This window comes from Vulpes vulpes, chromosome 8 (assembly GCF_048418805.1).
Source record: "Vulpes vulpes isolate BD-2025 chromosome 8, VulVul3, whole genome shotgun sequence".
Lineage (NCBI taxonomy): Eukaryota > Metazoa > Chordata > Mammalia > Carnivora > Canidae > Vulpes > Vulpes vulpes.
This window is the reverse complement of record NC_132787.1, coordinates 1,812,178-1,883,612: the sequence shown is the minus strand read 5'-3', so window position 1 is coordinate 1,883,612 and position 71,435 is coordinate 1,812,178. Positions and strand designations below refer to the sequence as shown.

Below are 71,435 nucleotides of genomic sequence, written 5' to 3'. Positions count from 1 at the left end.
TGCTGGGAGTCGCGTCCCGGAGACTGGCGGCGCTGACTCTGCCCGCTGCGGCCGCCGCGCCGATTAGAGCCCGAGAGGGAGCGCCAGCCCGGGGGAGGGGGCAGGCGGCGGCGGCGCCCCGTGCGCCCCTGGACGCCCCAGCCCCCCAGCCCGGTGCGCCCCTGGCCCCCCAGCGCCCCCAGCCCGGTGCGCCCCGCCCCCCCGACCCCCACCGCCCCGTGCGCCCCTGGCCACCCCCCCCCGCCCGGTGCGCCCCTGGCCCCCCAGCGCCCCCAGCCCGGTGCGCCCCGCCCCCCCGCCCCCCCCCCGCCCCCCCCCGCCCCGTGCGCCCCTGGCCACCCCCCCCGCCCGGTGCGCCCCTGGCCCCCCAGCCCCCCACCGCCCCGTGCGCCCCTGGCCAACTCCCCCCGCCCGGTGCGCCCCTGGCCCCCCAGCGCCCCCAGCCCGGTGCGTCCCTGGCCCCCCAGCCCCCCCAGCCCGGTGCGCCCGTGCCCCCCCACCCCCCGCCCCGTGCGCCCCTGGCCAGCCCTCCCCGCCCGGTGCGCCCCTGGCCCCCCAGCCCCCCCAGCCCGGTGCGCCCCTGCCCCCCCCACCCCCCGCCCCGTGCGCCCCTGCCCTCCCGACCCCCAGCGCCCCGTGCACACCTGACCACCCCCCCACCCCCCGCCCCGTGCGCCCCTGGCGCCCCTGCCCCCCCCCCGACCCCCCCGCCCCGTGCGCCCCTGGCCCCCACCCCCGGCCCCCGCCCCTGCCCCCTCCCTCCCCGTGCGCCCCTACCACCCCCGCCCCGTTTCGTGCGTCTCTGCTCCCCCGCGCCCCGCGCGCCCCTGGCCCCTGCCCCCGCGCGCCCCGGTCGCCCCCGTTAGGTGCGCCCCTGCCCCGCCCCCCCGCGCCCCACCTTCCTCCGCCGCCCGACCCCAATGGGGGTCCTGCCTCCCTGAGCCGGCTTTGCCGCGGCCCGGACCCCGGGCGTCCCCCACTGCACCCCGAAGGGCCCGCCCGGGGTCGCGACGGCCCCTACGTGCGGTCGGCCCTAGGCGGCCAGCCTCTTCCTCACCCCCACGTCCACGCAGGAGGAGCCGGAATCCCGGGGCCCTCCGTCCCCTTATCCCCCGCTCCCCGTGAGCACTCCAGGCAAAAGGTGCTCCCCTCGAAGAGGGGGTCAGACTCGAGGGGACGGGCATCCAGGGGCCAGAGCACCCCCTGCCGGCTGGCCCGGAGCCCCCGCCCCTCCCCCTCCAGCTGTGACCTCCAGCTGTGGTGGCTGGGAAGAGCTGGCCTCTTTGATCTGGGAGCGTGGCCACCCCCTCCAGGCGCCCCATTAACCTCCATTATCCCAATTAGGCAGCCCTCCCAGTCCTGGATCCAAGCTTCAAAGCCCCCTCACAGGGGAGAAGAGGGGGCTGAGTCCTAGGCCTCCCCTCCCTGCCGCCCCCAGCCACAGCGCTCTCAGACGAGACCCAGGTGTCCTGGTCCCCAGCTTGCTTACATGCTAGCCGGCCAGAAAAGGAACCCAAGGGCCACCCAGATCCCAATCCTTAAACTTCACCAGAAAGAGAACCAGATAGAAAAGGAACCTTCTTTGCAGGCTCCCAATTTTCCCGCATTAAATGATTTAGGTAGCAATATCCAGGTTCCGGCTGACCTGAGCTTCCCATCAGCTTATCCTACTTTATCCTATGGAGAGGGGAGCCAAGAGCCACCCCCCTTAATCCTATCTCGACACTCCCTTCCCCCCCTCCTGGAACAATTTCCGCTGGGGGAGCCGGAGCAGGGCCCGCACAGTGGCCGCTTCCTGGAACATTTTCCTGCATCCGAAACCGCGAGTCTCTCCCCAGGGACCGGCTGATCAAGGCCAGATGGGAGCAGGGATGGGGGAGGAGGAGAGGGAGCCAGGCTCTCACCATCACCCCCTCCCAACCCATGCACACCACAGGGAGCCCCTGCCCTGACACACAAAGGCGCACACCACATGCCACAGTAACACACCCAATGGATATTCATGGCGGCACTTCATGAACCACAGGGGCCGGGTCGTGGAGGGAGACATGCAAAGTCACATAAATACATTCAACAAACACCTAGGTGATCCCTCTCGCTCTACATGGTCCCTTACCCTTGGGCACCGGGTTTTCCCTGCCAGCTAAGGAGACCATAGGGATCCAAGAACATGGGGATAGGACAGCAGGGAGACTTCATTAGCTCCCAGGGTAAGGGGACAGACAGACACAGCTAAGGCTGCCTGTGCCCTGCCGGACAACACTTACCACTCTGCTCCACTTCTGGATGATTCTCAAGCCTGACCTCTTTTTCCTGGAACCTGGGGACCAGGGTAGAGGAAATCTGGGATGCTTCCCTTGGTGCTGACCTCAGGGCATTTTCTAGTTGTTTCCAAATTATTCCTAGAGAAAAAGCATATGGTGTCCAGTGCATTCATTCATGGCAGCCCAAGGACAAAGGGCAAGAATATGCAGCTCCAGGGAGCTCCGGGGACCTGGGGACCTGTGGTCTCGCTGGTGACAGCCCACCATCCACTGCTCCCCCAGACCCCTCCTTAGAAGGGTGGTTGAAAAGAAGAGTGTGGGTATTGTGTCTCCTGGTCAGCCCTGTCTTTGGCCTTATCCTCTTCTGCCCTCTGCCTTTCCAGTACAGGGGCCTAATTCTTTTCTTCTTCTTTTTCTTTTTCTTTTTTCTTTTTTCAGAGATCTATTCTTACATCTGGAATGTTTGTCTTTTGGTGAGAAGGGTGCAGATTTGGGGCATGGATACAATATGGGACAGAGCATTGGAAAAGCTGAAGGTGGAGTAGTCTGCTCTTTTCTGGAACATCTCACTAGTTTAGGAGAAATATTTGGTTATTTTAATTTTATTATTTATTTATGTATATACTTATGTATTTATTTATTTTTAAGTAGGCTCCATATGCAACATGGGGGTCAAATTCATGACCCTGAGATTAAGCGTCTCATACTCTAGTGACTGAGCCAGATGCCCTGAGAAGAAATATTTGAAATTGTAAAGTTCTGGAGAATCTAGGATACAAGGTCACCATAGGGTGATAAGGAAATATGATAATAATCATAAGAAGGACCAAAGCTAATCAGCCTGAGGAAAAGTCACTGTGTTCTTTCCTTGGTCTCGTGGCCTAATCAGAGGCATAGCCTCCTCTTTCTCAAGCTCACCTGGTAAGGGGATGACTCACTTGCTTGATGATTTCCTTCTCTAACTACCTGAAAGTCCTTTATTCAGTGTAACCATCATTTCCCATCTTTCTATTTAGTCTGCGACTTCTTGCTGTAGTTCCAGTAGAAAAACCTGTTTTTTTCTAAGATTTTATTTTATTTTTATTTTTTTAAGATTTTACTTATTAGAGAGAGAGAGCACAAGCAGGGGGAAGGACAGTGAGAGATGGGGAGAGAGAGAGAGAGAGAGAGAGAGAGAGAGAGGCAGACTCCCCGCTGAGCAAGGAGCCCGATGCGGGCCTTGATTCCAGGACCCCCGGATCATGACCTGAGCAGAAGGCAGACGCCCAGCCAACTGAGCCACCCAGGTGCCCCCAAGATTATATTGTATTTTTAAAAAATATTTTGTATTTATTCATTTGAGAGAGAGAGAGCATAAGCAGGGGGGTACAGGCAGAGGGAGAAGGAGAAGCAGGCTCCCTGCTGAGCTGGGAGCCAGCTGTGGGGCTCAATCCCAGGACCCTGGGATCAGACCTGAGCTGAAGGCAGATGCTCAACTGACTGGGTCACCCAGGTGCCCCTAAAGATTTTATTTTTAAGTAATCTTTACTCCCAACGTGGAGTTCGAAGTCATAGCCCCTAAGATCAAGAGTCACCCGCTCCACCTACTGAGCCAGCCAGGTGCCCTGAAAGGCTAAATTTAATAAAATAAAACAGCTCTTGCCCTCAACGAGGAGCTCTTGGGCTTAAGTTAGGAAGATTCTCTCTTCCAAAATAGGGTGCATGGTGCTGCCCAACAGTACCTTAGTGCTTAGTGCAGGGGGCAGCAAAGCAGGGGTGCTAAAACCAACACATTTTGAGACAAATAATTTGTATTTCCTGTTTCAAAAAATACAAGCACTAAAGTAGTCATTGTAAGAGAAATCAGAATTTTGTGGTTCACCTTTGCTTGTAGTTACTTTTAGTATTGCTTCTGTCTTGAAGCCCTTATGGTAGAAGCATCTTAGAGGGTTTTAACTTCATTCAGCTCCGTTCCGTGTGTAGGGACAGCAGGAATGCTGATGTGTGCCGCGATGGGAAGGGTTTCCAGAGAGGCAAAACCCCCGGAGGGAAGGGCAGTGTGCAAAAGCTTCTCAGCTTTCAGGCAAGGCCTTTCTCAGGCTCCTTGGCACCGCCAGGTGGCAGGAGTGAGCTGCTCAGCGGCCCCCTGCCCCTTCCTGGGCGGGTTGGAGGCAGAGGGTGGCACATTGTAGCTGGGGCCAGGGCAGCAAGGGCAGCGCTGGGTGGGGGGGGGGGGGGGGGGGGTGTCAGAGGCTTATGGCACTGAGTCTGCCCCTTCCTGGGTCTTGGCTCAGAGGGGATGAGGTGCTTGGCAAATTGGCAAAGGTCCCCGTTGTCCTGGCTCCTAGGCCAGAGTTGAGCAAGGTCTAGTTCCTGCCCCCCTGCCTGCCCGCCTTCCTTTCACAGATATTTCCTGAAGGCCTGTTGCGCACCAGGTGTGTGCTAGAAGCGTCCCATGCAGCACTGAACAAGTGCGCGATCTTCTGGAAGAGAACCAGGTAAACAGCTCCTGTGACCCTGGGAGGCAGTTTGAGCAGTGCCTTAAGCCCGTTCTCTTGAAAGTCAGAGGGACGAGGGTGTGAAGCCAAGCTCCTCCGTTTGCTAGTTGTGCAAAGCCGGGTGAGCCTCGGTCTCCTTGTCTCTAAAATGGGAGTAAGCGGTCCTCTCGGAAGACCAGCAAGATAGTATATAAAATTCATGCTTAAAAATGTGTTTTTAGGGATCCCTGGGTGGCGCAGTGGTTTAGCGCCTGCCTTCGGCCCAGGGCGCGATCCTGGAGACCCGGGATCGAATCCCACGTCGGGCTCCCAGTGCATGGAGCCTGCTTCTCCCTCTGCCTCTCTCTCTTTCTCTGTGTGACTATCATAAATAAATAAAAATTAAAAAAAAAGATAATCTATTAATAAAACCAACTTTTCTGGGGATCCATGGGTGGCTCAGCAGTTTAGCACCTGCCTTTGGCCCAGGTTGTGATCCTAGAGTCCCGGAGTCAAGTCCCACATTGGTCTCCCTGCAGGGAGCCTGCTTCTCCCTCTGCCTGTGTCTCTGCCTCTCTTTCTCTCTCTCTCTCTGTGTGTGTGACTATCATAAAAAAAAAAAAATGTGTTTTTAGGGGCGCCTGGGTGGCTCAGCTGGTTAAGCGACTGCCTTCTGCTCGGGTCATGATCCCAGGGTCCCGGGATGGAGCCTATTCCACGGGGTGTTTGTTTGTCCCTCTCCCTCTGCCTCTTCCTGCCCTTCCCCTGCTCGTGCTGTCACTTGCGTGTGTGTGCATGCTTTCTCTCAAATAAATATTAAACAAATTTTTTTTAAAGATTTTATTTTTTAATGAGAGACACGGAGATAGAGAGGGGCAAAGACGCAGGCAGAGGGAGAAGCAGGCCCCATGCAGGGAGCCCAAAGTGGGTCTCCAGGATCACGCCCTGAGCTGAAGGCGGGGCTAAACCGCTGAGCCACCCAGGCTACCCCCCAAAAAAATTTTTAAGTAAAATAAATAATATTCATTGCCTGTTGTGTAGGTGGTGTAAATGCCGAATGCTAGGGGAGCAGCACCCAGTTCATAATTGAGGAGACTTCCCAGAGAAAGTGAACCACTGTTGTAGAAATTTGAAGGATGAGTAGAAGGTACTTAGGAGAGAGAGCTGGTGGTGGGGGTGGAGGGAGGTGGACAGGGAAGGTTAGACCTCCAGGGAGCATGGATTCATACCCCCGGTTCAGGAGCAGCAAGGACAAGGACAAGGCTAGCTTCCCACATTTGAATCTAGCATAGTCCAGATTCTCCTCCAATCAACATTCCCTTAGTGAACACCTACTATGAGCCTCTTTCAAAAGTTGTAACGAAAAATTAGAAGCCCGATTTTTGGGACACCTGGCTCAGTTGGTAAAGCATGTGATGTGACTTTTGATCTCAGTGTTGTGAGTTCAAGCCCTACAGTCGGTATAGAGATTACTTAAAAATAAAACCTTTTAAAAAAAAAAAAAAGCCTGATCTTTATTCTCAGATGCCTACAGAAATTGGGGAGAAGAAAGAACAAGGGCCCAAATCTCCTCCTCGAAGCCTTGCTGGCCTGATCCTCTTGCCTCTGTCTTCTCACTATTCCTCTTCCCTCACTGTGCTGACACCAGTCTGGGTGCTGCCAGAAAAGTCCAGTGAGTGGGCTGTGCATTCCCTACCATTCACATTTTTACCACTCAAGAATGGCTAAAATAAACGTGAAGCCTACCTCTGAGGGGAAGAAACATATTAAGAGATAATCTATTGGGATCCCTGGGTGGCGCAGCGGTTTAGCGCCTGCCTTTGGCCCAGGGCACGATCCTGGAGACCCGGGATCGAATCCCAGGTCGGGCTCCCTGCATGGAGCCTGCTTCTCCCTCTGCCTGTGTCTCTGCCTCTCTCTCTTTCTCTGTGTGACTATCATAAATAAATAAAAATTAAAAAAAAGATAATCTATTAATAAAACCAACTTTTCTGGGGATCCATGGGTGGCTCAGCAGTTTAGCACCTGCCTTTGGCCCAGGTTGTGATCCTAGAGTCCCGGAGTTGGTCTCCCTGCAGGGAGCCTGCTTTGCCCTCTGCCTGTGTCTCTGCCTCTCTCTCTCTATGTCTCTCATGAAAAATAAATAAATAAATATTAAAAAAAAAAGAATCATGATTTTCTACTAGTTTGAGGAGTTCACAGGCTGGACTGAGGTCCCCTTGTATGTTCACTCTATCACTGTGCAACTTCTACTTTCAAATGATCTAAACAGTAGCCCCATAGTCAGTGGGATTGAGAGTTTTGTATCTCACTTTTCTGCTTCCAGTCTTTTAGCGGCTCCTCTTACCCCAAAATAAAGTCCAGAGTTGTGTGTGTGTGTGTGTGTGTGTGTGTGTGTGTGTGTGTGTGTGTTTTAAGATTTATTTATTTCTTTGAGAGAGAGACTGGGGAGGAGCAGGGGGAGAGAATCTTCAAGCCGACTCCCTGCCCGGCTCCATCCCACAGCGACCCTGAGATCAGGACCCTGAGATCACCACCTGAGCCGAGCCCAAGTTGAATGCTTAACTGACGACGGGGCCACGCAGTCGCCACGCAGGCGCCCCTGAAGTCCAGAGTCCTTAATGAACCCTACAGTTCCTCCTGGTCCTGGCTAACCTTTAATTCATTCATCTACTCAACCTTTATCAAGTGTCTATCATGAGCCAGGCACGCTGCAGTCGGTGCAAACAGGCAAACAGGGACAGCAGTTTCCCCCCCTGAGGAACTTCCAATCTCTTGGGGAAACAAAAGTTGAAGGAGTAGTTACAGGGTGATACGGGACCTGGGGCTCTTTCAGAAATTGGGAAGGAAGGAGTCTCTGAAGAGATGAGAGCTAAACTGAGTCCAGAAAGATGAGTGGAAGTTAGCTGGGGGTGGAGGGAGACAGGAGGGTCCCAGGCAGGGGGACCCTGGCCTGAGGAAGATAGAGGCCGTTGGAAGAACATGAATAGACAGGGGGGGAGGAGACTGTGGCCAAACTTGAAGAGTAGATGACTCAGAGCCTTGCAGGCCAAGTTAAGGTTGGAGCACTTTATCCCCAGGGTTCTGGAAAGCCTTGGAAAGATTTAAGCAGGGCAGTGTAATACAAACAGGGAAGATTTTTTTTTTTTTTAAGATTTTATTTATTTATTTGACAGAAGGAGAGACCACAAGCGGGGGGAGGAGCAGAGAGAGAGGGAGACTCAGACTCCCTGCTGAGCCGAGGACCCTGGATCATGTCCTGAGCCAAAGCAGACACTTAACCAACTGAGCCACTCAGGTGCCCAGAGATCCAGAGATGAGAGTTTATTTTATTTTATTTATTTTAATTTTTTTTAAATTTATTTATTTATGATAGTTACAGAGAGAGAGAGAGAGAGAGAGAGAGAGGCAGAGACACAGGCAGAGGGAGAAGCAGGCTCCATGCACCGGGAACCCGATGTGGGATTCGATCCTGGGTCTCCAGGATGGTGCCCTGGGCCGAAGGCAGGCGCCAAACCGCTGCGCCACCCAGGGATCCTGAGAGATTTTTTAATACTCTTTTTTTTTTTTAAGTGATCTCTACACCAAAGATGGGGCTCAAACTCATGACCCCAATATCAAGAGTTGCATGCTCTTCCAACTAAGTAAGCCAGGTGCCCCAAACAGATGAGTTTTTTTTTAAACAATTTATTTATTTATTTATTTTTTAAAAGATTATTTATTTATTTATTCATAGAGACACAGAGAGAGAATGAGAGTCAGAGACACAGGCAGAGGTAGAAGCAGGCTCCATGCAGAGAGCCTGACGTGGGACTCGATCCAGGGTCTCCAGGATCATGCCCTGGGCTGCAGGCAGCACTAAACCACTGCACCACCAGGGCTGCCCCACAGATGAGTTTTTAAGAGGGATATACTGTGGAGCATAGATTGGATCTGGGCGTTTTCAAACCTCATCAGCCTCTCGTTTGCAGATAATACTTTGGGGTCTTTTCCTGATGGTACAATTTATCACCTGTGATGTGTTTGTGTTAGTTAAATGGTCTGAATGTGACCTTATTTACAAATTTCTAGGGAAAGCAGAACCCTCACTGGTGTTGGGTCATTCCATAAACACTTATTGGGGGGCTGTTTTGTGCCCAGTACAGGTTCACGTGCTGGGAATATGAAGATAAATCAGACCTAACTCAATGTACAAAAAAGAGAAACAGCTTTGATCCATAAAAAAAGTTTTCTTGCATAGATCAACAACAATAAAGTCAAAAGGCGACTGACAAGGGAGAAAGTATTTCCAATTTTTTTTTAAAGGATGAGTATAGGGACGCCTGGGTGGCTCAGCCGTTGAGCATCTGCCTTGCGCTCAGGGCATGACCCCTGGAGTGTGGGGATCCAGTCCCACATCGGGCTCCCTGCATGCATGGGGCCTGCTTCTCCCTCTGTCTGTGTCTCTGCCAATCTCTCTGTGTCTCTCATGAATAAATAAATAAAACCTTAAAAAAATAAATAATGAATATATTGTATTTATGTATATTTAAAAGTGTAAAATAGTACAGCAGCTGTGGAAAACAGTTTGGCAGTTTCCCATAAAGTTAAACATACATTTACCATGAGACCCAGCCACTCCAATCCTAGGTATTTACCCATGAGAGTTAAAAACATGTCTACAGAGATACATGGGATTCATAGCAGATTTATTTATTCATAAAATCAAAATATTGGAAATATCCCAAACATTCATCAAAAGGTAGACGGATTAGGGGCCTGCCTGGCTCAGGCCCTGGAGCCTATGATTCTTGATGTCCAGGGTTGTAAGTTCAAGCTTTGCATTGGATATAGAGATTATTTTATTTTATTATTATTTTTTAAGATCCCAGGACTCCAGGATCATGCCCTGGGCTGAAGGCAGCGCTAAACCACTGAGCCACCCTGGGCTGCCCAAGAGATTATTTTAAAATAAAATCTTAAAAAAAAAAAAAAAAAAAAAGAGGCCCCTCCTGGGTGGCTCATTCGGTTGAGTGTCCAACTCTTGATTTTGGCTCACAATCTCAGTTCCTGTGACCAAATCAGTAGGGAGAGATGCCTGGGTGGCTCAGGGGTTAAGCATCTGCCTTTGGTTTGGGGCATGGACCCGGGGTCCCAGAATCGAGTTCCACATCGGGCTCCCTGCATGGAGCCTGCTTCTTCCTCTGCCTGTATCTCTGCCTCTATGTGTCTCTCATGAGTAAAACAATAAAATCGTAAAATAAAAAAAAAAAGAAAAAGATTTTATTTATTTGAGAGAAAGAGAGTGCATGCATGCACACAAGCTGGAGGAGGAGTAGAGGGAGAGGGAAAAGCAGACTCCCCACTGAGCAGGGAGCCTGGGATTGAGACATGAGCCAAAGGAAGATGTTTAATAGACTAAGCCACACATGCACCCCTAAATAAAATCTTTAAAAATAATAATAAAAAATTTTTAAAAGGTTAATGGATGACAAACAGTGATATATTCATATAATGCAATACTATGAAGTGATACTGGGGAATAAGCCATTCATATACACAACAGTATGTAAGAATCTCAAAACCATTAGGTTGAGAGAAAGAAGCCAGAGCAAAAAAAAATAAGGTACATATTGTACAATTCTGTTTCCGTGAAACTCTAGAAGAGACAAAAGACAAATCTAATTCTTATTTATTTAAAGATTTTATTTATTTATTCATGAGAGACACAGAGAGAGGCAGAGACACAGGCAGAGGGAGAAGCAGGCTCCATGCCGGGAGCCCGACGTGGGACTCGATCCTGGGACTCCAGAATCACACCCTGGGCTGAAGGAGACGCTAAACCGTTAGGCCACCAGGGCTGCCCCAATCCTTTTTTAGAAACAAACCTAGAATGACATCTAATCAGAAGGCACATTACTGGCTGTGTGTGGATTGAGGTGGGGGAGGGTTAGCAGGGATTGGGACAATGGGGCAGAGGGAACATTTTAGTGCAATGTTCTATATCCTGATTATTGTGATGATTACATGGGTATTATCATTTGTCTAAATTCATCAAAATATACATTTTAAATGGGTGCATTTTATTGTGTAAAAATTATACCTCACTGAGGTTGATTTTTATCTCAAAACCCAAACGGGGCGCCTGGGTGGCTCAGGCAGTTAAGTGTGTGACTTCGGCTCAGGTCATGATCTCAGGGTCCTGGGATGGAGTCCCACATTCAGGCTCCCTGCTCAGTGGGGAGTCTGTTTCTCTCTCTCCCTCTGCCTCCCCCACAATACGCTCTTTCTCTCTCAAATAAATAAATAAAATCTTTAAAAACAAACCAACCAGAACAAAAGACAATTGACAGGGAAAATATATTTGACATATTTTAACAAAGAATATTTTTTGGCTTTTTAAGTTTTAATTCCAGTTAGTTAACACACAGTGTTATATTAGTTTCAGGTGTACAATACAGTGATCCACTGATTCCACACATCACCCGGTGCTCATCACTGGCAAGTGCCCCCCTTCATCCCCAGCCCCTATTTCACCCATCCCCCACCCACCTCCCCTCTGGTAACCAGCAGTGTGTTCTCTATAATTAAGATTCTGTTTCTTGATTTCTCTCTCTCTCTTTTTTTCTCCCTTTTGCTCCTTTGTTTTGCTTCTTAAATTCCACATATGAATGAAATCTTGGCATTTGTCTCTTTCTGACTGACTCATTCCACTTAGCATTATACTCTCTAGCTCCAGTCACGTCCTTGCAAATGGATTTTTTTCTATTTTTGTAAATGGATTTTTTAATGTTTATTTTTATTTGTTAAGATTTTATTTATTTATTTGAGAGGGTGCAGAATGAGAGAGAGAAAGAGAGAGAGAGAGAGACAGACAGCCCGAGCCGAGAGGGGCAAAGGGAGAGGGAGAAGCAGGCTCCCCCCTGAGCAGGAAGCCCAACATGGGGGCTTGATTCTGGGTCCCTGGGATCATGACCTGAGCAGAAGGCAGATGCCTAACCAACTGAGCCACCTAAGCGTCTCGGACTTTATTTTAAAGATTTTATTTTGGGGGGCACCAGTGTGGCTTGGTCAGTTGGGCATCTGCTTTGGCTCGGGTCATGATCCCAAGGTCCTGGGATCCAGCCCCGCATCGGGCTCCCTGCTCAGTGGGGAGTCTGCCTCTCCCTCTCCCTCTGCTGCTCCCCCCCCCCCCCCCCCCGCCTTGTTCTTTCTCTCTCCCTGTCAAATAAGCAAATAAAATTAAAAAAAAAAATTTAGGGCAGCCTGGGTGGCTCAGTGGTTTAGCACTGCCTTCAGCCCAGGGCATGATCGTGGGGTCCTGGGATCGAGTCCCACATCGGGGTCCCTGCAGGGAGCCTGCTTCTCCCTCTGCCTGTGTCTCTGCCTCTCTCATGAATAAATAAATAAAATATTTAGAAAAAAAGAAAAAGTTATATAAAAATAAAAAATGTTTTATTTTTTTCAATAAACTCTACACCCAGTGTGGGACTTGAGCTCACAACCCAAGACCAAGAGTCACATGCTCTATTGATTGAGCCAAACAGTCATCCCTTATTGCAAATGGATTTTAACAAAGAATTAATATCTAATATACATAAACAGCTTCCTAGGGTCAAACATTTCAGTAAGAAAAATAGAGGAAATGAAAGGAGAGAACAAAATACAAATGGACAATAACAGAAAAGACATTTGTCCTTATAAATTTTGGTAAATCAGGGGATCCCTGGGTGGTGCAGCGGTTTAGCGCCTGCCTTTGGCCCAGGGCGCGATCCTGGAGACCCGGGATCGAATCCCACGTCGGGCTCCCGGTGCATGGAGCCTGCTTCTCCCTCTGCCTGTGTCTCTGCCTCTCTCTCTCACTGTGTGCCTATCATAAATAAATAAAAAAAAAAAAATTTTAAAAATAAATTTTGGTAAATCAGGAAAAAATAAATCTTTTTTTTGGAAAAAATAAATCTTAATTATGGAATTATCAGGTTGACAAATTTTTAAATTGGTGAGAATTTGGATAACAATCTTTCACAGAGCCACTATGAGTGTAACTGGGAATATTTTGGTGTATCAAAATTTTCAATTTACTGATAATATGTATCAAGTGCTTATTGTGTGCTGGGATTCTGACTGCACTTCAACTATTCTATGAAGTGAAAACTCTTTTTAAAAAAAGATTTATTTATTTGAGAGAGTAAGAGCACATGCACATGAGCTGGGTAGAGGAAGAGGGAGAGAAGCATACTCCGCACTGAGCATGGAGCCCACCTGGGGCTCTATCTCACAAGATCACAACCTGAGCCCAAATTAAGAGTATGACACCCAACCACCCGAGCCACCCAGAGCACCTGGAGTAAATACTCTTATTTCTGCATTTTATGTATTTATGTATTTATGTATGTATGTATGTATTTATAGATTTTATTTATTTATTCATGAGAGACACAGAGAGAAAGAGAGGCAGAGGGAGAAGCAGGCTCCATGCAGGGAGCCTGAAGTGGGTCGCGATCTGGGTCTCCAGGGTCACGCCCTGGGCAGAAAGCGGCACTAAACCCCTGAGCCACCTGGGCTGCCCTATTTCTGCATTTTATAAATGAAAGTTCAGTGACTTGCCCAAGGGTCATACAGCTAGTAAGTGACAGAGTGAGGATTCACAGGTATGGTCTGTCTCCAGAATCTGTGCTCTTAACCACTGTGCTGTGCATTTCCCCACTCTCTCCTAAATGCTATATGTAGGCACAAATACATACATATGAAGATATTTGCTGTGGGAGAGTTTGAAATATTAAGAAAGAATGAAATAAAGTAACGTGAAAAGATCTTTAACAGATTTTGTTAAGTAAAAAAAAAAGCAAGCTATAGAATAATACTTACACTATATATTTACATAAAAAATACCAACAATGAAGACATAAGTGTGAACATAGCAAGTATGCTCAAAAGAGAGCACAGGACTTTTTCTATTTTGTTCACCGTCATGTCTTCATTGTTATACCATAATGGTGCCAGTACAGAGTAGGCATTGAGTAAATATCTGTTGGATGTATATAAATATGTGTAAATCATAGAATAGAGATTGAAAAGCTACAAACCAAGCTATGACCTGGTGCAAGTGTTTCCCTACTTTGGGAAAAAAGAGAAAGGTGTGTACAGGATGGGTTAGTGAAGAGAGGTGTGCACGTACTCCCCTAAACTTCTGGCTGTTTGAATCCTTTTTTTTTTTTTTAAGATTTATTTATTTATTAAAGACAGAGAGAGAAAAAATAAATAAATAAAGACAGAGAGAGACAGAGAGGCAGAGACAGAAGCAGGCTCCTTACAGGGAGCCCAACGTGGGACTTGATCCCGGACCCTGAGATCATGCCCTGAGCTGAAGGTAGCCGCTTAATCGCTGAGCCACCCAGGTGTCCCTGGCTGCTTGAATCTTATACAAAAAGATGACGTTCATGTGTTACTCAAGTAAAGTAAAAACAAAAACCAAACCGGTTAAGGTGGGTGGATGGATGGATTAAGTAGGTGATGGGGGGGCATGTGGCTGGCTCAGTTGGATGGAGCCTGTGACTCTTGATCTCATGGTCATGAGTTCAAGCCCTACATTGGGCATACAGCCTACTTGTTTTTTTGGGCGGGGGGCATACAGCCTACTTAAAAAAAATTATATAGGTGATGGTGAGTAAGGAATACACTTGTGATGAGCACCAGGTGTTAAATTGCTATCTTGTACAACAGAAGCTAATATTACACTGTATGTTAACTATTTATTTTTATTTTTTTAAGACTTTTTAAGGGGATCCCTGGGTGGCACAGCGGTTTGGCGCCTGCCTTTGGCCCAGGGCAGGATCCTGGAGACCCGGGATCGAATCCCGCATCAGGCTCCCGCTGCATGGAGCCTGTTTCTCCCTCTGCCTGTGTCTCTGCCTCTCTCTCTGTCTCTCTGTGACTATCATAAATAAATAAAAATTTAAAAAAAAAATTAAAAAAAAAAGACTTTGTAAAAAGAGGGTAGCTTGGGTGGCTCAGAGGTTTGGCGCCTGCCTTCAGCCCAGGGCCTGATCCTGGAGACCCAGGATTGAGTCCCACATCAGGCTCCCTGCATGGAGCCTGCTTCTCCCTCTGCCTGTGTCTCTCTGTGTCTCTGTGTCTCTCGTGAATAAATAAATAAAATCTCAGACACAGACAGAATGAATGGATTTGTGCCCCTCCTTCTTAGGAACCTGTGGTGGCACCACCTTCTCTATCTCTTGTTTAGATCATTAATGAGCAAAATATAAATAGTTTTTTTCTCTATTATAATTTGGTTTAAAAAAATAATAATAATTTGGTTTGGGACAGGAAGTCCTGGCGGCAGAAATGAGATAGCAACCTTCAACCCCAGTTTACCAACTACCTATCTTCTTCTTCTTCTACTTATTTAAAACTTTCAAGATGTAATTTCAGGAAAAAGTTTATTCCTCAGCCCAAACTTCTGTTTTCCCTCAACCCTAACCACCCCCAAAAATAAAATTGCGGATGTAAAAAAAAAAAATTATTTATTTATTCACGAGAGACACACAGAGAGGTAGAGACACAGGCAGAGAGAGAAGCAGGCTCCATGCAGGGAGCCCGATGCAGGAGGGACTCCTTCCTAGGATGGGGATCCCACCCTGAGCCAAAGGCAGATGCTCAACTGCTGAGCCACCCAAGCGTCCCATTTAAGACTTTTTTTAAAGTAATCTCTGTACCCAATGTGGTGCTTAAACTTACAACCCCAAGATCAAGAATTACATATTCAAAAAAAAAAAAAAGAGTTACATATTCTACCAACTGAGCCAGCCAAGTGCCCCAACTAAGTGGAATTTAAGTAAAAAAAAAGAAAGAAAAGAAAAAAAAAGATTTTTCTCACACACAAATCCAAACAGATTAAAACAACAATAACAACAACTTACAATGAAAGCAAAAATGACTTGCCACATTTTCATTTCTCTTCCACCCTTCCAGCTAAGTAATAATATCCTCACTTTATAGATGAAGCAGCTAAGACTCAGACAGGTTAAGTAACTTGCCTCATGTTGCACAGCTATTAAGCCTGGATGAGAACTCTGACCTATAGCTCCAGGACCCAGGCTCACTTTACTCCACTATGTTCATAAACGTACAACCATGTAAGCGCAATAAGACGTGGAAGGCTGCCAGGGGGAAGACAGCAGAGGTTGCAATGGGGGCACATTGGAGAAGCATGCCCAATTCTAGGGAGAGAAAGGATATTTCTGGAAAGAGTTCCAGAGATGAAGCTTGAACTCAGACTTGAAAAATGAGGTTTTTTGTTTTTCAAGATTTTATTTATTTATTTGAGAGAATGAGAGCGAAAGTGAGAGCATGTGCGCACATGCAACAGAGCACTGAGGGAAAGGGAGAAGCAGTCTCCCCGCTGAGTAGGGAGGCCACAGTGGGGCTCGATCCCAGGACCCCGAGATCATAACCTGACCCCAAGGCAGATGCTCAGTCAGCTGAGTCACCCAGGTGGCCCGAAAGGTGAGTTCTTGAACTACTATGGGGGAAGGGCACTCTAGGCACATACCTGTGTGTGCATCAGCAGGATGTGACAGGAGAAACCACTTGGCCCATTTTATGAAGGGTAAATAGTTGAGTGTACATGGCTGGAGCTTTACTTACATCTTCAGATGAGAGGTCGGGCCTAGAGGGGCACCTGTGTGGCTCAGTTGGTTAAACGTCTGCCTTTGGCCCGGGTCATGATCCTAAGGTCCCTGGATGGAGCCCTAGAGTCTAGGGCTCTGTGTTCAGCAGGGATTCTGCTTCCCCTTCTATCCCTCCTCCCAGCTCGTTCTCTTTCTCTGTCTCTCAAATGAATTAATAATAATAATAATAATAATAATAATAATAATAATAGAAAGAAAGTTAGGGCCTGGAAAGATTTGATTCCACTTGGACTAGATGATGAGATCTCTCTTGGATAAGACAAGACTCCCTGGGGGCCATGGAGCCTATTTTGAAGAGTAAAGGACCCCATTCTCTATAGTAACCACACCAAGTAGGCAGTGGAGAGGACGCGTAACAAGGCGGTGATAATAAGGCAGTGACTAGGGATGTGGAGAGGGGAGGGGATGAATCTGACAGGCATCTGTGCAATAGGACTGGCGTGGTTGATGGCGGATCACTGCTGTGAGGGGGATGGGCAGGAGTCTGAAGACAGAGGCGTGTTGGGGAGAGAACTGGGCACCCGGCCCCCTAAAAAGGGGCTGGCTTGTGTATGTATCTCCTTCGTTGCACTAACACAGGATATTGTAATTAGCTGTGTATGAGTCAGCCTTCTCTACTAAGCCACAAGTTCCTTGAGGGAGGACCAGGTCTTGTTCCTCTGACTCCCACAGAGTCTAGCCCCATTTCTTGCATGGAGACTGTTCCGATTCTGAATGAAGGAGCACAGGGGAGAGATTGCCTTTAGTCTGGGGTGGGTCGGAGGAGATGGGAATGGTGGGAGATTAAAAAAAAAAAATCACACAGGTTGGGAGGCAGGAAGTTCCCCAGCCTACTGTCTCCCTTCTCAGAAGCCTGTCTCCTTGGTCAGAAGCCTGCCCCAGGGGAGATTGCCCAATTTTCCCCAAGTCCTTTCCTGGCTGGCTGAGAAATGGGTGGCTTCAGTGGTGGGGGAGAGTGTCTCCCCCCCAAGTCGGCTACCACTACCCAGAAACTGATTCTAAAAAGGCAGCATAAAAGAAGCCTCAGACTTCTACTTCTGTCCTCTAAACCACCAAATCTTGAGCTGTGTGGCAAGAGGTGGCATGTCTTTGGCACTGTGCCATCAGCTGATGTGGCAAGGGGAGAAGAGGAGAGAATAGGCGAGACGTGAACTCCAGCAGAAAGAAAAGGAGGCCATGGGCCTGATACTGGGGAGGTAAAAGGAGAAGAACTCAGTGGGTATTTTATTTTATTTTTATCATTTTTTTAAATTTATGATAGTCACAGAGAGAGAGAGAGAGGCAGAGACACAGGCAGAGGGAGAAGCAGGCTTCATGCAGGGAGCCCGATGTGGGACTCGATCCCGGGTCTCCAGGATCGCACCCTGGGCCAAAGGCAGGCGCCAAACCGCTGCGCCACTCAGGGACCCACTAAAATACCCTCAGTGGGTATTTTAACTAGCATGACTATTTAATAAAAAATGTTAACCATTTTTGTAAAAAAAAATGATTTAGGGATGCCTGGGGGGCTCAGCAGTTGAGCATCTGCCTTCAGCTCAGGGCATGACCCCAGGGTCCTGGGATCAAGTCCCACATCGGGCTCCCCGCAGGCAGGGAGCCTGGTTCTCCCTTTGTCTGGGTCTCTGCCTCTCTCTCTGGGTCTCTCGTGAATAAATAAATAAGATCTTAAAAAAAGAAAAAAGTGACTTCAATCAGAATAGAGGAGGAAATGGATCTGAGACAACGATCTTCTGGACTTAACAAGCATCAATATTTGCCATATTTCAGTTATTCCTTTCTTCTTATTATTTGCTTCCCTACCCTGAAGCTGCTTCCTGCCCCTCCCCAACCAGTTATTCCTTTTTAAAAGTATTCTAAAATAATTTATAGACATGAGGGTCATTGAGTTTGAGCCCTACATTAGGAGTAGAGTTTACTTAAACAAAAATAATAATTTACAGACAAGGCATTAAACCCTTAAATATTTCTTTATAATTTTGTTTAAACCCTGTAATGAAATATTAGGCATTGTTACTAAAAATAGGTCCTTATATAATCCCAATACTATTATCATGCCCCGTAAATTAACAATCATTCCTTAATATTGTGTAATACCCAGTCCTTATTCAAATTTCCCCCATGTCCCCAGAGTGTCTTTTACAAGTGATTTGTTCAAAATAGGATCATATTGCATGTGACTGTTTTGCCTCCTACGTCTCTTTTAAGCAAGAAGGGCCCTTCCTCCTCTTTTTCCACGCCATTGACTTGTTGAATAAACAGTCAATTGCCCTGTAGAATGTCCTACATTTGGGATTTTTCTTTTTTGTTTCTTTGTGTTTCTACTTACCTTGTTCCACCAGGCCCCATATTCTCTGAAAACCAGCAATTAGGTCTGAAGACTCCTTTAGATTCAGGCTCAATATTTTTGGGAAGAATACTTGTTGGGTGATGCAGTGTTCTTCCTATGACATTACATCAGGGATGCATAACGCACATGTCTGGTGGTCTGACTCATAGTTTTGAAGCTGGGAGGAGGTTAAGCCTGAGGGGACCTAGGCAGTCAACCCCCTATAGACGCGGAAAATGAGGTCTGGCTGAGCCCCAACTTCCATGGTTGCTGGAGTGCAAGGCAGAGTGGGGTGAGCTCTTGGGGGAGGCACTGAGGGAAGCATAAGCTTGAGGTTGGCAGCGTGGACAGGCTCAGTCCTTGAGCAGGATGGAGCAGAGTTCTGTGACAGGTAAGACACAGGCAGCAGTGTCTCCCTTTAGTCCTGAGTGCACCTTACAGGAGTGGAGAGACTAGCCAGGCAAAATTCCCCAGGATTGGGAGTGGAACCTTTCTAGGGCCTATTCACTCTGTCCTGTAGTAGAAACCTTCCTCTTCAACTCTGGGCCCTTTGGTGGTGGGCCTGGTGAAGCCGCGGCTTAAGAAAGTTCCTGACTCTACTAGCTGTTTTTCTTGTTCTCTGGTTTCCGGTTCCTGCCTTATAATACTCTTTAATTGCTTTTATCTTAAGAAAGATTTTATTTTTTGAGAGAGAATGAGTTGGCAAAGGGGGTAAGCAGATTCCCCACTGAGCAGGGAGCCTGATGTGGGGAGGCTTGATTTAGGGAGTCTTGATTAGGGACTCTTTAGGGTCAGCTAGGGATCATGACCCAAGCTGAAGGCAGATGCTTAACCGACTGAGCCACCCAGGTGCCTCTTTTTAACTTTTAAACTTTGGAATGTGGTGTTGGAAGGAAGCTCCTGTACCACCTAACCTAGCCCCTCACCGAATAATTTCTTCTTCCTCAGGAATAGCTGCATGTTAAAAAACAAAAACAAAACAAAACAAAAAAACAAAAAGAAAAAAAGAAATAACTGCATGTTGTATGGGGAAACCAGGATGTACTGTGTGTATTTCCCCAGCCTTCAATCATTCACACTCCACTTGCATAATTTTTAACATTACCAGGTTCCCCTGGTTCCATAGTATACCATTAATTTTTTTTTAATGTTTTATTTATTCATGAGAGACAGAGAGAGAGAGGCAGAGACACAGGCAGAGGGAGAAGCAGGCTCCATGCAGGGGGCCCGACGTGGGACTCGATCCGGGTCTCCAGGATCAGGCCCTGGGCCTCCCAGGCTGCCCCTATTAAGTTTTTCTTTACCATAACAACACTTCTGAGAACGGTGGGCTTGGTATGCAGTTCAGTTTCTTTCCACAGTTCACCCTCCACCTAGGAAGTGAGTGCATCACACTTGGGGAGATGCGGGGGCAGTGGGACCCCGCTGGGCAACGGCTGACCGGTTTCCCGACCTACAGGAAGGGCCGCGGCTGCCCAGGAGCCAGGCCCAGCCCCGCTGCGCACCCCGGCGGCCAGCTCTTCCCGGGAGCCTCGGCGCCCTGGGCCCCGCACCCGAGCAGGCCCTAGCCTCCAGGAGGGTCCCCGGCCCCGTCCCACGGCCCGTCCCACGGCCCGTCCCACGCCCCGTCTCCACCCCCGGGAACCGGCGCAGGCTCCCGGGAGAAGCGACGAGAAGTCAGGAGCCCCGCCCCATGGGCTTCTCGGGGAGGGAGGGCAGAGCGGGAAGGAGGGGCTGGCGGGGCGGGGCGGGGAGCCCGAGGGCCCGGCCCCCCCGACCCCGGGGGTGGGGAGCCGCGGGCCGGGCCCCAAGGCCGGCCGGCCCCACCCCATTCCTCCGGGCACCTCGTGGCCCGGGCGGGTTTGTTTATGCAGCCGGCTCCCTCCTCCCCCAGCCCGGCCCTGCGCCCGCCCCCGGGGTGGCCCCGGCTCCGTGGGAGGGGGAACCGGGCCGGCCCCCTCCCCCCTTCCTTCCTCCCGCTCCGCGGAGGAGGCCCGGGGAGCCCGGCTGCCCTTTGCAGCCCTGCTGCGTCCGTCTGTCTGTCGGGGCCGTGCCCGTTCGGGGGCCGGGGTCTGGGGGCGGCGTAGGGCTCTCACCCCGGGACTCGGGAGGACTCTTGGGGCTGTTTGTCTGTCCCCGGGGAGGAAACCGTCTCATTTTTGGTTAAAAGAGGAACTTTCCTCTAATTTTTTTTTTCTTTCCTCTTCTTATAATGCTGCACTGCCGGGCAGGACTGCAGTCACCCGTGGGGGCAGACGTCCGGGTGGGGGTGACTGGTGCGGAAGTTGGCATTAAGCATTGGCCTCCCTCTCGCTCTGGTGAACGGAGGCTCCCAGAGGAGTCAGAGGGTTTGGATATTTTGGGAAGGCAAATGTTTTGATTGTTTCAAGACGAGTCTTTGGGGGCAGATTTAAATATTCAGAAAAGCTCTCTGCTTGCTGGGTTTCAGGTCTAGGCTCTCTGAGCCTTCATGGAGCCGGGGCCTGCCTTCTAGCTCTCTAGACTGCCGATGGGTTGCGGAATTTAGTCTCAGACCTTCCTCTTCCCCTTCGACACCAACCCTGCTTTTATTTATTTGCCAAAGTGTCTTGGAGCTCCAGAGACCGTCAGCTGGGTGTAAAGTCAGGCCTGTCATCTTGCAGCCTTCCTCAGAAAAGAGAATACTCGAGAAGTTTGGGCCAGAATTCAGCTCCAACAATAATCAAGTTGTGTGGTTGACCATGCCTCCCAACTCTCCAACAAAGACTCTCATTTTAACCCCCAAGCCCTTCTTCCCCCTCCAGAGCCTTCAAGACCGCCAGAGCCACGGACAGGTTGCCAGACTGAAGAGGCCTTCCTAGAACAAAGTACAGAATAGGCTGGGGTGAACCACAATGCTTCGCAGATAAGGAAATAAAGACGTAGCAAAGGTACAGAATGAATCCTTTTAAATAGTGATAATAGTAGAGAATATCTGTAGTCAGTCCTGGATTTCTCATCAACAGGTTGGGCTTCCCAAAGAAACCAGATTTGTTATAATTCTGTTCTTAGTTTTTTGCCTTTCCAGGGCCCAGAAAAGACTGAGGAATGTGCACGATGATCCATCCAGCTTCTCCAGTCACCATTTCACTTCAGATGACTTTAGATAGCATGATGCGAAAACTCTAGGCTTGTTTTCTTGTTCACAGAGAAGGTTTCTTGCTTAGAAGACTGTTGATACTTTATCATCTTATCAGGGATTCTGTCTGTCTTTTTCTTTCCTGAGCTCCTTTATCCTAGAGTAAGCAGAACAGGTTTAAAAAAAAAAGGGCAGCCCGGGTGGCTCAGTGGTTTAGCGCCTTCAGTCCAGGACGTGATCCTGGGGTCCTGGGATCAAGTCCCACATCGGGCTCCCTGCGCAGAGCCTGCTTCTCCCTCTGCCTGTGTCTCTGCCTCTCTGTGTCTCTCATGAGTAAATAAAATGTTAAAAAAAAAATTAGGAGCACCTGGGTAGCTCAATTGGTTAATCATCCAACTCTTGGTTTTGGCTTAGGTCAGTATCTCAGGATTGTGGGATGGAGAAGCTATGTGGAGCTCTGTGCTGGGTGTGAAGCCTGCTTGAGATCCCCCCCACCACCCCCGCCGCCCTTCATGCATGTATGCACACGCTCTCTCCTCTCAAGAAAAAAAAAAAAGTCTGTTTTGTATTTAACAGCAGTAGTTGAAAGCTAACTGGGAAGGAAACTTACAATGGTGGTCTAAAAGGAAGGTTTTAAAATACCTGCATATTTTATTTTGTAAAATCTTCCCGGTTAAGTGATCAATTTTTTTTCAAGTTTATTTTTTTTTTAATAATTTCTACACCCAACATGGGGCTCAAACTCACTACACCAAGATTAGGAGTCGCATGCCTTTCCAACTGAGCCAGCCAAGTATCACAAGTGGGAAATTGAAAACAAGAATGGCTTCAAAATCAAGAAGAATGATTTAATTTGTAAAAGGCAAACAACTGAAGGCTGAGAATCAATCCTTGGCATTTTATCATCTGGAGACGTATTCAGGATTTTGAGAACTAGGTTTCTTTCACTTCAGTGTTTGTTTACTGGGTGTTGATTATATGCTAGGCCCTGAGGATAAGAAGTGAAACGCTAGCTAGCATCCAGGCCCTCAGAATGCTTTATCTGGTTGGAAGAGATTGGATATTCAGAGATCTCTGATAGAAGTATGTAAAAAGAGTATAGTGGACAGAATATTCAACGTGGGGGATGTAGGAAAGACATCATAGAAGTCATTCCAATCAAAGTCAGGAGGAAGAGTCGGGTAGGCCAGAAGAGGGTAAGCTGAGTAGACTGTGGTTCTGGACTATGGAGCCCCAAGAAAGAATGCTTTGGGGGAAGAGTCCAGCAGAGAACAAAATGAAAGGTAAGATTGCAATGGACAGTTATGGAAGATGAGCCTGAATCAGTGCCGGGTGGACCACTCTGGAATGATACCACTTTGTGCATGGACCATTAGGACTGATTTTGAAGTAAAACATCTTTCAAATGACCCACGTTGCCTTTTAAACACGTCATTAGGAGTTACTTAAATGATTTCATAAATGGTTATATAGACAGACACTGGCATGTGTGGGATTTGAGAAACCCTGAAATAAGTTATTCATTTTTAAAACTTCATTTTAGCTTTGTTTAAAGGAATTTTGTTCAGGTTTTCACAGATGAATTGGACAAGATGGGTCATGCCCGTTTGTTCTGAGTAAATAAGCATATGTTGAGGATATCCCTCACGACCCTGGGGAAGCAACAAGAAAAGGAAGATGGTTCTTGAATTTCAGAGGCTAAATCTAGACCTTTTGGGGCACCTGGGTGGCTCAGTCAGTTAAGCATCTGCCTTCAGCTCAGGTCATGATCCCAGGGTCATGGGATCCAGTCTCACATCCGGCTTCCTGCTCAAGGAGGAGTCTGCTCCTCCCTCCTGCATTGCCCCTCCCTTGGCTTGTGCTGTCACTCACACTCTCAGAAATAAATCTTAAAAAAAAAAAACTAGGCCTTTTTCTCAGTACCTAGGATAAAATCAAACTCTAGTTCTCATTTCACTGATGGACTCGCTTAGAACAATGGGAATAAAACCCAAGCTTTGGAATTAAACAGAACCATCATGAATGATCTAACTTACATATTTGAGCCTCAGTTTTCTCATCTGTAAAAGCGGATGGCAACTTAAATTAATTGAATTAAGTTACACAATATATGTATGTTCAGAGGCTAACTATGTTAGTTCCTCCCCCACCCCCCAGCAAGTTTAGGTGTGGTCTTTTACTGACTAAACAGCTGTTAGAATCTCCAGAGCTTGGTTTACAAAGATGACTAATGCAGTTTCTAACATCCAGGAAGTTTCTTCTCTTCTGGAAGTTTCTTCTCTCCAGTTTCATCCCTTACTGTTTCTTACACTCTTGGTTTAGGGGCTAGTCAACTTGAAAGAACTAGTTAAAAATGCGTATTCTGAAGCCGCACCCCAGAGATCTGATTTACTAGGTTTGAGATGGGAGATTACGAATCTGCTTTTTTAAACGAGCCCCAGAGGATTTGGTTAGAGACTGTCTGACATAGTATTTTGAGAAGCTTTGATCTAGGGAGGGATGCTATTAATTGTAATGTGAAGTTTTACATAAAGGCATACAGACGATGGTGCCTTTTGAACTGTCGTAGAAGTTAGATTTTTTTCCCCCAGTAGCTAGAATACAAAAGCATTAGAGAAAATGTGTATATATACACGTTAAAAAAAAAAAATCAAGCCTATTTTTATAAATGGTTATACCAGGCTTGCTTTATTTGTTGAAAAATATATGGACTTTGAGTGGGCCTGTTCTGGGTTGGAATCTGGCACCACAGCTCACTAGATTCGTGACTTTGGGCCAGTTAGTTCCCGGCCCAAGTTTCTTATAAAATAGGTAACATCCCTGGTAGCAGTATCTTCCTCAGGAGGAGGACACAGGAACGCAGAAGGCTTAACTGACCGAGGCACCTCGCACCCAACAATCCCTTCACCTCCCCTCAGGGCCTACACGAGGCGGCAGAGGCCTGCTTTAGGGGGATCTGGACTTTATTTATATTTTATTTATTTTAAAAAGTATTTTATTTATTTATCCATGAGAGACACGGAGCGAGGCAGAGACCCAGGCAGAGGGAGAAGCGGGCTCCCTGAGGGGAGACCAAGGCGGGGACTCGACCCCGGGACCTCGGGGTCACGCCCTGAGCGGAAGGCGGACGCCAAACCGCTGAGCCCCCCGGGGATCCCCGGGATCCGGACTTTAAAGCGTGACCCCATGTCACCAAGTGCCGCCCTGTAAATAATTTAGCGACAACACGAAGACACCGGGAGGGGCCGCAGGGAATGACCTCCGTGTCATTGACGACTCACCCAGGCCGCCTCCACCAACACCGGGGGAGGGGGGGGAAGCGAGGTAGAACGGGAGGTGCCAGAAACGCAGGTGTCTGAGGGGAAAGTGTCCTGTGACTTTGGTTACAAAGGCCCGCGCTCTCCTCCTGCCGTCCTGCTTCACGCCGGACGGGGCGTGTGGGGAAGGAGAGGCAGGAAGTGGCTGACAGGACGCGGACTCTGGGAGGTCCTCCAGGCCCAGCTCTCGAGAAAGTCAGCGCCGCCGGCCCCCGTCTGCGGGACGAGTCGGGAAGATGGCGTCCGCCGGAGTCGCACAAAAGCCCGTGCGAACGGCCGGCGCGGGGTTGGCCGGGCGCGCGCGCACCCACACGGCCGACACCCACACTCGGAGGCGCCCGCCCGCCCGTCCGCCCACCGCGGGGAGGGGGACCCTGGGGGGGCCCCCGAGAGAGCGGCCGCGGGAGGCAGAGCCGCGCTCCGCCCGTCTCGACCCTGACACTTGTTGCGCAGCACGGCCCCACCGCAGCGCGCCACCTAACCACTGCAAAGACGTCCCCTGAGGAGGGCCAAGATGGCGGCGGCCTCCTCTTGGCACAGCCCTGCTCCCTCCCCCGCGACGGGCGGCTCTGGCGGCGCCCATTGGCCCCCCTGGGGGCGGGGCCTGGCCCCCTTCGCCGCCTCATTGGGCGGACCGACTGAGGGAGACGCCGCTTCTCCTCGGCCCACCCCAAAGTCCCGCCCCCGGAGTGCATTCGGCGTTCAATTGGCTTCTCGTTCACGTCAATTTGCGTCCCAGCTTGTCTTGTCTCAGCGTTGGCCCAATCCTGACTTTCCTGGCTGCCCGCCTGATTTCTGATTGGCTTTGATCGGCTTCATCCTATCCCATTTCGGCCTGCTTCTTACCCCCTCCCACCGGGGACTGTGCCCAGGCATGTCCGGGCTTCTGGTTGGCCGATGTTCTGTCATTCCAACCTAAGCTCTCCCTATCCCCACCGTTCAGGGAGCCCGCCTGGCGGTTGACTGGCTCCCTCCCAAGCCTGTCATCACTAGCTCCCGCCCACCCCCACTTCCTGCGCCTTTCATTGGGCCTTAAAACTGAGAGGGCGGCCTCCTTGGGCGGACACCAGGCACGCAACTTTGTCCTACACGCCTTAGAGAGCCAGTGAGCCCTGCCATTGGATAACCCACGCGTCTTTCTTCCGCAAGTCCCTCCTTTCTCCCTCCCTCATTGGGCGGGGCAGCAGCGAAGGGGCGGGGCCTAGGCCGGGCTTGTGGCGCGCTGCTCCCTCCTCCTTACCCCCCCCCTCCCTGTCCGGTCCGGGTTCGCTTGCCTCGTCAGCGTCCGCGTTTTTCCCGGCCCCCCCCAACCCCCCCGGACAGGACCCCCTTGAGCTCGTCCCTCAGCTGCCACCATGAGCGGTAAGGATGAGTCCACTCCACGCTTAGGGGTGGGAGGGGAATGAGGGGGCGCGCGCGAGGGCCGACCGGGCGGTCCCCGCCGTGAGGGGGGGCGGGCGGGAGGCGGCGGCGGCGGCCTTGGTCCCGCCCGGGGCGGAGGGAAGGGAGGGAGAAGGGGCAGTGGCGGGGCCTGCGAGAAAGCGGGGGATGGGCCGCCCGCCCCGGGGGAGGGGGCAGCGTGGCCTCGCCCGCCCCCTGCCCGCCCCGGCCACGGGGGACGGGCCTTACCCCCCACTATTCGGCCGCCCGCCTGAGGCTCCTCCCGCCGGGGGCTGGAGCCGCGGGGGCGGCCCGAGCAGTGCAGGCCCCGCCCGGGCCAACCGCCTCCCCGGTCCGCCCTCTGGTCGCCGCCTGCCCCAAGGCCCTCCCCTCCCCCCGTAGGTTTCCCCTCCCCCCCACCGTCCCGCCCTTTCCACGCCCCTCACCCCGAAACCGCCCTTTCCTTCCAGGGCCCGCCCTCTGTCCGCCCCGAAACCTCCAGATTCGTAACCCCTGGACCCCGTAGCCCCTTAGCCGTGCTCACAAATGTTTCCCCACTCACACTTTTTTGTTTTTTCTTTCCCCTTTGCCCCTCTTCTCCTCTTGCTGCTTTTTACCCTTGGATTTTTCTCTTTCTCTATATTTTTTGCCCCTAATTTTAGCAAGCTTTCCATCCACCCACATGTTGTTCTTTGCCTTACCTATTCCTCTCCTTTTTATCCCCAGGATACTTTTTTTTATTTTGAAACTCTTTGAACATGTCCATCGCCCCTCACATTTCCTATACGAAAAGTACATTTTTAATGTTTCCTGGGTGTAGTTTTGTGCCAGGGAAGAATTGAGGCCCAGTTTCAGCACTGCTAAGCCAAGTCTGTGTTCTATGTGTCCTACAATTGCCCTTTCCTCAATCCACTTTTTTTTTTTTTTTTTACGCTGGTGCCTTTCACCTTACTGTTAATTATTTGTTTCATCATAGCGTCCTTTATCCCTCCTAACCTTACCCTTTTCCTTCCTGCAACTCTAAGTTGTTTATCTTTTAATTCTTTTTAGACCAAGATCACTCCATGGATGAAATGACAGCCGTGGTGAAGATTGAAAAAGGAGTTGGTGGCAATAATGGGGGCAACGGTAATGGTGGTGGTGCCTTTTCTCAGGCTCGAAGCAGCAGCACAGGCAGTAGCAGCAGTGGAGGAGGAGGAGGGCAGGTAAGTGATAACCAGGGCAGAGTAGGGGAGATGTCTAGAGAATGTAAATATTCTTAGATTATTGCCTTTTCACAGAAACGTTTTTAGGAAGGCGCTAAACCATTTTGTATCTAGGGAAGTTAGCACAGAGAGACAAATGATTGGGAGATCTCCAGAGATGAGGATTTCAGCAGTATAGATAGGTCAGCTTTTTGTTTCAGGTTTTTTTTTTTTTTTTTTTCCTCACTTTGGCTGCAGTTTTGCTGTTTATTTGTTTTAAAACTGCCCCCAGGGCTGGCAGCTGGGTGTCTCTGACTCCTATCCTCTCCCTTATTTTCCGGCCAGGAATCCCAGCCATCCCCTCTGGCTCTGCTGGCAGCAACTTGCAGCAGAATTGAGTCACCCAATGAAAACAGCAACAACTCCCAAGGCCCAAGCCAGTCAGGGGGTACAGGTGAGCTTGACCTCACAGCCACACAGCTCTCACAGGGTGCCAATGGCTGGCAGATCATCTCTTCCTCCTCTGGGGCTACCCCTACCTCAAAGGAACAGAGTGGCAGCAGTACCAATGGCAGCAATGGCAGTGAGTCTTCCAAGAATCGTGCGGTCTCTGGTGGGCAGTATGTTGTGGCCGCCACCTCCAATTTACAGAACCAGCAAGTCCTGACAGGATTACCTGGAGTGATGCCTAATATTCAGTATCAAGTAATCCCACAGTTCCAGACCGTTGATGGGCAACAGCTGCAGTTCGCTGCCACTGGGGCCCAAGTGCAGCAGGATGGTTCTGGTCAAATACAGATCATACCAGGTGCAAACCAACAAATCATCACAAATCGAGGAAGTGGAGGCAACATCATTGCTGCTATGCCAAACCTACTCCAGCAGGCTGTCCCCCTCCAAGGCCTGACTAATAACGTACTCTCAGGACAGACTCAGTATGTGACCAATGTACCAGTGGCCCTGAACGGGAATATCACCTTGCTACCTGTCAACAGCGTTTCTGCAGCTACCTTGACTCCTAGCTCTCAGGCAGTCACTATCAGCAGCTCTGGGTCCCAGGAGAGTGGCTCACAGCCCTCCACCTCAGGGACTGCCATCAGTTCTGCCAGTTTGGTATCATCACAAGCCAGTTCCAGCTCCTTTTTCACCAATGCCAATAGCTACTCAACAACTACTACCACCAGCAACATGGGAATTATGAACTTCACCACCAGCGGATCAGCAGGGACCAACTCTCAAGGGCAGACACCCCAGAGGGTCAGTGGGCTACAGGGGTCTGATGCTCTAAACATTCAGCAGAACCAGACATCTGGAGGCTCTCTGCAAGCAAGTCAGCAAAAAGAGGGAGAGCAAAACCAGCAGACACAGCAACAGCAACAAATTCTTATCCAGCCTCAGCTAGTTCAAGGGGGACAGGCTCTCCAGGCCCTCCAAGCAGCACCATTGTCAGGGCAGACCTTTACAACCCAAGCTATCTCCCAGGAAACCCTCCAGAATCTCCAGCTTCAGGCTGTTCCAAACTCCGGCCCCATCATCATCCGGACACCAACAGTGGGGCCCAATGGACAGGTCAGTTGGCAGACTCTTCAGCTGCAGAATCTCCAAGTTCAGAACCCGCAGGCCCAGACAATCACCTTGGCCCCAATGCAGGGTGTCTCCTTGGGGCAGACCAGCAGCAGCAATACCACCCTTACACCCATTGCCTCAGCTGCCTCCATCCCTACCGGCACAGTCACTGTGAATGCTGCTCAGCTCTCCTCCATGCCTGGCCTCCAGACCATTAACCTCAGTGCATTGGGTGCTTCAGGAATCCAGGTGCACCAGCTTCCAAGCCTGCCACTGGCTATAGCAAATGCCCCAGGTAAGGCTTCTAATCTTTTACACTAATTTCCAGAGTTAACTAGTGTCTTAGTTGAGACTGTTGAGTCTGAGGAAGGAAATAGAGATTTTTGTGGGTAACAGTTTCTAGAGGGCCGGTCGATTAGAGAAATAGCAATGATTCTATTTAAGTCATTTGGAACTCACTTAACGGAAACTTTTTTCAGTTACTCTTATGAGAAAGGGGCACTTCTGGGCAATGTCTCTGGGGTCATTGTACTTCAGTGCTTTTGGTGTTACAGAACAAGGGTCACCAAACTTTTTCTGTGAAGGGCCAGATGGGAGATATTATGGGCTAGTGGGCTAGTATCACATAATCTTCTTTGTTTTTATGCAACCCTTTAAAAATGTAAAACCATTCTTACCTCAAGGGCTTTATTTTTATTTGGCCTGTGGGCCCACTTCTTTGGTAGGATGAGGATTGATTATAAACTTGACCTGTTTGTGGGAAAGTTATTAAATAATCAGGTAATTTTTACAAACTGTAATTCTTAAGTGAGGGAAAAGTGATATAGTGGGTTCCAGAAGTATTTAAAAAAAAAATCCATAATCTTTAGTTAACTAGAATATCTTATTCTCTGAACAAGCTTGTTAATTAAGGGTTTAATTTTTTTAAACTTCTAGTTGCTTTAAAAGCATCTTTCTGGTCTCACCTTACATTTTCAAAGAGCTTCCTAGGTAATTCTGGTACTTCCTAGCTAGGAGAGCCACTTCATAGATGCTTTGAAAGTAGCTTATGGTTGAGTAGGGGGGTGGGGAGAGAATGGGAGTAAAGCCTGAAATGGAGTGGGGAGGTGTGAGAGGAGTTAGGAATAAGGAGAGCATTGAAGGGAGAGAGTCCTCAGGGAAGAGGTATGTATTGGAATGTATGTTGAATCATTTGACCACAATATTCAATTGTTAATTTTAAACAGTGTTTCACTGTTGGTTAATTTGAAATTGGAAATATGTCCACTTAAAAAATTGAAAATCTATTTAGAATTTATTTTAAATTCTGTGGTGATGGAGCTAATCTTTAATAAAGCACAAGCAGAGGAAGGATACTATTTTTTTTTTTTTTTAAGATTTATTTCTTTTGAGGGGGGAGGAGCAGAGGGAGATGGGAAAGAGAGACCCAAGCAGACTCCTCGCTGAGCGTGGACTCGGACACTGGGTCAGTCTCATGACCCTGAGATCAGACCTGAGCCGAAATCAAGAATCGGATGCTTTAACCGACCACCACCCAGTGGGATACTATAGATTTTTATATTCTGACATGATACATAAAAATTATGATGGGAAATGGTTTAATATCACTGAGCTTAGCTTTATCGAAATATATGAGGGTTTATTAATTGTATACTTTCATTGTAGAGTTCTCATTTCACTTAAACTGGTTGTTCTATAAAAGAGGTTAACAAATAGCCGTATTTCCTGCCGCCTGCAGTTTTGGAAAATGGTGGGGGGAGGTCGGCTGAAGTTCCCTAATTTTCTTACGTACTTGGAGGTGTGTTTAAAATGACTACATTTTGTGCCTTAACAATTTTCTTAATGAATCAGATCTTGGAATAAAAGTCAGAGCTGAAAGGGACCCAAGAAGTCATGTAGTACAGCTGCCTTCTTCTCTAAGGGCACGGAGTTACAGAGAAACAGTTAAGTGGTGAGATGACATATAGCTAGAGCTAGGGCTTGTGGTTAACTCTAGTGTAGGGCATTTCTTATTAGTTTTAATTTAGGATATAAGAAATCCTTTAGATTGTTAATGTTTTAGAAAAGATATCTTTGCTTATTTGATAATTAATGCTCTAGAGCCGGCAAGTGTTTCACAGGCTAAAAATTATGGCAATAGAAGTGGGAAAAGTTAATGAAAGCAACAGCCTGGAAAATTAGACACTTGCTACACTAGTATGTTTTCTCTTTGCTCTTGGGTTGTTGTATCCAGCAGTTTTGCTCTTCCTCAAAGGAAAGCAAAGCTGTGGGATTGTTCCTTGGTAATAATTTGGATCCTTGCAGTTTCTAAAAAGGTTTAGAACTTAGGCTCTAGAGAACAGTTATGAGGCACTCTCATTGCTAAATCATGCTCTGGGGAAGTCTGCCATTTAATATGTCATAGGATAGGGCTACCTAGCTATTATTGATGGTCTCAGAGCTTAAGAAAATGCATGCCTTTTTGTGAAGTAGCAGCAGCTTGACATTCACTAATGAGAGAATGAGTCTCTGAAAGGCCATTTTGTGAGAGTTAAGATTGGTTGCCTCATTACTAGTGGTTTCTGAAGATAAAAAGTTTCCTCCTTTCTGATTAGTTGTGCTTGTGCAACATTTTTTTCTTCTTCAATTGGTCAGTCGACTTTGTCCTTAATGAAAGATAATAAAATCATTTCCTAGAAGTTTTAGTGCTGTTCAGCTGTTGCCTGGCTGCTAAAAAATATCTCCTTTTACCCCCTTTTCTGGTATATAGTAATTTTACTGGAAAAACTCAATCTCTTGGCAGTATAACGTAATAGAAAGAGTCTTGGATATGAAGTCATCTATAGATAAGTGGATAGATACGTAGCACTCTACGAAGTGAGACATTATTATGTGGCTGTGGAAGACTGCAACTTCCAGAGCATTCACTTAGGCTGTTTAGATTTATTGTTTTAAAAAATCATGTTTTAGAAATTGTTTAAGCTTTTCTGTTGACTTTCAGTGTTTATTTGTTTGCTGAATACACAGGCAAAGGAGCAGACTTAGAACCAAAGTAAGCCAGGCATCTCAGTATCCTGTGTTTTTTATGGCTCAGCCCCTGGTGGGTGGTAGTGAGGAGGGGACCACCCAGTAAATGGAGTATAGTTTCCAGACAGTGAAATGATCTATGGGCTCTGAGGTTGCTTTTATTTATTTATTTTTTAAGTTAGCAGCTTTTTTTGTTTTTAAATCAACACTCTTTCCCAGTTATCAGCACCCTTTCCTCTCATTTTGTAGTTACACTCTCACAGATCTTGTTTTTTTCCAGTTTAAAACTTCAGGTTTTTTCTCAGACACTGTTATGTCCTGAAAACTCTTCCACCAGGTTGAGGGGGGGCCAGCTTTGAAAGACAGTTTGTATGACTTCGTGGGAGTTCTGCCTAATAAAGAGTTCAGGGCTAGTCTTTGGCAGGAGAATAGAACATATTTCCTTGATGGCTATAATTCACTCAAGAAACAAATTTCAGGCACTAAAAATAAAAATTTCACATCTGCTTGGTTTTATCGGGGTCAGGAAAATGTCTTCTCTTAGAAGTTAAGTTGAACGTGATACCAGAGTTACTTTGCCAACGGTGTCGCTAAACTTGGGGTCAGATTGCTGAGACCTAATTTATTAAAAAGTTGTATTTTAGACTAGTGTATATGAACATTAGTGACTAGTAGGTTTAGTTGGTTTAAATGTGTTTAGAGTTACTCTTTTGCAAAACATCATACCAGATAATTTATTAAAATAATATACTTTATCAAATACAATGTCAAATGTTTCTGCATCATTTGCCTTTTTAATCTAATATTATATTTGTTTCTGAAGATAACGTTAGTGCTTTTAACTGATTTCAATTTAAAAGGTCCCCTTTAAAACCAAAGTGCCTTCATTGAGAAGACAGTCCTCAGACCTTTTCAGTTGCTCCTATTTATTCATTCCAGTGGCTTTCTGTAAATGACGTCATTGTTAAATCACGTCTCATTGTGTAATGTGGCCATTTTAGTTCTGAATTAAATAACAAGAGCACAAGGGTACCTAGTGTTTCAGGAAAGTTTAGTATCTGTTTTATTCTTATATCTTCCTTTTAACTGTTCTACTTTGTAAAGTAGCATATAAATGTTACCACTAATAACCTAGTTCTGCTCATTTCCTTCTAATTGTTTTGTTTTCCCTCCTTGAACATGTTTTGAGATGTAAGATGAACATCTGTAGAAAAGCTTTATTACATAAAGCTTTGTAAGTTACTTACTTGATGTCTGTAAATGTTAATAGATAGTATTAATTGAAATTTTCTACTTTGCTATGTATTTTTCATATTTCTTACAGGTGTGTCAACAATAGAGCTCTCCCTTTCTTTGCATTATTATTCAGGCTCTGGAGTGCTGAAGTGTTATTTTAAATGTAAATGCCCAGATTGTGACTATATTGTTAATACTATGCTAAATTTTAAGAATTGTTTCTCTTAGAAAATCCTGAAAAAGTTTCTTTAGAAAGATTTTTTTTCAGAGTTGGTTGCAAATCTGGGCTATAATTTGAATTTGCACTTTTGCTCCAACATTTTTTAAACTTTGAATGGCTTATGGAAACTGGGCAGTATTACTTGTTTGACAAGTTTGGATGTGCCTATCTAATTTACTATGACTCTTTCTAACTCTGTATCTGAGTACAAAATAAATAATAATTTTGAAGGAGTTAAAATATATTTGCATCAAGACAAAGACTTTACTGTTAAGAGATGAGAAAACTAAGTTTAAAAAAATCTATACATCTCTGGAAACTTGTAAAATATTATTTTTATTTATTTTTATTTTTAATTTTTTAATTTTTTTAAATTTTTATTTATTTATGATAGTCACAGAGAGAGAGAGAGAGGCAGAGACACAGGCAGAGGGAGAAGCAGGCTCCATGCACCGGGAGCCCAACGTGGGATTTGATCCCGGGTCTCCAGGATCGCGCCCTGGGCCAAAGGCAGGCGCTAAACCGCTGTGCCACCCAGGGTTCCCTATTTATTTATTTTTAAAAGAGTTTATGTATTTATTCCTGAGAGACACAGAGAGAGGCAGAGACACAGGAAGAGGGAGAAGCAGGCTCCATGCAAGGAGCCTGATGCGGGACTCGATCCCGGGATTCCAGGATCATGACCTGAGCCAAGGGCAGCGCTCAACTGCTGAGCCACCCAGGTGTCCCTTAAAAAATTATTTTTCTAGGAAGGGAAATATTTGCTGCAAATAATCTAAAAAAGGTTAAATGCTATCGAGATGGATCTTTTCAAATTATTCAATATGTTCTTCATTGAATTGACCCTTTTTGATGACTTTTTTTTTTTTTTAAGATTTTATTTATTTATGAGAGACACAGAGAGAGAGAAGCAGAGACACAGGCAGAGAGAGAAGCAGGCTCCATGCACGGAGCCTGATGTGGGACTCTGATCCCGGGACTCCAGGATCACGCCCTGAGCTGAAGGCAGAGGCTCAACCATTGAGCCACCCAGGTGTCCCACTTTTTTTTTTTTTTTTTTTCTTTTACAGGACTTCTCTCAAATAGAAAAATGGATTTGTTTTTCTGAAGTGTTACTAACATTGGTAGTCTAAGATAACAGGAAAAAAATAGCATGGTTAATGAACAACTTCTTTGTAAACTTTTTATGAATCATAATTCGTTGTGATCAGATTAATTTGAATTTATTTAATCTGTAATTTAATGAAATATAATTAGTGATGTGATCAAAACATTAAGAAGAGAGGAACAAGATGGCAAAAGAGAAATCAAAGACCTATAGTCAGTTTGAAAACCTGAAGGTCAGCTGTGTCATTGAGGTGTGTGTGTAGAAGAATTTTTACAATTAAGATGTGATGTGTTTTCCCTTACTGTACCTTTCTTATTTTTTTCCTGATATGCTTGAGACATTTTCATAGCAAACTTTTATTCTTCCTCATCTGTTGTTTTCCGTGTTACCAGGAAATTCCCTTTCAGTGCCTGCCTTCTCTACCCACCACATTTCTGATTTGAAAAAAATATATTATCCTGACATACTTGTGGGGCATACAGTTTGAGAGACTATATAGGGTCCAATTTTGTCCAGGCCGACATAGACAATGTATAATATTTTTCTCTCTTTTTTTTTTTTGAGTTTTAAGAATTTTTTTTTTTTTTTAACATACTATTAGTTACGGTCACTGGTGGTATGTGAAAATACTAAGCATAGAATTCTTTGGCAGTTTTTTGCACTTGTGAAAAACTATATTTTAATTTTATACAGGCTATTTGTCTTAAGGTAAAAAGCTTTTAATTCTGAAAACTGCATTTGGAAATTTTCCATATTATCAAGAACTTCTTTGTTTGGTTTGGTGTTCTCTTAACAGAATATCTTGTTGGCATTATCATGTTTTGAATAGCCTCCTTGTTTAGCCTTAATGCTATTAAGAAATTCAATAATATTCATGGTTCAGTTAACTTACCAAGGCATTTACTGAACACCAGTATACTTAGTAATCTAATTGCTCCCAGCAGGCTTCAGAGTTAGAGACAAAAGTGTAATGGGGGAAAAGTGTGATAGTGAAAATGGATACCATTTTTTGATGCTTTAGCAAAATTTATTGAGCATTTATTATGTGTCAAATGTGCTAGGCTCTCAGAATTCACTGAAACGGATAATGGTTCTTGCCTTCGTGGAGCTCCAGTTGCTGTTGTGCTGTAGCTATTTACACTTAGGGCACTTCAGAGGGGACAAATTTTCACATGGCTAATATTGAGAGTTGCAGAAAATATAAGGAATAAAAGGGCCACACTATTTTGGATTTTAGTTTTCTCTATGTTATATATTATCAGCACTGAGCCACCCAGATGCCCCTAAGTCTTAAAAATTTTATTTCAATAACTGAAGTGGCAGTATTACAAAATACTATTATATTATCTAGATGTGCCTTATAAAAATTTAAGAAAGAAGCATTTCATTTTAAATAGATACATGTTATGGGGCTTGCATGAAATAGGCATCTTCATTTCCTACACTTCTTTCTTGGTATTGAATACTCCATGGACTATTTGATTTTTAATCATCGCTTTGCTTGCAGAGGAATTTGATGCTGTTTAAAAGTGGTACCAGCCTGGAGTGTCTGGATGGCTCAGCCAAATGGTGCATTCGGGTCAGGTCGTGGTCCTGGAATCGACCCCACATTAGGCTCCCTGCTCAGCGGGGAATCTGCTTCTTCTCCCTCTGATCTTCCCCGCTGCTTGTGCGCGGGTGCTTGCTCTCTCTCTCTCTCTCTCTCAAATGAATAAATAAAAAATGTTAAAAAAAAAAAAAAAGTAGTACCAACCAAGAAATTTGTTCCATTCCAAAAAGCTGAGCATCAGACTTAACAGTGAAGTTTTCATTTAGCTGCCTTAAAGCCTCACTGCCATATGTTACATTGTTCAGAGTGATTCTCTTAGTGAGAATGTTTCTAAAGGACTAGTGTTGCATCTTCTGAAGACCCCTGATAAAAGTAAGATACCCAGGGACGCCTGTGTGCCTCAGTAATTGAGCGTCTGCCTTCTGCTCAGGGGGTGATCCCGGAGTTCAGGGATCAGGTCCCACATTGGGCTCCCCGTGGGGAGCCTGCTTCTCCCTCTGCCTGTGTCTCTGCCTCTCTGTGTGTCTCTCATGAATGAATAAATAAAATATTTAAAAAAAAAATTCAGATCCCCAGCGGAGACTTGTTTGGAGATGCCACAGGCTGGCATTATGCTCAACATGCCCTACAAGATTGTATCTAGAGGAAACAAAAACATAAAGATTATGTGGGAAAATATAAGCTTTCTGTTTGGTTAGGAAGTTGGGTTTAGAAACTTTTCTAGGGATCCCTGGGTGGCTCAGTGGTTTAGCACCTGCCTTCTGCCTGGGACGTGATCCTGGAGGCCCCGGGATTGAGTCCCACAAGGGGCCCCTGCATGGAGCCTGCTTCTCCCTCTGCCTGTGTCTCTGCGCCTCTCTCTCTCTCTCTCTGTGTGTGTTTCTCATGAATAAATAAATAAAATCTTTAAAAAATAAAAATTAAATAAAAAACAATAGAAGCTTTTCTAGTTCTGGTTCAAAACTGCCATCAGGTCCATGCAGCTGCCTTCTGAAAGCTGAAATGGAAGTTGATAATGAATTGTATACTGCCCAGGAATGATTGTATTTATAAATGAATTATATCGTGTTATGTCTTCTGTTTTCCTGTACTCCCTCTACCCTACCCTTTTTTTCTATCCCCAGCCTCCCATGAGACATTGGTACTATGAACAAATTCAGGAGCTTAATAAAGAGAACTGTCCCCCCTGCACCCCCATTTGTTATACGCTGTTATAAAGGAGAATGAAATGGCTCTTTGGGAAGTGTAATATAAAAATCTACAAAATTGTTGGGAAATAATTTAGGATGAGTTTTCCCACTTAATACTTTTTTGGATGGGAAGTGATATGGATGACTGACTGTAAATGGGATCTTAAACTTAGCATACTGCCCTTTTGTTTTATGTCCCTTTTTTTTTTTTGACAAATGAACCTCTCACATCCTGTGTAACATAGGTTGAATGGTTTAGCTATGGATATAATCTTTAATCTGATGTATGAAATAACTCCAGCTTTAAAACTAGCAGTAATTGATTGAATATCCTTTGTGAAAGAGAAAGAAAGCTTGTTCTGAGGTGAGATATTTAGCATGGACAAGAAAGTGACATATGGTATTTGTAGGCAGACCCGACCCACAAGGGTCCAAGTCATAACTTTGCTTCTTACTGGCTTTGTGACTCAGGGGAAGTTCTTCATCTTCTCTGAGCTGAGGTTTCTTTATTTGTAAAAGAGGGTTAAGAGATTATTAGGATTAAATGAGTTAGATAACCTGTAGGAGCACATAATGGGTACTTAACACATTAGTGCCCATATCTCAGTAAAAGTTCCATTCTATGTAGTCCTCCCATTCAATTAAAAGTAGGGTATTAATCACTTAATTCAGGGCTGTTCTTCCAGGTTGTTGAAGTGTCCAGGTCTTTAAGTTTTTTTCTTTATTTTCTTCATTGGTGCAGTCATTAAACTATCACAACTACCAAAGGAAGTAAATTCCAGTTAGTATGCTTCGTTCTGTCATAAACCATTCTAGTAAAAAAGATAGTTGACAGTAGAGAAAGTTTCTAGAATTATCCATGGATTTTCTTTTTCTTTATTTCTCATTGGCCTGGCTATGAACTTGTGCAGTGTATGTTTTCTCTACAGACTGCTGCTAGATTGACATTCTTGATGAACACTTTGCTAACACCCCATCTAATGATGATAATTGGGTTTTTTATTTCAGTGAATTATTTTTCTGTCCTCATTTCTTTTAAAGAGTTGTTTGATTCTCTGTAAATTAACAGAACTTCATTTATTTCTTTTACCTTTCTGGAATTCATTGTTACTAAAGCATTATTTTACTTCATTTTCCACTCTCAGCTGATTCCTGTCTCACCTGTTACATTCTTCCCATTCCCAAGTAACCCCCAACACATCAGAAGTGATGTGAAGGGGCAGCCCAGGTGGCTTAGCGGTTTAGCGCTGCCTTCAGCCCAGGACGTGATCCTGGAGACCCCGGATTGAGTCCCATGTTCGGGCTCCCTGCATGGAGCCTGCTTCTCCCTCTGCCTGTGTCTCTGCCTCTCTCTCTCTCTCTCTCTCTCTCATGAATAAACAAATATTCTTTTAAAAAAAAGTGATGTGAAGTGATTTAAGACTTCTAGGCAGATAGAAAGAATAATACAATGGATATTTTTTTACCTATATCCCAGTTCATAAAACAGTAGATTATAAATATTACTAAGGCTCATAAAATAGGGCAGCCCCAGTGGCGCAGCGGTTTAGCGCTGCCTGCAGCCCAGGGCGTGATTCTGGATACCCTGGATCGAGTCCCACGTCAGGCTCTCTGTATGATGCCTGCTTCTCCCTCTGCCTGTGTCTCTGCCTCTCTCTCTCTGTGTATATATATATACATATATATACATATATACATATATATATGAATAAATAAATAAAATCTTTAAGAAAAAAATAAAGCTCATAAAATAAATCTGCCTTAACAGTTTTTAACATTGCTACTGAACTATATGATTTTATTAAGTAATGGTTGTTTTAATTGTGCTTATGTACACACTTTTTTCTATTGTACGATGAAAGAAACTGGTTAAGTCTGAACTATTAATTTGTGGTTTTGGAATTTCTTGACTTCCATTCATCTATGGAACAAGAATGATTATGCTTGCTTAGTTCTTTGTGGTGATGTAGATTCATAGATGTACAAACACATAAAAACAAGTATCTAAGACTGATTATTCTTTGTACAAGTTTAGGTATCTCTGTTTTAGTTCTTAAATGTCTGTAGGGAAGGGACTATCTCTATTTCCTTTTGTTTTTTTTAGATTGAGAGTGTGAACATGTACAAGTGGGGGGAGGGGCAGACTCCCAGCTGAGCAGGGAGCCAGATACAGCTGAGTCCAGGGCCCCAGGATCATGACCTAAGCTGAAGGCAGAGGCTTAACCCACTGAGCCACCCAGGAGCCTCTCTTTTCTTTATACAGGGTAGATTTGATACCATAAACATATGGGTGCAGAATAAATGATCTGAAGAGAGAGCACTGGTTGCCCACAAAGGACTGCTGATGTTAATTACAGTTTCCTTGTGGGAAATGGCAAAATTCAAAGGATTCGCTTTATAAAGATCTATAGAGCTGGGCCACTTAGGTGACTCCGGTCAGGTGTCTGCCTGTGGCTCAGATCATGATTCCAGGATCCTGGAATCAAGCCTCATATGAGGCTTCCTGCTCAGCAGGGAGCCTGCTTCTTCCTCTGCCCCCTACTTGTGCTTGCTCTCTCTAGTGCTCTCTCAAATAAATGAGTAAATCTTTAAAAAATCTCTAGAGCTGAAATTAGAAACCTTTGAGGATAGGAAAAAAAAAAAAACTTTTGTTTAAATGATACTGGTAAAAACATTAAACAACACAAATGTAGAAAAAAAGTAAAAATTAATTGAAGTTTAGCTATCCGAAGATATCCACTGTTGAAATTCTGATGAACATCCAGCCAGCTTTTTGTACCTTTGTGTACAATTTACAAAGAAGTCTATATACAATCTTAATTAATATTTTAAAGAATTATACTATCAGTATTTATTTTTACCAAACAATACAGTATGAACATTTTTCCTATAAATAATAATAAATGTACCTTTGCATCATTTTAAATGATCATAAGGTAATTTCATAGTATGTACTAGGATTTACTTAACCCTGTTGTTTCCACAGTTTCACTGTTATAAGCAGTGCTGTGGTGAACATTTAAGTTCACACTTTTTATTTTTTAACTTTTAAAATAATTTTATTGTTTTTGAAGATTTTATTTATTCATGAGAAAGAGAGAGGCAGAGACATAGGCAGAGAGAGAAGCAGGCTCCCCTCAAGAAGCCCTATGTGGCACTCGATCCCAGGACCCCTGGATCATGCCCCAAGCCAAAGGCAGATGCTCAACCACTGAGCCACCCAGGCGTCCCAAGTTCATATTTTTTAGATTAATATTCTATAAGTGAGCAATTCTAGTATGTTTCTTTCTTTCTTTCTTTCTTTAAATTTGTTTGAGAGAGGGAGAGCATGCATAAGCAGGGCAAGGGGCAGAAGGAGAGAATCTCAAGCAGACCCACTGAGTACTGCCGAGGCATGCCCATACACTGAGGTATATTTCTAAGAGAAAAGGGAACTTAGGTCCACATGGAATCTTGCACAAAAATGTTTATAGCAGCATTATTCATAACTGCCAAAAGATAGATACAACCTAAATATTCACTGACTAAACAAAGTATGTATTCATATGAGGGAGTATTATTCAGCCATAAAAAGAAACGAAGTATTGATACATGCTACAATGTGGGTGAGCAAGGAAAACATTATGTTAAGTGAAAGAAATAAGCTGGAGAAAAAAAGGTCATATATTTTATGGTTTTATTTATATGACTTATCTAGATCAGGAAAATCCATAGAGAGAGTGTTTGCCAGGGTATGGGGTGAAGAAAAAATGGGGAATGATTGGATATGGGTGTTTTTCTGAGGTGATGAAAGTTTTGAAAGTAGAGAGGTGGTGGTTGACAAAGCATGGTGAGTACACTGAATGCCACTGAATTGTACACTTTAAAATAGTTAATTGAATGTTATGTGAATTTCATGTTAATTTTTTTAAAAACTCCACAAGAGGCTCCTGGCTGGCTCAGTTGGTGGAGCATATGACTCTTGATCTCAGTGTTGTGAGTGCAAGCCTCATGTTGGCCATAGAACATACTTTTAAAAATTCTGTGGGTGCCTGGGGTGGCTCAGTCCTCTAAGCATCTGACTCTTGATTTCTGCTCAGGTCATGATCTCAGGGTTGTGGGATTGAGCCCCAAGTCAGGCAGGCTCTGTGCTCAGCTGAGAGTTAGCTTGAGATTCTCTCCCTCTCCCTTCTTTCCCACATGTACTTTCTCTGTCTCTTGGTCTCTGTCTCTCTAAAATAAATCTTTGAAAAAAAAAATCTAAGTGTTGGTAGGTCAAAGGTTTTATACATTTAAAGTTTTGATATTGGGCAGCCCTGGTGGCTCAGAGGTTTAGCGCCACCTTTACCCCAGGGTGTGATCCTGGAGTCCCGGGATCAAGTCCCGCATCGGGCTCCCTGCATGGGGCCTGCTTCTCTCTCTGCCTGTGTCTCTGCCTCTCTCTCTCTGTGTCTCTCATGAATAAATAAATAAAATTTTTTTTAAAAAAATAAAGTTTCGATATTTAAAGTGAATTTCAGAAAGCTAGCAGTTTATAGCTAGCATTAGTATTAATCTTTGCAAAAAAAATATATTAATCTTTGCCAGGGACGCCTGGGTGGCTCAGTTGGTTAAGTGTCTGCCTTTGGCTCAGGTCGTTATCCTGGAGCGCTGGGATGGAGCCCCTCATAGGGCTCTCTGCTCAGTAGAATCTGCTTCTCCCTCTCTCTCTGCCCCTCCCCCTACACCTTCTCTCTCTCTCTCTTTTCTCACTCATTCTTTCAAATAAATAATATAGTTAAAAATATACTAGCCTTTAACTATATTATAGCCTTCCCCCCCCCAATATGAGGGGGGAAAGATTCTTGCTTTATTTTATTTTAATTTTTATTTTTTTAAAGGTTTTATTTATTTATTCATGAGAGAGAGAGAGGCAGAGACACAGGCAGAAGGAAAAGCAGGCTCCCTCTGGGGAGCCTGATGTGGGACTCGATCCCGGGACCCTGGGGTCATGCCTTGAGCCCAAGACAAATGCTCAACCACTGAGCTACCCAGGTGCCCCTCATTATTTTCTTATTGGTCTTACACATTTCTTGCTGCTTTAAGCTTAGTATTTTGGGTTTTGTTGCCATCGTGGATAGGACCTTTTCTTCCATTTTATTTATTATTATTTTCAGATGTTACTTTTTTCTTTTTTTATTTTAGAGAAAGTGTATGCTCGTGGGCAGGGGTTGGAGGGAGGTGAGGGGCAGGAGGAGAGGGAGAGAAAGAATCGCAAGCAGGCTCCATGCCCATTGTGGAGCCAGATGTACAGCTCCAGCTCAGGACCCAGAGATCATGACCTGAGCCAAAATCAGGAGTCGGATGCTCAACCAGCTGTGCCATCCCCGCCACCCCCATTTTATTTTTAACTGATTCTTTTGTGTATATGTGAAAGCTGTTGACTTACGGACATTGATTTTATAATGGCTATCTTACTGTAATCTTATTGTTTTCAATATTTTTAGTGATTTTCTTTAGGTTTCCAGGTATACAGTCTTATCTGCAAATAATTTTACCTACTACTTTCTAATGTTTATACCTCATTTCATTCTTGTCTTGCTAATAAGATTACCACTATTACTGTCCCAAGAACAGAGAACTTAAAATACAAAATATATTAGGTAAAATATGTCTGAATTATCCATTGCCATATTAAGCAGTAGTGAAGGAAACCAGTATAAGAAAAAGGGTACACAGGGGCATTCAAATCTAAGTTTGTAAAAAAAAAAAAAACATCTAAGTTTGTTCAACTGTACCATTATAGTGCATTAAGTGTATTTAATGGTCCTTATTAATTTTAATCATCAGAAGCTTCTAGTAATTTAAAAACATCTGTTAATGGATACAAACAGTCAAAAAAATCTGTCAAAGGACCTGATTTAAAAACCAACAAGATAAAAAAAAAAAAAGAAAGAAAAAAGAAAAAGAAAACCAACAAGATAGGGGGCGCCTGCGTGGCTCAGTTAAGTGTCTGACTCTTGATCTTAGCTCAGGTCTTGACCTCTTGTTGGGCTCCATGCTGGGTGTGGAGTCTACTCAAAAAAAAAAAACAAAAAACAAAAAAGAGGGACGCCTGTGTGGCTCAGTGGTTAAGTGCCTGCCTTGGGCTCAGGGCCTGATACTAGGGTCTCTGGATCAAGTCCCACATCGGGCTCCTTGTGTGGAGCCTGTTTCTCTCTCTCTCTCTCTCTCTCTCTCTCTCCTGAATAAATAAATAAAATCTTAAAAAAAAAAATCAGGAAAATGGTGGAGGCATGAATTAAGTACAAAATTAATTTTAATTTCATCATTTCCTACTTATTTTATCACTGTCTTGCTCTTAACCAAATGACTATATTCACTTAATCTTTTTATACCTCTCCCACAGCTTTCCTTTGGAATGTATATATTTAAGTAAATGAATTTTAAATCATTCCAGTCTGAATAATAAGTAATTATAGCTAGTTTGGGAGGAATATTAAAGTGAGAGCCTTCCCCTAGAAAATTATCACTGTAGTGAGAGTTGGGGGAAAAAGATAATTCTAATTCATTTCTTGGTCTTAAAAAACAGTTTTCACTATGGAATGATGTTGACAGAGGTGGGAAGTAGGTGAAAGCCTTGGAATTTAGAAGAATTTTAGTATGCTAATAATGATTAATTTTTGAGATCTTAGTGTTTTTGGACATGATAAATAGGGATATCTATATGTTTGGATTCAACGATACATAATATAAGAGTGTTTAGTAAAGAAACATTACCAAAGCTGAAAAAAAATTGGTTTTAATACACATCCAAATTAAACTTCCTCAAATGTTCCCATTTTAAATTTGTGGATTGCCTTTTCCTTTTTTTCTTCTAAACTCCTTTGCTGGGACGGTGGACTTTAAAAACTCCTATCTATCACTTAGTTACAGTGACCCCTACTGGTAAGAATCTTTGACATCATTGTGCAAATTGTCCCATATTTGAAAACTACCCATTTACTGAGGTATGAAACATCAGTTGTTAAATCTATAAAATATTGTTAATAATAAAAGGGTGAGATGCACAGGCTGATTTTTTTTTCTGTATGTGGGTTTTTTTTTTTTTTTAAGATTTTATTTATTCATGATAGAAAGAGAGGGGGTGGTGCAGAAGCAGAGGGAGAAGCAGGTTCCTGATGCTGGACTCATTCCTGGGACCTTGGGATCATGACCTGAGCCAAAGGCAGAGGCTTCCCTGACTAAGCAACTCAGGTGCCCAGTGTATATGTTTTTAATGATACAAGTTAAGTAATCATATTACAGAAAATAATGAGAAACAGAAAGGAGAAAAGCAAAACTAATAACTACTTCCCCATCACAATTCACCAAATTCGGTGTGTTTTCTTCTACTTTATTTAAATTTTAATGTTATTTTTAAACATAACTTTATTCTTGGCATGCATGTAATTGTTCCTTGGTTCACTAATATGGTATAAGCATTTTTTCCAAGTTATTATGCTTCAGTTAATCATAATTTTTACTGACGGCTTGGTATTCCATCAGATTACTTAGCAGTTTTCTCATTGTTCACATTTTAATCCATTTCTTATATTGCTTTTGTAAGTAATTTGTTGGATATCTGTTCAAATGACTTTTTACATATTTGGATAAACTTTTATCTGCCTAGAATTATTTTTGAACAGTCAGGGCAGAGGTATCTATCTTTTTTTTAAGGTTTTATTTATTTGTTCATGAGAGACACAGAGGGGCAGAGACACAGGCAGAGGGAGAAGCAGGCTCCATGCAGGGAGCCTGATGTGGGACTTGATCCTGGGACCCTGGGGTCATGCCCTGAGCCGAAGGCAGAGGCTCAACTGCTGAGCCACTCAGATGTCCCAGGGCAGAGGTATCTAAAGTTATTTTGAACATAAGAGCTATCTCTGAGTCTCCTGACATGTAGAGCAGGAAAGGCAACTTGAGATACTACTTGCTATCTTGTGTGATCTCACTAGAGTATGGCTCAATACATTTTAGCATATAACATTAATATGTGGAACATAGCCTATGTGCAATAAAGATTTATTGAATTAAAATTAATAAAATAAATATTTTTCTTCTCCCTCCTGTGGTGCCCCCCCATCCCTTGTGGAGTATAGGTGTTTTTTTCTTTTTTTTCAATTTTCCCCTCTGAACATTTTTTCTTCTTTTTTTCCTTCTTCCTTTATTTTTTAATTTTTTTCTTCTCTTCCTTTTTTTTTTTTTTTTAATTTATTTATTCATGAGACAGAGAGAGAGAGAGAGAATGAGGCAGAGACACAAGCAGACTCCACGCAGGGAGCCTGACGTGGGACTCGATTCTGGGTCTCCACAATCAGGCCCTGGGCTAAAGGCGGCACTAAACCGCTGAGCCACCAGGGCTGCCCTCTTCTCTTCCTTTTTAAAAAAGGAATGTTTTGAACTATAGTTTGCTTTTTAAAACATCCTAATTGAAGGCAGCTGCCGCCTTCAGCCCAGAGCCTGATCCTGGAGACCCGGGATCTAGTCCCACATCGGGCTCCCCGCATGGAGCCTGCTTCTCCCTCTGCCTGTGTGTGTCTCTGCCTTTCTCTCTCTCTCTCTCTCTCTCTCTCTCTTTCATATGAATAAATGAATAAAATCTTTAAGGAAAAAAAAACATCCTAATTGAGGTGTAACTCATATACCATACAATTCACCCATTTAAAATATACAGTTTTGTAGATTTTAGTATATTTATACTATTGTGCAACTACCACCACAATCTAAGTTGAGAACATTTTCATTACCCTCAAAAGAAACACTGTGTGGCCCAATAGCTGTCCTTCCCTATCCTCACTTCTCATTCCCAGCCCTAGACAATCACTACATGCAGTCTCTATAGATTTGCCACTTCTGGACATTTCATATAAATGGAATCATACAGTATGTGGTCTTTTGTGACTGGCTTCTGTTAGTATAATGTTTGCCAGGTTCACGTATGTTGTAGCATGTATCAGTACTTCATTCCTTTTTGTTGCCAAATAGTACTTCATTATGGGGATATACCACATTTTGTTTATCCATTCATCAAACTGACACTCACTTGGCTTGTTTTACTTTTTTTGCATTATGAATAATGCTGTTATGAACATTTGAGTATAAGTTCTTATATGGACATAAGTTTTTATTTCTTTTTGTTATATACCAGGGAGTGGAACTACTGGGTTAGATTCAATTTTAATGAATTCCTTTGTATCTTTGAAATCTTAAAAATACAGTAGTCTGACCTTATCTGTTGAGGGTACGTTCAGCCTCTAATGGATGTCTGAACCTGAGGATAGTACTGAACCTTATATATACTGTTGTTTTTTTTTCTGTACATATAATTCTGTGATAAAGTTTATTTTATAAATTAGGCACTATAAGAGCTTAGCAACAATAATAAAACAGCGGTTATAATAAAATATAAAGTTATGTGAATGGGGGGCTCTGTCACAGTATCTTATTGTAAATTTTTTTTTTTAAGATTTTATTTATTTATGAGAGAGAGAGAGAGAGAGAGAGAGAGAGGTAGAGACACAGGCAGAGAGAGAAGCAGGCTCCATGCAGGGAGCCTGATGTGGGACTTGATCCCGGAACTCCAGGATCCCACCCTGGGCTGAAGGCAGACGCTCAACCGCTAAGCCACCCAAGCATCCCTCAATATCTTATTGTAAAAAATATATATCTTATTGTACTGTACTCACCCTTTCTGTGATGATACAAGATGACAAAATGTCTATATGATAAGATGAAGTAAAGTGAATGATGTAGGCATTGTGACATAGTGTTAGGCTATAGTTGACCTTCTCACGATAATGTCAAAAAGAGGATTATCTGCCTCCGACTGTGATTGACCATCGGTAACTGAAACCACAGAAAGAGAATCTGCAGATAAGGAGAGATGACTGTTTTTATTTATTGCCTCTCTTTTGTTCATATTTCTGGCCGTCTTGCTGTTTCAGTTATGTCCCAGAAACTTTGAAGTTCCCTTATTCAGCCATTAAATTCTGACTGTTTGGGGCCCCTGGGTGGCTCAGTGGTTGAACATCTGCCTTTGGCTCAGGTCGCAATCCAGGACCCTGGGATTGAGTTGTGCTTTGGAGTTCCCAGAGGGAGCCTGCTTCTCCCTCTGCCTCTCTCATGAATAAATAAATAAAAATCTTAAAAAAAGAAAAGAAATTCTGATTTTACTCCCTAAATATTTCTTTTTTTTTTTTTTTTTAAGATTTTATTTATTTATTAGAGAGAGAGCAAGAAAGAGCATCAGCAGGGAGGAGATGGAGAAGCAGGCTCCCCACTGAGCCGGGAACCCAATGCAGGTCTCCATCCCGGGACCCCGGGATCATGACTGGAGTCGTAGGCAGTCGCTTAATAGAGCCACCCAGGTGTCCCTACTCCTAAATATTTCTTATTCATGCATTGCTCTTCGTTAGAGCCATAGCCCTACTTAATTTTATTTTATTTTATTTTATTTTATTTTGTTTTGTTTTTTGTTAAGTAGGCTCCACACCCACTGTGGGGCTTGACCTCGTGACCCCGCGATCAAGAGTCACATGCTCTACTAACCGAGCCAGCCAGGCATCTCTCATAACCCTGTTTTAGGCCTTCATTATCTTTCACCATTATTGAGTGGAGTAGCTAGCCCAGAATATTCTACTTTTTTCTAATACTTCTGCTTCCAACTCTTATACTCCTTTTTAAAATTTTTAATTTAATTTATTTTTTAAAAGATTTTATTTATTTATTCATGAAAGAGGCAGAGACATAGGCAGAGGGAGAAGCAGACTCCATGCAGGGAGCCAGATGTGGGATTCGATCCTGGAACTCCGGGATCACACCCTGGCCTGAAGGCAGGTGCTCAACTGCTGAGCCACCCAGGCATCCCTCTTATACTCCTTTTATCAGAGCATGTTATTAATACTTTATTTTGTAAATTGTAGGGCAGTTATTATAGTTTCATTTTATAACTTCCCAGTAAGATAGAGCCTTTGTAATAGCCAGGATTCTAACTATCACCGCAGCTTAATACCGTATCTGGCACTTGTCCTTATTCCTGGACGTTTACTTACTGGGTTAAAAGAGTAGTCACTTTTTTTTTTTTAAAGATTTCTTTATTTGGGCAGCCCTGGTGGCCTAGTGGTTTAGCACTGCCTTCAGCCTAGGGCATGATCCTGGAGACCCAGGATTGAGTCCCATATCAGGCTCTCTGCATGGAGCCTGCTTCTCCCTCTGCCTGTGTCTCTGCCTCTGTGTGTGTGTGTGTCTGTCATGAATAAATAAATAAAATCTTAAAAAAAAAAATTTCTTTATTTTAGGAGAGAGCACGGATGGGAGGGGCAGGGGGAGAGGGAGAGAGATTCTTAAGCTGACTCCGGGCTGAGCATGGAGCCCGATCTCACAACCCTGATATCACAACCTAGGCTGAAACCCAGAGTCATATGCTTAACCAACTGTGCCACCCAGGTCCCCATCTTTGTTTTGTTTTGTTTTAAGTAGGCTCCACACCCATTGTGGGGCTTGAACTCATGACCCTGAAATCAAGAGTTGGATGCTTTACTGACTGAGCCAGCCAGGCGCCCCAAGATTAGTCACATTTTAAAGATTTGATCTGCATTGTGCCACCATTTGCTATATATATACAAACAATGCTGATTCCCTGCCCTACACTTTTGTGCACTTATGCTACTGGGAGTTGTATGAAAGTGCCTATCTCAGGGCACTTGAGTGCCTCAGTTGGTTAAGTGTCTGACTTTGGTCAAGCTCCCTGCTCAGTGGGGAGTCTGCTTTTTCCTCTCCATCTGTGCTTGCTCACTCTCCTTCTCTCTAATAAAATATATTTTTTTAATAAAATATTTTTTAAAGTGTTTATTTCTTCATGCTCTCTGCCATTTACTTCAGAAAATCAGTCTCATTTGAATATCTGTTTTGGATCTGATGATAACATGTTTTGAAGTTCATCTCTCCACGTCCATCTTCTCCCTTTACTCCACAGTCATGCTACACACCATGTTCTACTCCTTTACATTCCTTCACTTTGTTCCTAGTGTTCCCTCTCCTTGGTTCTCTTGCTAATGTTTTTCGCCTCGCTAATTCCTACTCATTCTTTAAAGTTTGGTCAAAATGTCAGAGAAAGTAAATGTCTCTAGAAAGTAAACCTCTGAAATTCCAGGCTGGGGAATTTACCTTTTTCAATACCAGAACATCATTGGAATTTTTTTTAAATTTTATTTTATTTATTTATTCATGAGAGACAGAGAGAGAGAGAGAGAGAGGCAGAGGGAGAAGCAGGCTCCATACGGGGAGCCTGATGTGGGACTCGATCCTGGGACTCCAGGTTTTTCTTTTTTCTAGTGAACTACAAGCTCTTCAAGAGCAGGAACTATTTCTTTGACTCCTCAGAGCTTAGTATAGTACCTGGAACAACAGAAAGTAAATAATTGATAAACATTTCTACAGCCTACTTTTAGGGAGTCCACATAGTATGGGACACTATAGGGATAAGCCTAAAGGAAGTTTATTTATAGTAAAGCCTGTAAATTGTGTGCATATGTGTATAATATGCTATAATAATTCTATAATCAGGAAAGATTTAATGTGGAAAAAGTAGGTTTAGAACAAAGTTATTTATTTTTAAAGATTTTATTTATTCATGAGAAACACAGAGAGACAGAGAGGTAGAGACACAGGTGGAGGGAGAAGCAGGCTCCACTCAGGGAGCCTGACGTGGGACTCGATCCTGTGACTACAGGATGACGCCCTGGGCCGAAGGCCGACTCTCAACCGCTGAGCCACCCAGGGATCCCTAGAACAAAGTTATATGGATTTGTGTCAAGCACAAATTACTAATGAATTAGCAAAGACTTATGTTCTGGAGCAGGAAGAAATAAGTTTCTGGTATCTGTTCTCTATTCTTATGTCATCTAATTTAATATAAAAGTATCAGAATTCTTTGTTAGATGCTTACCCACTTAGAGTTCTGGGAGCTGGACAGAAAAAATTAAAGGCTCTTACCAATTTGACACACAAAAAATAGTGACACAAAATACTTGTAGGATATACTGAGGTATAGACTACATAGTTAAGAAAAACTGAGGGCCCAGCATAATCATGATTTACTTAAAAAATATTTTGGGGTGCCTGGGTGCCTTAGTTGTTTGAGCATCCAACTCTTGATTTCAGCTCCGGTCATGATTTCAAGGTCACGTCAGGCTTTGCTCTGGGTGTAGAGCCTGCCTAAAATCCCCCCTAACCCCCCTCCCCCCATACATGTGCTCTTTTTCTCAAATAAATAAAAAAATAATTTATTTTTTTTATAGTTAGGGGATGCATATTACACTGTATATACCAAAAAACCTATTACAGTAACTTAACCAGGTGTGTGGGCACTTACTGTTTTTATGTAGCATGAAGTCTGAAGGTAGTGAGTCCAAAGTTCATGTGGCAGCTCAAGGTAACAGTAGAAACCCTGGCCATGTTTACTTTTGCCTTAGTGTGGGACAGCTGCCATGCTTGCAAGGCAGGTGCACCACCTTTGGGCATTGTGACTTCTTTCCAGACAGGATAAAGGAAGGAAAGGTGAAGCTTGATAAAGGAGGCAGCAAGCTTTTAATTGTTCTCATTTACTTATTTATTGAAGATTTTATTTATTTATTAGTGAGAGACAGAGAGAGAAGGGCAGAGACACAGGCAGAGGGAGAAGCAGGCTCCATGCAGGGAGCCCAACATGGGACTCGATCCTGGGTCTCCAGGATCATGCCCTGGGCTGAAGGCAGCGCTAAACCGCTGAGCCACCCAGGCTGCCCTAATTGTTCCCATTTAAAGAGCTTTCCTGAAAGTCTTACCCAGCAATTTTTACAGCTGATTGGCTAATACCTTGTCACTTGGCTACTTCTTACCTGCAAGGGTACTTGGGAAGGGGAATATTTGTAACCTGACACTATGTTAACCTGAGAAAAAACAGGTGGTTTTTAGGCAGAAAGAGGAAGAGAATGAAAACTAGGAACAAATAATAGTATCTACTATTGAGCACCATAGCCTAATGCATGCACATGCATACATATACCACAGAAACAACCACAAATAGAGAATGAAGACTCCACCTAAATAATTATTTATTTAATTTTTAATTAAATATTTAATTATGCCCATTGTGGGGCTTAAACTCACTCATGACCCTGAAATCAAGAGTTGCATGGTCTTGGAACACCTGGGTGGGTCAGCAGTTGAGTATCTGCCTTTGGCCCACGGCATGATCCTGGTGTTCTGAAATTGAGTCCCACATTGGGCTCCCTGTATGGAGCCTGCTTCTCCCTCTGCCTGTGTCTCTGCCTCTCTCTGTGTCTCTGATGAATGAATGAATAAAATCTTAAAAAAAAAAAAAAAGTTGCATGGTCTTCCAACTGAGCCAGCTAGGTGTTCCAAAATAAAACACTTTAAATTCAAATTAGATTATCGTCTGGGTGGCTCAGTTGGTTGGGCATCTGATTCTTGAATTGGGTTCCAGTCATGATCTCAGGTTTGTGGGATTGAGCCCTGTATAGGGCTCCTTGCTGCTTAGGGTGTCTGTTGGAGATATTTTCTTTCCCTCATCCCCCCCTTACCACATACTTGCTCTCTTTTTCTCTCTCGAATAAATATTTAAAAAATTAAATTCAAATTAGAAGATCAGGGCACCTGGCTGGCTCGGTTGGTAGGGCATATGACCTTTGCTCTTGGGGTCATGATTTCAAACATTGGGCTTGGAGCTTATTTACTTAATTATTTAATTAATTAATTCAAATTAGAAGAATCTCAGAAATGAGGTGATTGCAGAAAAGGAGAATTTGAAGAGAGAAGTGACAGACCTCAGGAAAAAATTAGAATTAAGGGAAAAAATCATTTCAGAAATAAAGGTGAAACTAAAAGGAACACATAAGTGAAGAAGCCTAACAGGTAATAACTCAGTAAAATAGAAAGTAAAACAATTTTTTAAATGAGGTAGAGTAGCTTTTAAAAATCAAAAGAAGAGGTAAAAGGGATTGAGAAAAAAATACTATAATAGAAGGCAAAGAGGGGCACCTGGGTGGCTCAGCCAGTTAAGGATCTGCCTTTGGCTCGGGTCATGATCCCAGGGTTCTGGGATGGAGCCCCTCAACTTGTGCTATCGCTCTCAAATACATAAATAAGATCTTAAAAATAATAATAGTAGGCAAAGAAAAACTGACATTCATATGAACAAAGTCTCCAAGGAAGAAAACAATCAAAGCCATGGGACAGAAAGAAAACTTTGTGAAAATGTGTCTGGGGAAATTGACCCAGAATGGCCAACAGGGAGACATAGTTTAGTAAAACTGATAGACTTTTAAGGGCAAAACAAACCATTTGTGTATCCTAGTTTAAAAAAAAAAAAAGGGATCCCTGGGTGGCGCAGCGGTTTGGCGCCTGCCTTTGGCCCAGGGCGCGATCCTGGAGACCCGGGATCAAATCCCACCTGGGGCTCCCGGTGCATGGAGCCTGCTTCTCCCTCTGCCTGTGTCTCTGCCTCTCTCTCTCTCTCTCTCTGTGACTATCATAAATACATTAAAAAATAATAATAATAATAAAAAATAATAAAAAAATCTAATCACTTAAAAAAGAAAGAAAATGGATTGCCACTAGACCTTTTTTTTTTTTTTTTTTAAGATTTATTTTATTAGGGATCCCTGGGTGGCTCAGCAGTTTAGCGCCTGCCTTCGACCCAGGATGTGATCCTGGAGACCTGGGATCGAGTCCCATGTCAGGCTCCCTGCATGGAGCCTGCTTCTCCCTCTGCCTGTGTCTCTGCCTCTCTCTCTCTCTCTCTCTCTCTCTCTCTGTCTCTCATGAATAAATAAATAAAATCTTTTAAAAAAAGATTTATTTTATTAGGGAGTAGGGGGAGAGGGGCATAGGCAGAGAGAGAAGCAAGCAGACTCCCTGCTGAGCATGGAGCCCGAGGATGAGGGAGAATGTGGGGCTTGATCCCAGGACCCTGAGATCATGACCTGAACTGAAATCAAAAATGAGCTGCTTAACTGACTAAGCCACTCAGGTGCCCCCTGTCAGGTGCCCCCTGTCATTTTTTGACAGCATGTGTAGTGTCAGAATGCAATTGATGAACATTTAGGAAAATCAAGGAAATAAAACGTGAACCAAGAATTTTATATCCAGACAAGTAGACCCCTAAGTATAAGAACCACAGACCGTTTATTAAAGACTTATTTATTTGTGGGAGAGACAGCACACAAAAGTAGGAGGAAGGACAGAGGGAGAGAGAAAATATTGAGCAGTCTTACAACCCCAAGATCATGACCTGAGCTGAAACTAAGAGTTGACACTTAAGCGACTGGGCCACTCAGGCGCCCTATATCAGTAAACATGTAAGAATTCAAGAAGTAGTGTTCATATGATCTCTTTTGTATGGAATCTACTAGAGCTTCAAATAACCAAAATAACTAGAGAACCAGACTATGGTTTCTAAATACTAATTTCTGTTAAAAGAAACTAGGGCTATTAGGAATACTTGAAGAAATAGCTGATTTTAGATCTAGAATAGGAAATTAATATTAAATGTGGGATATTTTGTCAAAGGACACAGGAGACAACTTGATAAATTTCTTTTTTTTTTTTTCTTTTTTTCTTCCCTATCCCCCCACCCACCCCCAACTTGATAAATTTCTGTGACCAAGTGTAGGATAGTTTAAACATCAGAAGAACAATAATTACAATGGATTGAAATATCAAATAAGTTTAAATCCTGAGATCATATTGATACAAAAAGGAATGACTGCAGGACACCTGGGTGGCTCAGGGGTTGAGCATTTGCCTTGGGCTCAGGGTGTGATCCTGGAGTCCCAGGATTGAGTCCCACATCGGGCTCCCTGCATGGAGCCTGCTTCTCTCTCTGCTTGTGTCTCTGCCTCTCTCTCTCTCTCTCTCTCTCTGTCTGTCTGTCTCTAATGAATAAATAAAATCTTAAAATAAAATAAAGAACGAACATGGTGTTCTCAAAATCATTCCAGAGACCAGATGAATAGAGGAGTGTATGAGAACTACCCTTTTGAAAATTCTTGAAGAAAAAAAAAAAAAGAAAATTCTTGAAGAGTTTTTCATTTCGTCTTATTTTAGTATTGCCCACGTTTTTTCTCAGAGAATAGTATATTTGATTTATCATGGTGGTCTTAAAAGTTCATGACTTCAGCACACGTCTTCCCTTTGAAGAAACTGAAAAAGTGTGTTAACTACCATAGCTATTTCTATAACTGATGGCTAGAGGCAACCACTGGGCTGGGTGAGACTGTCATTAAAGTGTGCCTTTGGTTTACTTGTTATTTTCATCATGGAAAGGAAAATCTTTAATTTATTTCATTGCTTAACCAATGCCACATTTTAAGATAAAACTGTTCTTTTTCTAAAACTGTTATTAAAAGAGGCTGGAAACAGATTCTGGTCTGATGTTGATGCTTTGTTGGCAATTCATCCCTCATTTTATTAAATGAAACTCCTTTTATTTAATTAACCCCATTTCCAGTTTTCGTATTTAAAAAAAATCCTTTGAAAGCATATTAGGGGTTGAGGAAGATACTAGTTTTAACTGTCCATTTTGTAAGAATTTGAAAGAGGCTTAGAGATAAGGTTTTACAGTGTCCTAATATCTAAGTATTTCTTTGTTTCACTTTTTACTGACTCATGCCATATCCTGAATATTACACTTAGGTTTCTCTTCCTTTTTTTAAGATTTTATTTATTAAAAAAAAAAGATTTTATGTATTCATTCATGAGAGACAGAGAGAGAGGCAGAGACACCGGCAGAGGGAGAAGCAGGCTCCCTGTGGGGAGCCCAATGCAGGACTTGGTCCCAGAACTCTGGGATCAGCCCTGAGCCAAAGGCAGACACTCAACCCCGCTGAGCCACCCAGGTGTCCCTACACTTATGTTTCAATAAAATGGAGAAAAATTTGCTTCTTTCCAATTGATTGGGACGGGGGAACTTTGGGGTTCAATAAATTGCTTCTTTGATTTTAATGGAGCAAGGGTAGTTTGTAAAGTACATCAAAGATAATTTGATTGTATGGACCATGTTTTTACTTTGTTTCTGAAACCTATTGTAGATAGCTGGATCTACAGTTTCATAAATTTCCCTTCTGAAGTTAATTTTTGATAGGTAACCACTGGTGATATTAATAGCATTCTGCTTACCTGTTGAGCTTTTTTGGGCTTATTTCAATTTCAAGAGGAGAAATTATCCATCCCCATTATGGGGAGCTTCCACTCAGTTTCACATATGGTTTTTAAGGCATTGATTAAAATAGCAGTGTATATCTTATTCCATGATTTCTCATTATGGTTTGCCCACAAGATAATTTCCTAATAATATTGGCTGTAGTGTGTTAAATGTTATGACAGATACTATGCTAAGCACCTTATGTATTACTTCATTTGTTTTTCACAGTAATTTTATGAGATGAGTAAAATTTCATCCTGGTTTTTACTAAGGGAGAAACTGATAACTAGAGAAGTTTCAACTGGCTCCCTGTCAGAAAGCTAATCAAATGACTGTTGCAGGGACTCCTATCTACATCTGTCCTACTCCAAAACCTGTTCTTAACCCTGTACTCCCATCCTTCTAGTTTAGCTCTGCCAATATCATGAAAATCTTGAAACATTCCTATTTATTTATTTATTTATTTATTTATTTATTTATTTATTTATTTATTTATTTTCCAATATATTTTAATGCCATTGGCTGGTGCTTGGAAGTGGTAGAGTGAGGGGCACCTGGGTGGTGCAGTTGATTAAGCATTGGAATCTTGGTTTCCACTTGGGTCATGATCTCAGGGTCCTGAGATTGAGCCCCATGTAGGGCTCCACACTCAGCAGGGAGTCTGCTTAAGACTCTCCCTCTGGGGCACCAGGGTGGCTTAATCTGTTAAATGCCTGCCTTCGGCTCAGGTCATGATCCTAGGGTCCTGGGATTCAGCTTCACAGTGTCTGGCTCCTTGCTCAGCTGGGATTCTGCTGCTTTCTCTCCCTGTGCTTCTCCTCCAGCTTGTGCGTGCGCTCTCTCTCTCTCTCTCTCTCTCTCTCTCTCTCTGTGTCAAACAAATAAAAAAACAAAAAGCTTTTAAAAAACAAAAAGCTGTCCCTCTGCCCCTCTGCCCCTCTGCCCCTCCCACTCTCTTTCCTTCTCTCAAGTAAATCTTTTTTAAAAGTGGCAGAGTGAGGGCAGCCCTGGTGGCCCAGCAGTTTAGTGCCGCCTGCAGGCCGGGGTGTGATCCTGGAGACCTGGGATGAGTCCCACATCGGGCTCCCTGCATGGGACCTGCTTCTCCCTCTGCCTGTGTCTCTGCCTCTCTCTCTCTCTCTCTCTCTCTCTCTCTCTCTCTCTCTCTCTGTGTCTCTCATGAATAAATAAAAAATCTTAAAAAAAAGTGGTAGAATGAGAAGGAAATCATGAAGAGAGCTTATTATTAGGTATAGTAACTCAGAATTATGTTGATGCACTGAGTAGAGTGGAGATTAGGTACAGAATTAAAACCAAGAGCTGAGATTTGTAGATACTGTTTGTTCCTTTATACAACAGATAAAAACAAAGCAGACCAATTTAGGATCTCCACTTACAGAAATCTTAAGTATGGATAGAGTCATTGACTTTTTTACAAGATACTTTCATAGGTGAATACTTATTGTTTAGTAGATGCTTTGAAAACTTGAGGATATGTTATCTATTCCTTTAAAACATTACTTCTGGGGCACTTGAGTGGCTCAGCAGTTGAGCGTCTGCCTTCGGCTCAGGTCGTGATCCCAGGCTCCCAGGATCGAGTCCTGCATCAGGCTACCTGCATGGAGCCTGCTTCTCCCTTTGCCTGTGTCTCTGCCTCTCTCTTTGTGTCTCATGATAAATCTTAATAAATAAAATCTTTAAAAAGTCTGTTCACCGACCTAGAGAAGTGTTTGAAAATGTTAAGTGTGACCTATTAGTACTTCATAAGATCAGTATACTGGGTCATGACCAGATTTAAGGAAAAAAAATTAAATAGAGCCCAGCAAATTTCAGAATACCCTTATTTATAAAGGGTAAGCATTCTTTGTGAAACTTTTGTTTCAATTATGTATCCATGTACTAGGTCACAGGTCAAATATATATTTTACTGAGTGTTACAAGTTTAGAAAGTTTGAAGAACACTGACCTAGAGCTTTGTAGCATTTATCTATTTTAACAAGAACAGAAATTATAGTGATTTTTTTTAAAGGTTTTATTTATTTATTCATGAGAGACACAGAGAGAGAGCACAAGGCAGAGATATAGGCAGAGGAAGAAGCAGGCTCCATGCAGGGAGCCCGATGTGGGACTCGATCCCAGGACACCAGGATCACACCCTGAGCCAAAGGCAGATGCTCAACCGCTGAGCCACCCAGGCGTCCCAATTATAGTGATTTTATACAGATTTTATCTTTAAAAGTAAATGATATCAAGTGACAGAATGTATGCTTGATATTTTCTTTGTTTTTCTAGCATTGTGAAAATCATCTAGTCTGAAATCAAAACCTCCCTGGGATATATAGCTGGCTGTACGGAATTAACTTTGACCTCAGTTCCTTCCTCTGTTCATTGTGTCAAAATTGATAATATAAATGTACTATCCTCTGCTGAATGTTTGGTACAATTTTTTGCTCATTTCTGGAAGTTTTACCTCTGAAGTTTCAATTGTTTCTAGTTTGGAATTAGTGTTATTTTTAGTCCTTTCTATTTGGTTGGCTCTATAGTATTTTGGCACTGGGAGTAAAGAATAGATTTGTTGGCCACTCCGTAACAGTATGTAACTTTATCTCATTCTTTTTTTGTGGGTGTATAGTATTCTGTTGCATAAGTTCATCATAATTTACTTAACTACTCTGATGTGTACCATTTGTTGCTAGTTTTTTGTTATAAAGCAATAGAAAATATTATTGTCACTTAATTTTGTATATTCATGAGTATATCCATAGGATATTGTTGATTCACAGTGGAATTACTTTGAAGATATATGTTTAAATTTTAATGTAATTTTATTTTTTTAAGTAAGCTCTGTGCCCAGCATGGGGCTTGAGATCACGACCTTGAGATCAAGAGTCATGTGCTCCACCAACTGAGCTGGCTGCCCCTAAATTGCCATGGGCAGCCTGGGTGGCTCAACAGTTTAGCGCCACCTTCAGCCCGGAGCCTGATCCTGGAGACCCAGGATCGAGTCCCACGTCAGGTTCCCTGCATGGAGCTTGCTTCTCCTTCTGCCTGTGTCTCTGCCTCTCTCTCTCTCTCTGTGTCTCTCATGAATAATTGGATGAAATCTTTGAAAAAAATAAAATACTGCCAAATTGGACTTCAAAATGTTGTGCTGATTTATCACCACCTATATATAAAAATGCCTATTTCTCCATGCCCTTGCTAATGCTATGTACTATTAGAGTTTTGGCTTTTCTTTTCCTTTTTTTTTAAATTTTTTTTTTGTTTTGACTTTTCGTGGGGTTTTTTATTTAACTTTTTGTGATCTGATAGGTGAAAAATTACAAAAGTTCCCTATAAAGAGTTGCATTTTAAAAATTAAATGAGGGATCCCTGGGTGGCTCAGCGGTTTGGCGCCTGTCTTTGGCCCAGGGCACGATCCAGGAGTTCCAGGATCGAGTCCCACGTCGGGCTCCCGGCATGGAGCCTGCTTCTCCCTCCTCCTGTGTCTCTGCACCTCTCTGTCTCTCTCTATGTCAATCATAAATAAATAAGTAAATCTTTTAAAAAAATAAAAATTAAATGAGAATGGGGTACCTGGCTGGCTCAATTGGAAGAGCATATGACTCTTGATCTCAGGGTTATAAGTTTGAGGCCCACGCTGGGTATAGAGATTACTTAAAGAGAAAATCTTTAAAAAAAAAAAAAAAGAAAAAAATTAGAGGCGCCCGGGTTGCTTAGTTGGTTAAGTGTTTGACTCTTGATTTTAGCTCAGGTCATGATCCCAGGGGTGTGAGATTGAGCATAGCATTGGGCTCTGTGCTGGGCTTGGAGCCTGCTTAAGAGTTTCTCTCTCACTCTGCCCCCCTTCAAAAAAATAAAATTTATTTTTTTAAAATAAAATTTAAATGAGATTGACCATATTTTTACATATTTATTAACTCTTTGTATTTTCAGTGATGGTTCCTGAGATTTTTAAGAATGGATAGCAGTATCAGTAAATATGGCTTCAAAGCTATGAAGAAATGGTGCTGTAAATGTAAAGTATCACTGAAGTGACCACAACTTGATGACCTCCTCTACTTCCCACCTTGACTCTTTCTTTTACTCTCTTAATTTAAGGTGATCATGGAGCTCAGCTTGGCCTTCATGGAGCTGGTGGTGATGGAATACATGATGACACAGCAGGTGGAGAAGAAGGGGAAAACAGCCCAGATCCCCAGCCCCAAGCTGGTCGGAGGACCAGGCGGGAAGCATGCACCTGCCCCTACTGTAAAGACAGTGAAGGAAGGTAAGTTGTTTCTTACCAAGCCAGTTTTAAGAGTACAAAGGAGAAAAATTAATGGATTTGGAGGTAAGCAGAAGAGGGTTGATTTTTTTTTTTTTTTTTAAACATTTAAGACTTGGCAGTGTTGCAAAGGGACCAGAGATAGTACAGTACACTTGATTGGGTTATATTAGGATTTTGTTTCCAGCTCTGATCCTTTCATCTACTCTAAATCCTTGGGCCTTAATAGGTGCCTGCCTTCTCCAGAGATAAGGTAATCAGATGGAGCCAGTGGTCAAATGATTATTACCATATGTCTGTTTTGAGATGGTTTTAACAACATTGCTTGTAAAATAGTCTTGCAAAGAAAAAGAAACATACCTACTGTAATTTTTTTTTTTTTACAGTGGCTGTTTGAGAATTATAAGGGTTTTCAGAGTTTATGTTCCCTCAAAATAGACATGCTTACTCCAGATAGAAAATTCTTCCATCATGGAATCTAATGTGTCATGTAGAACAAAGTTCTGACAAATATTTCTCATTAGTAGAATATTTGGTTTTATTTAGTATTATCTCTGAAGAGTTCCAAGTTTGTTTTTCTTCAACTCACTGCTTTTGAAAGAGAATATAGAAAGTCATACAGATTTTTTAATGCCTTTGGAAAAAAATCTAAGTTTTGTCTCAACAGAAATAAGTACAAAAAGAAAAGCACCAAAACCAAATATAATTTAAGTTCCTTATAGGTTAACCCTACATTACAGAAAAAAATCTGAATCAGAAACACTGAGGGGTACCTGACTCAGTGGAGCATGTGACTCCCAATCTTGGGGTTGTAAGTTTAAGCCCCATGTTGGGTGTAGAGATTACTTAAAAATAATAAAATCTTTAAAAAAAAAAAATTTAAAGTGGATTTAAATTTTCAAAGGAAACTTTGATTTCCCCCTAAATGTGATTTCATTTCCGTTATGGTTTTTTTTCTCTGCTGTTAAAACTCAAGAAAAGTCCCTCTTGGAAATCTCCCCAATACCCACTAATGGATCACACATGGAACAAATTGGTTTGGCAAAAACATTTCAGAACTGATTTCTGAGAGGAGCTTAGGGATTTCTTTATATAGGGGGGAACTATATATATTGTTTTATATATATATATATATATATTTTTTTTTTTTTTTTCTCCCCTACCTTAAATTAGTTAGGGTTTTTATTCTCCTCTTTTAACTTTTATCTAGCCCATCTTTCTCTTCCACTGAAGTCCCTGATAGTGCTCTGGCTTTTCAGCTTTTAATATTTACCATTTGGCTCTTGACCTTTATTTTAGAAAATAAGTTCATAGTTGTAAACCATTATATTTTCTTTAAAGTTCTCCATGAGGTGTTCAGGTGGCAAGATCTTTTGTTCCTTAAATAAGCTCTCAGCCAAAAATAGCACCATATTCACAGTTCTCATAGAAAATGCTTGTTTTGGGGCACCTGGGTGGGTCACTGGTTGAAGCATCCGCCTTTGGCTCAGGTCATGATCCTGGGGTCTTGGGATCGAGTCCCAAATCATCAGGCTCCCTGCAGGGAGTCTGCTTCTCCCTTTGCCTGTGTCTCTGACTCACTCTCTGTGTCTCTCATGAATAGATAAATAAAATCTTGAAGAAAAAAAAGAAAAAGAACATGCTTGGGGGCACCTGGGTGGCTCATTAGTTGAGCGTCTGCCTTTGGCTCAGGTCATGATCCTAGGGTCCTGGGATCAAGTCCTACATCTGGCTCCCTGCTTTTCCCTCTGCCTGAGTCTCTGCCCCTCTTTGTGTCTCTCATGAATGAATAAATAAAATCTTAAGAGAAAAAAGAAAGGAAGAAAGAAGAAAAGGAAAAGAAGGGAGGGAGGGAGGAAGGAAATGCTTGTATTAAGACAAACTTTGTGAAAAATACAAGAAGCCTCACAGACTTCACAAGTCATCGGAGAGCAATTATCTCTTCACACATCAAACATCAGAATTGATTAAGGAATAGAAAAACAGGAAATAGTAAATATCCAGTAGAGAACAAATTTAAAACTTGAATTTGGGGTATTAAGAATCAGAATCAACTAAAGATTTATCTGTTTTATTTATTTATTTAGAGGGTACGAGCAGGGGTAGGGGAAAGGTTGAGGGAGAGAGAGAATTTCAAGCATATTCCATGCTGAGCGCAGAGCCCAGCATGGGACTCAGTCACATGACCCGAAGATCATGACCTGAGCCTAAATCAAGAATCAGATGCTTAACTGACTGAGCCACCCAGGCACCCCTAAAGATTGATATTTTGGTACTAAAGAGAAGCCTGCCCTCCCTCCTTCCCTCTGTCCCTCCACCCCCAACATGGGGCTTGAACTCATGACAACAAGATTAAGAATTGCATGCTCTATTGACTGAGCCCACCAGGTGCCCCAAGAGAAGTGTTTGTTTTTAAATAGAAATTTGGGTTGGTTTTGAGTGGGTCAGGAAATAAATGTTAACACTTTGGGGTTCTTTAATTCTTGTCTCTAGAATGCATTATGAATAGTTGTGCTCTTATTTTCAGAGGCTCTGGGGATCCCGGCAAAAAGAAACAGCACATTTGCCACATCCAAGGGTGTGGCAAAGTGTATGGCAAGACCTCACACCTACGGGCACACTTGCGTTGGCATACAGGCGAGAGGCCATTCATGTGTACCTGGTCATACTGTGGGAAACGCTTTACACGTTCGGATGAACTACAAAGACACAAACGCACACATACAGGTGAGAAGGAGCCCTGGGAGGAAAGAAATAGCATAAAAAGACACAAAATATATCTATGAAATAATTAAATTTCTGAGCAAATTAAGTTTGAAAGTGAATATATGGAACATAAATGATTCGAATTGGAGTTTATCTGGAAAACCTTTCAGAAGGAAGGAGCTAGGTGTTCAGTGGGATTTTAAAGGAGGACCATGGCCCCATTATTCTTCTCGGTCCTACCTTACTTTTCTACTGTAGTCCTTCCTTTCTGGTACTCTTTGACCTTTACCTATTTTTCTGCCCCCACTCTCTCAAAAAGAAAAAGATACCAGATTTTTCTTGTTTTTAATACCTTCTAAGACTAATATTCTGTCCCATATAGTTTGAAAGCAGTAAATTGGACAAGGTAACCCTACTTCCTAAGATGTTCATTTCTTGTCTTCTTTCTCTTCTTTTACCAAGGTGAGAAGAAATTTGCCTGCCCTGAGTGTCCCAAGCGCTTCATGAGGAGTGACCACCTGTCAAAGCATATCAAGACCCACCAGAATAAGAAGGGAGGCCCAGGTGTATCCCTGAGTGTGGGCACTTTGCCCCTGGACAGTGGGGCAGGTTCAGAAGGCAGCGGCACTGCTACCCCTTCAGCCCTTATTACCACCAATATGGTAGCCATGGAGGCCATCTGTCCAGAGGGTATTGCCCGTCTTGCCAACAGTGGCATCAACGTCATGCAGGTGGCAGATCTGCAGTCCATTAATATCAGTGGCAATGGCTTCTGAGATCAGGCACCCGGGGCCAGAGACATATGGGCCATACCCATCAACCCTGGGATACAAGGTAGCATGGGTCCAAGAGACATGTGGGAGAGAGAGCCATGAGGCATTAAAATGCATGGTGGTGGGAAGAATTGGGGGAGGGATACAAGAGATGGGGTCCTGGCACCCATCTATTATCATCAGTACCTCCTGAAGTGAGAAACGTTATTGAAAATTCTGTTGGTGCCACCCTTTATGAGCATTTATTTGACCCCACACAGTTTCTTACACTTCTTTCCCCAGCCTTCCCTTCTTGCATTTCCCTTCTCAGCTCCCCCATGATGGATCCCCCCCTTTCCTAAAGCCATCATGCCTTGATAAATATATATGATCATTGAAATACTTTTTAACAAAAAAAAAAACAGATTCTATATTATATATATATATATATATATATATAAAAGATATATAGAGATGCATTTGCAGGGGTTGGCTGGGAGGAGGAAGGAGACCATTCTGTGACCAAAAATACCTTGGTCATTTTTTTATATTGCCTTATTTCCCTATGGCTGAGCCTTGTTGTGACACATCAAGCTTTTCTATAGATGTTGTCTTGGCTTCCCACCAGATTAAGCGTTCATATGCTCTGCTTTTAGTTTATATATACATACATAATGTTTTTTCTTAATTTTGTCTTTTTATTTGGGATCAGCTTCTTGTACTCTTTTCTTGACTCAACCTTTCTGTCTCCCTTTCTCTCACCTGATCACTTCATGTTTTGGTTTTGATAATGATCCCTGGATGAGGCACTTCTGTCAATCTTTTAAGGTCCTTGGTCCTAGCAGCAGAGTGGAGAGAGCCTTGAAGCCCAGGCTGATGCTTGAGTTAGCTGTGGAGAGAGTGTTCAAAATACTACTGACGCAGGCACCCTCTTGGCGCTGGAGAGTCCAAGGCACCTCTCCTCATTAGCTGCTCTAAGCATCAAGAGTCAGAAGTCTTTCTATGGAATTGTACAAAAGACCCTTTAAAGGTTATATAATCTGGGATCAGTTTGTATAAATTGTCAAAAATGGTCAAGTAAAAGCTAGGGGCTTTCAATAGGAAAATGATGTGCTCAGAAGTGGAAGTGACTCAGAGTAGTCCAGTTCAGGAGTTAGTAGAGTATTTGGACATTTGTACAGCTGTCTTCCAAAGTAGTTCTGAGCTTTGGTGTATGGGTTTCTGAGGTCACATTCTGAAAGGAAATGCACTTCCTCTTTTGAACATCCCCAGTAGTTTCTTTCTCATGTTATTAAGGAGCATCAGCCAACGAATCTGTTCGGGTTTCCATTCCGCAGAACTCCAGAGCATGTACTAGTGGCAAGGCAGAGGTTCTTTGATCTTTTCCCTTAACTCTTCCTTGGGTGGTTCCTGAGGGAAAAGGAAGCACACGATCATGGGAGTGATAGCCCAGAACAAAAAGAAATCTTGTCTTACCACTGTGGTTTATAGGAGAGATCGGGAGACACCATCCTGCTTTCTCCATGGCCTGATTCCTGAAGAGACTGATCCAAAAATTATAGCGGCAGGGAACTCTTAGTGCATTTGGCACTGAGATTTAAATGCAACCAGAGTTGTCCTCAAGGCCCAGCCATTAAAACGTTGTCTCTCTTGACCTTCTGGTATCTTGTCAGAGAGCTTTTCACTGTGAGGAAGTGTGGAAATGGCTGTGTGTATGTGTGTAACCTGTTAGGTTGGGGATAGGTTTTCTGTTAGCCTATACTAAAAAGAGACCTGCAATAAAAAATTGCCCTGATCTGATAGAAAATGAAGTGTTTGTGTATGACTGTGTGTGAGTGTGTGTTTGTGCCTGTATATATCTACACACAGATGAGAAATTATATTTGAAATTGTTGGAAAATAAATCAAATTCAGCTCAAAATGCCTTTCAGGCCCATTACCTAGAAATCTGTCTTTAAACCTGGGTATGTTCCTGAGGTCATTTCTTTGCTTATGCTAAATTAGTTACAGTTAATGATGGGGGATATTCTACTGCACTTTTGAAGAAGAAACTATTTTTGTTTGAAAGTGAAACCAACATCCAGAACTATACCAGAGTCCTAGTTTCTTTCATAAGTCTTTTTACCTTGACTACAAATAGATGATACTATAATTCTACTATATATTTTATATCAAATCTATCCAAATTAGGGTCTGGGTAAGTTTGTGTTGTTGTTTATCCTGAAATACAATAACTTAATATTCTAAACAGTAGTTCGCTCCATTTGGTCCTTTCTCTGCAGACTTTAACACGCTCAGGAACTATTTTGAGGAACTTTCCCCAGATCAAATTAATATTGAAGTAAAAATCATCCATGCCCAGCCACTTATCACACACCCTTTATTCCCACTGAAAGGCAGAACTCAGAACCTGTTATTTTATGTCTGTAATCATGTACATGTAGGCATCTTTTGGAAGAAAGGGGCAGGATAACTCACCATAGTGTGTAGTATTTTGCTAGAGAATTTCAAGGAATGGAATCTTCCCCAGTATGAAATTATTTGATATAAACCAGCTTAATGATGCTGAGGACTACAGGTGTTTAGAAGGTTATCTCATGATGATTTTGTCTAGGTTGGAATGCTGGTTTACCCTCGACCCTTCATTAACATTGCTATAAGTGAATTCATAATCCGTTCTTTCCACTTACCCTCTTTCCTTATCACCAAGGAAGCTCCAGATCCAGTATCTTGTTTGGCCCCCAAACTGAAGCAGCTTCTGCTCTTGTCTCCCAGCAGCAGTGAGCCACTCAGTCTTTTCCACAGGGAGTTAGGAGCCTACATTCCCTGAGTCATGAGCTTATTGCTGAAAATCCCTTTCCCTGAACATTTTGGCCAGCAGAAATTAATGTAACTGACAGGCATATTGATTCTAACATTTTTTTCATGAGTTGCTTTTTTATTTAAATTTTTTAAATGACCAAACCTGTGGGGCAGGGGATGCCCAGAGGAGTGGTAATATTAAAGCTCTCATTCCCTTGCCCTTTCAGGTTGCCTATTCACATTCATCTGCGTGCCATTTGACTGTCTCACTTTTAACCCAGAGCAGTAACAACCCACACCATCTTCCTTCAGGGACCTCCCAGCTGGCACCCTGTTTGTGGGTGCTATGCAGAATGCAATTTAATGGATATTTCTCAGCCTGATTCAGAATAAATAGAACCCTTGATCCCAGAAAGTATAGACTGAAGTGTGGGGTAAAGATTATGATTGGGGGAGGGTTAGAGACAAAAGCTGTAAATTACTATGGCTGATTGATTTATTTCTACTATATACATATATATATATATTTTTTGCTTTTGTATATCCTATATAGGAAACTAAGCATTGTATTTTTTTAACAAATCTGAGAAAGCACTATGAACTGCAGATGTTTGACTTTCAGAATATATTTTGTATTGTTAATATCTTCACAATGTGTGAATACTGGAAGCTGCAGATCTTTGCTAGGACGCAATAAATTTATATACTTTGTGAGGGGTTCTTCTGGGGGTATTAATCAGGCCCCTGTTATGCTTTGGGGGAGCCCTGGTGCTACTCGCTTAGAGTTTTCATTCAATTTTAAGTACCCTGATGCCTTTTGGACCTTGGGATCAAAGCAAACAATTTTTGGAGATCCCGGTACCAAGGAAATGTGGATAGTCTAGCTGCCTCAAGTGAGGGACCCTTAGCATAGCTCTCCTTCCCCCTATTCAAAGCTGGGTAGCCTCTTGGGGTGGGGAAGAGAAATGTGAAATCTCAGAGTTTCATCTCCCTTAGAAGAGAGCCAGTAACTTATATGCAAGGATGAAAGGTGGCAGCAGTAGTTTTGGGGAAAGAGAGGAGGATATGGCACTCCTCCAATCCCGGAAAGCATTGCTTTTGAAACTGCTGATAAAACATGGGCAGGTTATTACTTTTGTTTTGGAGCCTGTGTTCTCTCTGGTGCCTCTCTTGGCTCTCCTCCTGGGGTACAGACCTCTTCTAGGAGGATGAGCAGACCAGCTTTGAGGTTGACCTGTTTCTTTTCTTTGTCTGCCTTCCCTAAACACCAGCCCCCAGGAGGATATTAAGCAGCCTTAAGCTTAAATTCCTACTCCCTCTTCCCAGTTTGGCTCACTTGCCTTAGAGTGAAGGCTAGGAAAGGAAAAAAGGGGGGAGGGGGGGGTTCCCTAGCTTCATTCCTCCCCTAGATCTTTCCAGTTTGACTTCCCCAAACCCAGAAAGATTTCCTCTACCACATTCATTTGAGAGAAATGAGTACATTGTCCCCTTTTCCTCTTTCCTTGTTGTCAAACAGTCCCAGCCTTCCTTGTCCCTTTTAAGTGAGAAGAGGTGTGGTGATCTGTCCCTCAACTCCTTTCAGTATCAAAAAAAAAAAAAAAAAAAAAAGTGTAACAAATGGGGTTAAACTGCAGGTGGTGAGGACTCCATTGATACCTCTCCTGGGGTGTGTGTTTTCCTCCATCTCACCTTCAGGAATTACACTGTGCCTTCTCCACAGGGGAATGGGCTTTGTCTACCCAGCCCTCCACTTTCCCAGCAACTGCTCTTGAACAGTGTGGACAAGGGCAGGTCTTCACCTTTTTTCTCCCAGTGGCATCCTATAGCCCTCACCTGGAGTCTAGGCACAAAGACTTTGGGGGAAGATGGGGGAAATATGCTGAGATTGACCTGAGGAGACCCTTTTCACACACACCAATGGCAGCTGCCCCAGGGCCTGCTTCCTCTTACCCAGTCTGTCATCCTCTGGGAGGGAGGGGCAGTGCTCCAGTCTCTGGTGCCTAAAACAAGTTTATTTCTCTTTCTCAACACTGGCGATAACCAGTCTCCATACCACTGTTGCCTTTTTAAACCTCTTAATATTCTCATGCTGTGTTTGTTGTTGATTCCAATCCGATTATCACCAGGGCTGTGTGGGGAAATACTTTTAAATGCTCTCTCATCTTTCTTGCTCTTTCCCCCTCACCTGATCTTGTGTATGTATGATGCTAATCTCTTGTCTTTCGGTTTCTTCCTGCTCTTTTGTATCTTCCTTCTTGTCTCTCCCCCTACCCTTTGTCTCTGGGTGTTTTGGGGCTTTTTTTTTTTTTTTTTTTTTTTGGCCTTTTTGTACAAAGATTAGTTTCAATGTAGTCTGTAGCTCCTTTGTAAACCAATTAAAAAAAAGTTTTTTTAATAAAAAAAGCCATGTCTCTGGTGTGTTGACAGGGTGGGAATGGGGAGAATGTGGTTATAACTTCATACACTGTACCCAACAAAGGTTTCCAGGTACACTGTTGTGCTTCCATACACATTAATCAGTGCAGCTACCCCTACACTTAAGTCCCAGGCAAACAATTTCATGACCAGATCAGTGTGCCAAGCCTACGTAGAAATGTGGAGGACCGAGAGGAATGGGGCAGCCCCAACCTTTTTTTTTTTTTTTTTTTTTTTTTATAAGCTTTTTATTTTGGAATACTTTAAAGGAGAGCTGCAAATACAGTGCAAAGAGGATCCCATACTCTCCTTACTCAATTTTTTCCATTGTTAATGTACTATTGCGTGTTGTCACATCTCAGAAACTGAAACTGGTACATTGCATCAGCTAAACCCCAGGCTTTATGGATTTCACCAGTTTTCCCATTGATGTCCTCCTTCCATTCCAGGATGCATTCTGGGCTGCTACATTGCATTTCATTGGTGGGTCTCCCCAGACTTTATCTGATCTGTGACAATTTCTTAGTCTTTCCTTAGTTCTTGTGACCTTGACAGTCTGGGAGTCTTGGCCAAGTGTCTTGTAGAATATCCCCCAATCTGAATTTGTCTGATGTTTTTCTCATTATTAGACTGAGCTTCCAGGTTTTTGGGAAAAAATACTACACAGGTGAAATGGTGTGAAATGCCTTTCTCATTACATCCTCTCAGGTATATGAAAACCACATGACGTTTCCAGTGCTAATAACCTTCATCACCTGGTTAAGGTAGTGTTTTTCTCCACTGTGTTTCTTTCCCTATTCTTGGGAAACAAGTCAATAAATCTAGCCCACCCCTAATGGAGTTGGTAGGAATCAAGTTTCCCTTTCTAGTGAAAATAGTACCTACAGAGAATATTGGGAATTAAAAAAAACAAAAACAAAAAAGAATATTGGGAATTCTGTGAGGAAACTCTCTTCTCCCTCCTTTAATTTATATTAGTACGTACCTCATGTATATTTATTTTATCCTTAGGTTATAATCTAGTACTACATTATTTTCATCGCTCAGATTGTCTCAGCTCTATTGGGAGCTCTTCAGCTAGACTCCTGTGTCTCTTTGATACATCTACATCCTTTTACTTTTTTGAGCACTTTTTAAAGAACTTTGCGACATACAAGATGCTTCAGGCTTATCTTGTATTTTCCCGGTCCCAGCCCTAGAATCAGCCATTTCTCCAAGGAGCCTTAGTTCTTTTCATTGGAGAATGGTATTTATTTTATTTTTTTTTTGAATTTTTTTTTTTATTATTATTTATTTATGATAGTCACAGAGAGAGAGAGAGAGAGGCAGAGACACAGGCAGAGGGAGAAGCAGGTTCCATGCAGGGAGCCCGACGTGGGATTCGATCCCGGGTCTCCAGGATCGCGCCCTGGGCCAAAGGCAGGCGCCGAGCCGCTGCGCCACCCAGGGATCCCGGAGAATGGTATTTAGAAACTAAGGTCTAGCCCCAACATACTTTGCATTCATTTAATACCAGCCTGTGTCTAACATGATCAAGATTATGGCCCCATCTGAAACTGAAATTGAAATTATTCTGACAGTCTCCAGTTTCCCATCAGCCTATGACTTCGCTTGCCTTCCCACCTATCCAAGAATCTTTAGTCACTTGTTTATACTGTGGCTACCAGCATTCTGTTATTCTGCTAAACATTCAACTCCTTTATCTGCTTTTCAATCACTCAGCCATGGGTAAACTCACCATTGGATTTCCTTATGTTGCCATTACCAACATAACATTTTAACATTTTTTATTGGGGGGGGGTATGTTTTGGTTTGGGGGTTGGGTTTTTTGGGGGAATTGTTTTGTTTTCTAGCCTTAAAAGGGCCTTTAATGGTTGTACCACCTGTTCATTCAGTAAACCTCTTTGGGCCGTTATTTCCTGGGTACTGAGCTAGGTTGAGGATTAAAAATAAGACAGGTCCTGCCACCAAGTACTTCATAGTCTGGGGAGTGAGAGAGATACCATTAATTGTAGGTTTCCCAATCCTGACCCCATTTTTTAAGCAGATGCTTTACTTCTTATTTCATGGAGAGAACGTAAGCATGAATTTCTTCAAACTTCCCTCTCCTCCTTACAAATAGCCATATACTCACCGATACTAGTGTAGCTCTTTATCTTTGCTTGGGAGAGAAAGTTTGCCTTTGCGAGGCCAGCCCTACCACCTGTGTTCTTAACCTCATTTATCTTGTTCTGGTGGTGTTTTCCCCCTTTCATCTTCAGTTTCTCTTGGGTTCCCTTCTATCATCCTATAAGCATGTTAAAAATCTCTTTCCCCATCCCTTTGCTTTCACTTCAAGCTTCAGATCTAGTTCTTTTCATTTCCAAAGTTGGTAAAAGTAGTTTACACTTAATTTTTCTCTTCTTTTAGTGAAGAGGCTTTTTAGCCTCAGGCCACTTTGTTCAGCACTTATCATTTATGAAACCGTTTCTCCTGGACATCAGTGGTCTGGTTGCCAGGTCCGATGGTCTTTGAGTCATTTGCCTTTTAGACCTGCAACTGTGTGCATCTTAGAGCTCCGTTCCTGTTCCCGTTCCCAGTTGGTTCAGCGTCTGTTCAACTCACTCAGGTCGTGATCCCAGGTCCTGGGATCAGTCCTGCTCAGCGGGGTGTCTGCCTCTCCTCCCTCTGCCCCTCCCCTTTGCTTGTGCTCTTTCTCTCTCTCAAATAAATAAAATCTTCAA

At 43.5% G+C, this 71,435-nt stretch overlaps 1 protein-coding gene and 1 long non-coding RNA gene across 3 annotated transcripts; both read left to right on the top strand.

Moving 5' to 3' along the window:
* Positions 1-20,342: 20,342 nt before the first annotated feature.
* On the top strand, positions 20,343-22,169 carry LOC140599864 (uncharacterized). Its single transcript, XR_012002850.1, has 2 exons — positions 20,343-21,624; positions 21,762-22,169. It is a non-coding gene; the product is annotated as an uncharacterized lncRNA (long non-coding RNA).
* A 4,000-nt stretch (positions 22,170-26,169) lies between these two features.
* Positions 26,170-67,011, top strand: SP1 (Sp1 transcription factor). 2 transcript variants are annotated; one of them, XM_026000411.2, is made up of 6 exons: positions 26,170-26,491; positions 27,560-27,714; positions 28,039-29,554; positions 59,872-60,040; positions 62,565-62,764; positions 63,206-67,011. In XM_026000411.2, the coding sequence occupies exons 1-6, from the start codon at positions 26,485-26,487 to the stop codon at positions 63,517-63,519; spliced, it is 2,361 nt and encodes a 786-aa protein (XP_025856196.1). In that variant the 5' UTR covers positions 26,170-26,484; the 3' UTR covers positions 63,520-67,011. The 2 variants fall into 2 exon arrangements, with proteins under 2 accessions (XP_025856196.1, XP_025856197.1); XM_026000412.2 differs by lacking the exon at positions 26,170-26,491 and adding an exon at positions 26,965-27,378.
* Positions 67,012-71,435: the final 4,424 nt, after the last annotated feature.

Bases quoted from the DNA above. Each gene is read 5' to 3' on its own strand.
- SP1 (XM_026000411.2), top strand. The intron at 27,715-28,038 runs GTAAGTGATAAC...TTTTCCGGCCAG, and splicing joins GTGGAGGAGGAGGAGGGCAG to GAATCCCAGCCATCCCCTCT. The intron at 62,765-63,205 runs GTGAGAAGGAGC...TCTTTTACCAAG, and splicing joins ACACAAACGCACACATACAG to GTGAGAAGAAATTTGCCTGC.